This window comes from Mixophyes fleayi, chromosome 8, assembly GCF_038048845.1.
Source record: "Mixophyes fleayi isolate aMixFle1 chromosome 8, aMixFle1.hap1, whole genome shotgun sequence".
In the NCBI taxonomy this organism is placed as follows: domain Eukaryota; kingdom Metazoa; phylum Chordata; class Amphibia; order Anura; family Limnodynastidae; genus Mixophyes; species Mixophyes fleayi.
The window spans coordinates 64,928,128-65,000,216 of record NC_134409.1 but is presented as its reverse complement, the minus strand read 5'-3'; the positions used below and the strand labels follow the sequence as shown (position 1 = coordinate 65,000,216).

The window sequence follows — 72,089 nt, the reverse complement described above, 5'->3', positions numbered from 1 at the left end:
TTGAAATAGAGGGACACAAGACTTATCTCCCAATTTCCTGGATCCAGGAGGCAGATTACTTCTCAGCCAAGTACTTTTATAGACTGACCTTTGGCCCTCCCCTATTAGCATTACCAGTGGGCATACTCACCTGTGCTTGCTCCTTAACCCTTTAGAGAGGTGCACCTTAGCTATGAACACAACTTCAGCATTTAATTTGCCTCATACTTAATTCATCTGTTAGTTCTTAAAAACTGTGCTGCATATCTCCCTGAATCTATTTTCTCCAGACTCCCCCTCCTTCTCTCAAGCAATCTCCCATGTTCTCTCCAGACCGCTCTCCCCCTGTTCTTTCCAGCCATTTCACCCCCCTGTTCTTTTAAGCCCCTCCCCCCTGTTTTCTCTAGCTCCCACAGTAATTTAATTAACTTAGGGCTCCTCAGCTTCTCTTCCTATTTCTGAATCTTTTTGTTCTTGCAGTATATTCTTCCTGTTCCTTCTTGCTCTGTCATTTCTTGCTTTTTCATCTTCCTGTTGTCAGGCACCTTCCCCGCTGTTCCTGCGCTATGCGGAGACGGACGCCTGGTGGTTCTCGACCGGGGTGTCCTGTTGCCTAGCAACAGGCGCGACGCGGCTTACGCTTTGCCTCCGCTGTTGGGTGCATGCGCCCTGGCTTATTCCGTTGCCTAGCAACGGGATGCTTCTGTCAGCATGCAGCGTGCCTCTCCGTCCTCCCTCCAGACTCCTTCAATCCCTAGCCTCCTCCTACTATTTAAACCTGGCTCCGGCGCCATTAGGGTGCCAGAGTAACAGGTTCCTGTCTCCAGCATAATTCCCAGTGTGTATTTTGGATTCTGACCCGGCGTTCCTGACCTGTATTGTGCTCTCCTGTTGTGACCCGGCTTGTCGACCACTCTCTTGAATTCTGCCCCATATTGTTCCTGCGACCTTGGCCGGTTTGACTACCCGCTTGGATCTTCCTATTGATACCTCGCATTACCGATTGGCTTCTGACCTGGGCCGTCTGACTCTCCTTACCGCTACAACGACAACTGGCTACTAGGACCGTGACCTGCGTGCCTGGAGCAGCGAAGTCCAAACCTCCTTGCAGGGGTCCCTGGCGAACACCAAGTGGATGTTAGACTCTGCACCTGCTAGTTCAGTAGCGCTAATAACGGTTAGTGGCCTCTGCTCTCTAGTCTACGGCTGAAGCCTGACACCTGTTCTGTCTTCTTTCTGCTTCTTCCTGTTTCCATGAGGGCATGTCTATACAGCATCCTGAAATCATGTATGCACGTCAGTGATGCGGGAGTCAGCAGCCACCCATGCACCTTACTCATTCTGCTGGCTCTCTGTCTCTGAGCAATTGCAGACCCGCCGTGTGTGCCACAGGGCTTAATGTTTATCTGTAGGGCCCCATAGCACTCCATGTCACTCACCGGTCCTCTGGTTCCCCTGGTAGTAGTCAGCCCACTCACTACTCTGCCGGCGCCTGTGCGACGCCGCGGTCACCCACCATCTTAGCCATGCTTCTGCGCATGTGCAGACCGAAGGACTGTTAAAACCTTTTCCTCTCCCTCATTGGTTCTCCAATTGTCTCTTCCTATTTAAGGCTTCCCCTGACTTTCCTTCCTTGCCTGTTCTTGGTTCTCATTGTGCTGAGGCAACCAAGGAGTTCACACCTCCTGAATATAATACCTGTCAGCCGCAGACATCTCCACACTACCTAGTACCCTACCTGCAAACTGGACAAGCCTCATCTCCACGTTAGCAGTAATACTTGTCAGCCGCAGACTTGTATCGTACCTGCAGTGGACAGACCTCGTCTCCACATTGGTGGAAATACTTATATCACTCAACCCCAGTTCGTTCCTTTGTGACCTGCTACTATACCTGCCTCCCTCAGAAGCATTCTCGTTCTACTTCCATCCTCCGCTGACCACAGCTCGCCTCTTCTCTCCCAAGACTCTCCGTTACATCTGAGCCTTCTCTACTATCTATCCCTGGCTAGCACCTAACCATCTTCTATAGCTGTTATCCGTCAACTCTACCTTACTTATCAGAGGGCCGCAACCTGCACAGTGGAAGCTGCTAAAAACCCATACTTCCTTGCGGGAGTTCCTGGAGAAGACCAGCCGCTGTGTTAGTCTCCGTGCCTCTGGTGGGCAAAGTCATCTATTGGTAGATTCTGGGTCGAGACTCCTAGTGACTGTGACAGTAAGAACAGGCCATGACGGACCCAGGTTCGGAACCTACATCTAAGAATCTATTACAAAACTTGGTTACTTGGGTAGAACAACAAGATACCATTCAGCGTCAATTACTTCAATGCTTCCAATCCCTAGTGTCTCGGGTAGACTCCTTGCAGCCAGCAACATCGTCTCCCATTCCAAATCCTCCTATGTTGTCTCAATCCTCTGAGCCACCTCAAGTCCTTACACCTTCTGCATTACACCTGCCTACTCCTTTCCAGGTCAATGGAGACCCAAAAGCTTGCAGGGGCTTTCTCTATCAGTGCTCCATTCATTTTGAACTCCAACCTCAAAATTTTCCTACCCTACGCAAGATAGCATATATGATCTCATTGTTCTCTGGACAGGCTCTGGCATGGGCCTCCCCCCTTTGGAAGAAGGATGACCCTCTCCTAAAAGATAGTGCTGCCTTCATTTCTACATTTCGAAGAATCTTTGACGAGCCCGGACGAGTCGTTTCAGCCGCATCCAGCATCCTTCGGTTGTGACAAGGCTACCGCTCTGTTGCACAATATGTGATCCAATTTCGTACATTCTCTTCTGAACTCCATGGAATAATGAAGCCCTAACAGCTGCTTTTTGGCAAAGTCTTTCTGATAAAATTAAAGACGTGTTAGCATCTTAAGAATTGCCCTCCTCCTTGGATGCCTTGATATCCCTATATAACGGAGTGGACATGAGATTCCTGGAGAGAACTTCCGAAAAAGAGCCCTCTTCAAGGGCACCGATCCATTTGGCACCTCAATACCGTAACCCCTCTCCACCAGTAGAACCCATTTAGTTGGGACGCTCTAGATTAACACCGGAAGAGAGGGAGAGACGCCTGAAGAACAAACTTTGCATTTATCGTGCTGACCCAAGTCATGTTCTTAATTCTTGCCCCAAAAAATTGGGAAATGCAAGACCCTAACCTGTTCCGGAGAGGTTAGGTTGGGGTCTCTGCAATCCTCTCTACTCTGTACAGCCTCAGAAAATTGCTCCTTTCCTGTTACCATCTCTACTTCTACCAGTTCTTTTACATCTCAGGCACTCATGGATTCTGGAGCAGCGGGGAACTTCATTTCAAACTCTCTGGTGCTTCAGTGGTCCCTACCAGTCATTCTACTAGACATGACTTTTGTCATCACGGCTATTGATGGATCTCAGATTGCTAACGGAATCATCACTAAACGTACCATCCCTCTATCTCTACAAGTCGGGGTCCTGCATCAGGAACAAATCTCCCTCTTGGTCCTTCCTTCTACTACTAGTCCTCTCGTTTTGGGCCTTCCCTGGCTCCAACTCCATTCTCCACAAATAGACTGGAACTCACCTCAAGTTGTATCCTGGGGTTGTGCCTGTCATGAACGATGTCTTCCTCGGGTCCTTCCAGTGAAAATGTCCAACTCCTCGCTGAGTCCTCCTCTGCCTGGTCTTCCTCCACAGTATGCTTCCTTTTCTGATGTACTCGACAAGATACGGTCTGAACGTCTTCCTCCTCACCATTCCTGGGACTGTCCGGTGGAAACACAGCCTGGTAAAATGCCACCTATGGGTCGAGTATATCCCCTTTCACTACCAGACACCCAGGCTATGTCAGACTACGTTAAAGAAAATCTTCACCGAGGCTTCATACGAACATCTACTTTACCCGCAGGAGCGGGTTTCTTCTTCGTTAAAAAAAAGGACGGTTCATTAAGACTTTGTATCGATTATCGAGGTCTTAACGCTATTACTATCAAGAACCGTTACCCTATTCCTTTGATTACTGAGCTCTTCGAACGTATCAAAGGAGCCCGAATTTTCACCAAACTAGACCTCCGCAGTGATTAAAACCTAATTCGGATCAAGGCCAGAGACGAATGAAGACAGCTTTTAACACCAGGGACGGACACTATGAATATCTTGTCATGCCACTTGGGTTATGTAACACCCCAGCTGTCTTCCAAGGATTTGTGAATGCGATCTTCTGGGACCTGCTTTATGTGTGTGTCGTTGTGTACCTAGACGACATACTGATTTTCTTTCAGGACCTTTCCTCACACCGACAACATGTTGCCGAGGTTCTCTCAAGACTTCGTAAGAATCAATTATTCTGTAAATTGCAAAAATGTTCTTTTGAATTATCTCAAATTCCCTTCTTGGGGTTCATCGTCTCTGGAGTGGACTTGGAGATGGATCCTGAAAAAGTGGAAGCGGTTCTGCATTGGCCCCTGCCAACAACTCTCAAAGCTATCCAATGCTTCTTGGGCTTTTCCAATTACTATCGGCGCTTTATTCAAGGATTCTCCTCCATTGTTTCACCCATAGTCTCCCTTACCCGCAAGGGTGCCAACACCAAACAATGGTCTCCTGATGCCCTTCAGGCATTCCAGTTTCTTAAAGAAGCCTTCACCACTGCTCCCATTCTCTAACAACCTAATATAACTCTTCCGTTCTTCCTCGAAGTAGATACCTCCAACTTCGGAATAGGAGCCATCCTATCTCAAAACTCAGTGCAAAATAAACTTCATCCCTGTGCCTTTTACTCTCGAAGTCTTCTGCCTGCAGAGAGAAACTACACTATTGGGGACAAGGAACTCTTAGCTATCAAAGTGGCCTTAGAGGAATGGAGATATCTGTTGGAGGGGGCTCGCCATTCTATAACCATATTCACCGACCACAAAAATCTTCTCTATCTACAGTCCGCCCAATGTATGAATCCACGACAAACCAGATGGTCACTATTTTTCTCCCGCTTTGATCTTGTTATCACCTTCAAACCAGCCTCCAAGAACAAAAAGGCGGATGCATTATCTCGAGCGGTTGCTCATTCCTCAGACTCTGAAGACCGTATGGATTGTCCAGTGCTTGATCCTAAATGTGTAATTCTTTCTGCTTCTTCAGCCACCACTCCACTCCCTGGCAAGACCTTCCTACCCCCCCTAACTTCGAAAGAAGATTCTCTCTTGGCATCATTCCTCCCGTTTTGCTGGCCATGTCGGAGTACGGAAAACTTTGGAGACGCTCTCTCAAAATTATTGGTGGTCTACCTATCTGAAGTGATATCAAAGATTTTGTCTCTGCCTGTGATATTTGTACCCAGTTCAAGTCGTCCCATCAGGCTCTGGCTGGTTTGCTTCAACCTTTGCCCATACCTTTTAAACCATGGACCCATATAAGCATGGATTTCATTACCGATCTTCCTCCCAGCAAAAGATTTAACACCATTTGAGTAATCGCGGACAGGTTCTCCAAGATGACCCATTTTGTCCCATTGGTCGGCCTGCCTTCATCAGACCACTGGCAGACCACTTTATTAAAGAAATATTCAGAATTCATGGGTGCACGTCTGAGATAGTTTCGGATAGAGGAGTACAGTTTGTTTCCAGATTTTGGCGTTCCTTATGCAAGATCTTGGGTGTTCGCATGTGTCTGTCTTTATCTTACCATCCTCATTCGAATGGCCAGACCGAGAGAGTCAGCCAAGACCTTGAAACGTTCATGGACGATTGGGCAGAATTACTCCCGTGGGCTGAATTTGCCCATAACAACACATACCATGAGTCTTCATCTAATACTTCATTTTTTGTGGTATACGGTCACCATCCTTCTCTCCCAGAATTTCCTTCCCTCCCTCCCTCCCAGGTTTCTGCAGTTAATTCTTTACGCCAGAGGTTCTCCTTGATTTGGTCCCAAGTCCGGTCCTCTCGTAAGAAAGCTTCTTCCAGATATAAATTCGTTGCCGACAAGAAGAGGCGACCAGTACCCGCATTTAAAGTTGGAGATTGTGTCTGGCTGTCCACTATGAATATCCATCTGAGAGTTCCTTCTATGAAATTTGCTCCAGGTTTCATTGGGCCATACAAGATTACGCAGGTGATAAATCCTGTATGCTTCAAATTACTACTGCCTAAGAATCTTCGTATTTCCAACTACTTCCACGCCTCCCTGCTCAAGCCTCTCATCATTAATTGATTTTCTGTTCCTTCCTCTACACCTCCAATTCAACTTCAAGAAGAAGAAGAATTAGAGATCACTCACATTCTCCATTCCAAAGTCTCCAGAGGGGTCCTTCGTTATTTGGTTTATTGGATAGGTTTCGGTCTGGAGGAGCGCTCTTGGATTCGTGCTGCTGACCTCAATGCTCCTGCTCTTTTGAACAGATTTTACACCAAACTTCCAGGTAAACCTGGTGCTAAGTGTTCTGAGACCACCTTTAAAGGGGTACAGTCACTCACCGGTCCTCAGGTACCTCTGGGTCAAGAGTCAGCCCACTCACTACTCTGCCGGCGCCCGTGCAATGTTGCAGTCATCCACCATCTTAGCCATGCTTCTGCGCATGTGCAGACCGAAGGACTGTTAAAACCTTTTCCTCTCCCTCATTGGTTCTCCAATTGTCTCTTCCTATTTAAGGCTTCCCCTGACCTTCCTTCCTTGCCTGTTTTTGGTTCTCATTCTGCTGAGGCAACCAAGGAGTTCACACCTACTGGATATAATACCGCAGACATCTCCACGCTACCTAGTATCGTACCTGAAAACTGGACAAGCCTCATCTCCACCTTAGTGGTAATACCTGTCAGCCGCAGACAGCTCCACGCTACCTTGTATCATAACCTGCAGCCTGGACAAACATCATCTCTGCGTTAGCGGTAATACTTGTCAGCCGCAGACTTGTATCGTACCTGCAGCCTGGAAAGACCTTGTCTCCACATTGGTGGCAATACTTATATCACTCAACCCCAGTTCGTTCTTGTGTGACCTGCTACTATACCTGCCTCCCTCAGAAGCATTCTTGTTCTAATTCCATCCCCCGCTGACCACAGCACGCCTCTTCTCTCCCAAGACTCTCCGTTACATCTGAGCCTTCTCTACTATCTAGCCCTGGCTAGCACCTAACCATCTTCTATAGCTGTTATACGTCAACTCTAACTTACTCATCAGAGGGCCGCGACCTGCACAGTGGAAACCGCTAAAACCCATACTTCCTTGCGGGAGTTCCTGGAGAAGACCAGCCGCTGTGTTAGTCTCCGTGCCTCTGGTGGGCAAAGTCATCTATTGGTAGATTCTGGGTCGAGACTCCTAGTGACCGTGACACTCCAATTATGAATAATAGGAAATTACACTACAAATTTCTTGCAGCATGTGTGAAGATGCATGGTTACATTTATATGTCATTGTGGAGACAGGACTCTGGACAGGCTGCAGCAGTTTTCCACTGGGACCAACCCTCCTCTTGCTTGCAGTACTCTCTGCTCACCCACAGTTTACCCAGACCAGAAAACTCAGTGTTTGGCCGTGGAATATGCTGTATGCCTACATAAGTAGTGCTTTCCAAGCAGGGCCGGTGCAACGTTTCTCAGTACCCTAGGCAAATGATCAACCTACTCCTCCAATACCTACACTAGACTTTTGTAAATTAAAAATAATAACTTGCCTTCTCCTGAATGGCAGGTGAGGTTTACAGTTCAGGTGCACTGATGTGTGATGCAGTATGCTGTTCTGGGGCAACCACTACCCACACATTACAATAAAACCACTCCCATGCCTCTCCCCACACATTACATTAATACCACCTTCAACACCTCTCCCGACACATTACACTAATACCATCGCTACCCCTCTCCCCACAGATTACATGCTGGTGCTGGCTGGCAAATTTTAATCTGGGGGCCAATCACACAGTAGCGGTCCCTCATAAGTAAACCCCAAATCCTCAAATGAATTCTCTCAATCCTGCCATTAACCTCCTCAAAATCAGTAAATCTCTCATCATCATAATAATCACATTATCAACATTAATCTCCCATCATTAATTAACCCCCAACATTACAAATTAACCCCCGATAACCATTAACTCCTACAACATCCCCCTCATAGTCATTAAATTCTTTAGTCTCATCATTACAACCCCTTCAACAACATTAACCCCTTTATAATCATTAACTCCCTCATCATTATAGTTTACATCAATATTATTTAAGACTCAAAGTTATATTTATATATATTTAATTATTAAGCCCTTCAGCCTTATCAAAAATACCCCATTAATATCATTAATCCTCTCACTCATATTTAACTCCCTTATTATGCCTAACCCCCTCAACATTAACTTCCCACCAAGTATATTAAAGTCTCCCTCCATCCCCACTTATCTGTTGCTGATCGGTTCTCCCTGTAATAATTAGAGTGGAACTGATCACATCAGTTCACCTCTGTGTGCTTTCTCTCCCAAACGCACTGTGCAGGCCAGAGGTTTTACAGCTGCCTCTCAGCGTGAGCAGACAGCTGGGGACAGATAAGGAGTGTGCTCCATGCCAGTGGCACTTCGTGCGCTCATTCACCCATGAGCAACGGAAAAAAATCTTCATTCTGGGTGGCAGGGGCGCCCCCAAAAGCCTGGTGCCCTAGGCAGCTGCCTAAAGCTGCCTAATTGTAGCACTGGGTCTGTCTCTAGCCCTTCTCACTGACTAATCTGTCTGCTCTACTCCAGTACTCCTGACTCACGCTTTTCCACCTGCAGATTCTCCACGCTCCCCCCATGATGACTGCTCCTCCTGGACAGCTCCTATTTTTCTGCTTTCCTCTCCTGATTGGCATCACCATGCTCCTTAGGTTTATTCTGCTCCCTCCTTTATTTCCCCTCCTAGTGTCTTAGTCTCATGTGAGAGCTATTTATAGCACTGCAATTGGTGCCATTTTGTTGTGTAGACAGCCACTCACTATATTTATTTGTAGTATCCTTTTACTGGCATGCTTCAAAATTTGGGCACTTTTTATTTCTATTTCTGGAACTTGAATCCAGTTGTGTAAATTTTCAGCCTCCCTCACAGTTTTGCCTTTGGCTAGGCAATGTGCCATTAGGAGGAGTGAAAAGAATTTCAAATATTACAGAAAGCCCTCTCTCTCTCTCTCTCACAAACTGTGATATATTAATGTTGATATAAATATGATTTATGTTTCATACTTATTTTCATAACAAAGTAGTTTTATATAAACCAGTGTATACAACATAATATATCTTGAAACTTCAGTAGTAGTAGGAAGGATATCTAGTGTAAAAAATACCAGTAAGACAGCATTTTGTTCTACTTTTTGAAAAGATGTTCTCTCTCATATATTTATATACTTGCAAACACATAGTTCACAGTCAGTGGGATAATATACTATTATCTCTCAATCCTGTACTTACAGACAATACTAGTCACAGAGCACTGAATCAATGTTTCATACTGTGTAAAGAAAATGCTATTTCAAATGTCCCAGAGGAAAAGTTTTTTTGCAGCCTTATAAATTATTTAACTTTACTGAGTACAAAGTTTATATAACTAGAGAAACTTTTACCTATTTTGTTATTTATGTATCGTGAACAAACAATGCAATTTTTTTTTTACAATGACTACTTTCCTATTATGTTTTCCTCTTCATTTTAATTCACCTTGTAACTCCCCTCATGTTGCAACCTGGAAGTGTTTATGTAAACAGTGTAAATATGTAAGAAATAAATGGAATGGTTGTAAAAGTATGATGCGCTTAAATTAGAGATGCTCACTGACCCCCGTGTTTTGGTTTTGGTTTTGGATCTGGATTACCGTCGTGTTTTGGTTTTGCAAAACCGCCATTGCGTGTTTTGGTTTTGGTTTTGGTTTTGTTTTGCTATTTTGTGGGAAAATCAATGTTTTTGTGCATAAAAACCCCAAATTTAGTGCTCCACCTGTTTCTTGGATAAGTAATGTAATTGTAAAGCTAATAAATTAGCAAAAAAACAGTTTAATTACTGGTAGGTAGGCCTTCATTAATTCTACACTCAAACCAGATTGTCTTCCTCTCCATCTATGCATATTTGCAATGCAGTCATCGTCTTTGGGTGTATATTACACCCTACACTTATAGTTAAATATGTAAATAAATAGACAAAGGCAGTTTGGTTTTTGTCTCTCTAGGCCCCCCTCCACTTGTAGAAAATACAAATAAATTCAGCCGTTATAGACTTTACAATATTAACTAAAATGGACAAAGCCAGTTTGGTTTCTGTCTCTCTAGGCCCCCCTCCACTTGTCGAAAATACAAAAAAATTCAGCCGTTATAGACTGTACAATATTAATTGAAATGGACAAAGCCAGTTTAGTTTCTGTCTCTCTAGGGCCCCCTCCACTTGTCGAAAATACAAAAAAATTCAGCCGTTATAGACTGTACAATATTAATTGAAATGGACAAAGCCAGTTTGGTTTCTGTCTCTCTAGGCCCCCCTCCACTTGTATAAAATACCAAAAAATTCAGTCGTTACAGACTGTACAATATTAAGAGAAATGTACAAAGCCATTTTGGGGTCACTGTGTGTATGACACCCTACCCTTAAGGATAAATTGCCCAAACAGCAGCCTTTCAAGACGGTACGTGATATGGAAATGCCCCAAGTCCCTTTCCTTTTTGGGGGTCGATTGCACCCTAGACTTAAATAGAAAGTTTTAAAAAGATGTCATCGTCATCATCTGGAGCTTCATCCTCACCCTCATCAGTGTATACGTCATCATCACAGACTATCAATTCATCGCCGCTTGAATCCATCATTAGAGAACAGTCAGTGCTTGGATGTCTTTGATGGTGAAGGCCTTCCTCTTGGAAGATGTAGTTCATTTTTATAAACATCATTTTCTCCACATTTTTGGGAAGTAACCTTCTACGGCGATCACTGACTAAGTTCCCGGCTGTGCTAAACACTCGTTCAGAGTACACACTTATTAAAGTAATTTTATTGTTTTCAAATTCTTCAAATAAGCATTGCCCAAGCGATTATATTGTGTTTCCAACGCACAAAGTGATTTATTTTAGCAGATGTAAAAAGTTAACAGTTCAATACATGATTATAATATAATACAGTACAGTACAGCCAATACCAAAAGATACATACATAATGCTGCGCTCCCACGGGTACCAGTGAACAGTAATTCACCCTTGAATACTGTGGTCAGAGAAGACTGAAGCTACTGGTAGCGCAGCTATGATTATATACATTCAGTGTTACAGAGAGAACAATGCAGATGACGTGGCTTGCTTCTATAGGTCCAGACTTTGGGTGGGTCCAGGGTAAACAGGTCATAGGCTAGTTCAAACAACCACCTCAAAGGCTGAGGGACAACATTCCAGATGATTCTCCCGCCCAGAAAACAGTTATAGCTAGTCCATTAGCATTTTACAGTCTGATATCAATCTGACTATTTATTCCCTAACATCAATAACTAGAGTATGCAATATGCGATCTCTTCGGCGATGGAACCAGACAGCTGCTGATGAATAGGGGATTAGAATGATATCAGACATGACACATTTAATATAACCTGAACCTTAAATAACACTGAAGTGTACATATAATCATAATATATAAATTAATAATAAACTAAATACTATCTGCTCATAAATTACTGTATAACAGAACCAATATGAATATGAATTATATAAATAACTAAATGTTGTAATGCGAGTGTGTACGTAAGTATTTTACTGTGCGATCGCAGTATGCGACGTGTAGCTATTAACCACTTCAATCAAGTTCCAACTCTCATTCTATTCAATTCGTTCTACCTAGTACCTTTACTTTATGTTCACACTGGTTTGTGTCTAATCGAAAGTATGTAATTTGTTACCACTACTCATACATTATATATTTATTATCAATAACATGAATACCCCTATCACCTATTATAACTCTAGGGCTATCACATTGAATAACAAAAGCTTTGAGTATGACACAGTAATACATTAGACACATTTCAATACACCTTTACCCAGACATATTTCATTGGTACACCAGTGTATACTTGAGGATTCTGCATGGTGGTAATTGGATGACGTGGATTTGTTTTACCTGGAAAAACCCATCTGCAGGAGGGATATGGGATGGCTCTATTGGTATGAATTATATAAATAACTAAATGTTGTAATGCGAGTGTGTACGTACGTATTTTACCATGCGATCGCAGTATTCCACGTGTAGCGTGGCATACTGAGTGCAATCGACCAATAAAACAATATAACCAATATACTTTCGTTCATCCAATTATACGACTTCGACACACTGGAGGGTGGGCAGCTTAGGTATTACAAAGCAAGTTTGTACATGGGTTTCCAAAGGGCCTGCTTTTCCTCCCAGTAAGGAAAGGGACTGTCTGACATTTCCATATCAATTACCTCTTGAAAATAATCCCCCACCATCCTTTGCATGTTTATACTCGTATTGGATGGAGTTATGGGCAAGGTGACACATTTTTTGGAAAAATCCTTCAAACCAGCCCAGATGTTAAATTGTTCTGGTTTGCCCCCTGCATCTTCCCTGCTTCTTTTTGGGAAATTTAATTTTTTACGAGCAGCAGCAGCTTGAGAAAGTGAAGGAGGACACGTCATCAAGCCAAGGCCCAGTTCAGTGGCCAATTGGCTGAGCAATAGCTCCTTGCAAAAGTTCACATCTCGTTCGTTTTGAAGCAAAGACTCAATGTAGGTCTTAAACCTTGGATCAAGCACAGTGGCCAAAACGTACTGATTCGAGCACAAGATCTTAATAACTCGAGGATCATTGTGAAGCGAATGAAGTACTTGATCGACAAGGCCAACATACTTTGCGGAATTGCTTGATTTCATCTCCTCCTTCAGTTTCTCAAGCTGCTTTTCCAATAGTCTAATTAAAGGAATGACTTGGCTCAAACTAGCAGAATCTGCACTCACTTCACACGTCACAACTTCAAATGGTTTCAGCACCTTGCACAGGACTGAAAGGATTCCCCACTGTGCAAGAGTGAAATACATGCCCCCTCCTTTCCCAATGTCATGGCTTGTGCAATACGCTTGGATGGCTTTGCGCTGTTCCTCCATCCTCTGCAGCATGTACAGGGTGGAATTCCACCTAGTTACCACCTCCTGCTTAAGTTGGTGGCAGGGCAAGTTAAACTGCTCTTGGAGCTGCTGCAATCTCCTACATGCTGTGGCCGAATGCCTGAAATGGCCTGAAATCTTACGGGCCACCGTAAGCATCTCCTGCACCTCACGGTTATTTCATAGGAAGCTCTGCACCACCAAGTTGATGGTGTGAGCAAAACAGGGAATGTGCTGGAAATCACCCAGCTGTAATGCTCGCACTATATTATTGGCGTTATCAGAAATGGCATATCCTGGGGAGAGTCCAAGTGGTATAAGCCATGTATCAATCACATCTCTAACAAATTGTCAGCTGTATGCCTGTTAGTGAAGCCAGTGATACAAAGAGTGGCCTGCCTGTGACAAATGTTACATAGTGGTGTACATGCTGCTCCTGTGATGCTGGTGAAGGTGAATGACCAACCCAGTCTTTGGTTTGACCACTTCCACTTGTCCACATATCTGTGGTTAAGTGGACAGTGGGCAGAATGGCATTTTTCAGCGCAATCTCTACATTTGTACACACTTTTTGGTACAGTTGTGGAATAGCTTTACAGAAAAAATGGTGTCGCGATGGAATGCTGTAACGCGGACACAAAACCTCAATTAAATGTGAAAAAATAGCTGCGTTTATTGTGGATATTGGACGCAGATCTAACACTAACATGGCAGCCATGGCGTCTGTGATGCTTGACGACTGGGTGACTGCTGTCATATTTGCTTCCCCTAGCAAATGATTGTTTCACAGTTAATTGTTGAAATGTAGGGCTGCTCTTTTTCTGGGCCTTCCTCTTGGCTGATGATTCACCCCCAGCAGCAGCAACAGCAGCAGCAGTGGGACTAACGCTTTCTTCAGAGGAATCAATAATAGTGCAGGAGTCATTCAGCCTTAATAAGTGGGATGCAGGGCTAACTCCGAGCGCTACTGAGGATATTGATGAGGATTGTGTGGTGGGTGTATTTTGTAGCCGTCGGGATGTCGGTGACCGGAGTGTCCTAGCTGATGATGGAGTGCTTGTAAATTTTTGGAAGAACTTTCAGCTTTTCCCAACACTTTGCCATGAACTCTCGTCAAATGGCGTAACATAGAAGAGGTACCAAGATGGTTAAGGTCCCTCCCTCGACTGACTGTGGCTTGACATACACTACAAATGGCCATACAGTTGTTGTCTGGATTGGGGTAGAAAAAATTCCACACATAAGAAGTGGATTTTTTTTAGTTTTATGGCCTGGCATGACAATGCCCTTTTTCTTGTCACGTGCCAGAACTGCTGCCACTGGTGCAGGACTTACACAAACAACCTCATCCTCATCAACATCCTCATTAGCGCCCTTGTCACCTACACATATCTCTCCCTCATCCTCTTCTATTTCCATAGTGGCATCCTCAATTTATGTATCACCGGCTACACTCGGGCTGTTCAGGCACACATCAGCAGAACTGCTGAAAGGGTCACTCTTTATGGGTACACTAACAGAATGCTCATGATTAGACATCCCACTGTTGAATGGAGTATCCACAAGGATTGGTGTCATTTGTGATTCATAGCAAACATTGTCCTCTAATGCCTTACTGTTATCTTGCAGCTCGCTTTGACGCGTAACAGTAGTTGTGCACCACTTGTAGGCTCGGTAACATTTTTGGATCTGCCACTAATAGAGAAAGGTGAAGGCCTCATTCTCTCTTTGCCACTGCATGTGTAGAATGGCATGTTGACAAAAAAAATTTATCGGCACTTAACTTTTCCTCAGTTACACTTCTTTTTCGCTTCAACAAAGTAAATTTTATTTTGGGGTGTGTTTTTTTGACTGATTTCAAAAGACTATGTAGTTTGACATCACCTTGCCCAGATGACGTACTGGGAACACTACCATCAGGACTGGTGACAGAACCTGGTTGCTCATTCTGCTCATATGTGGACTGCTTTGAATCCATTCTGAGCCCAAAGCACTTGTAGTGCTACAAATTGTTTTAGATACTGCTGACAAATATGACTTTTGACAGCCAGAAATATTAATGCAAAAGAATGGGGGACACCCCAAAAGCACTTGGGAGTGCTAAAAATTATATTTTAAGTCTACTGACAGATAGGACTTTTGACAGCCAGATATATTAATGCAAAAGAATGGGGGAAACCCCAAAAGCACTTGAGAGTGCTAAAAATAATTTTCAAGATTGCTGACAAACAGGACATTTCAACAGCCAAAAATATTAATGCAAAAGAATGGGGGACACCCCAAAAGCACTTGGGAGTGCTAAATATTATATTTTAAGTCTGCTAACAGATAGGACTTTTGACAGCCAGAAATATTAATGCAAAAGAATGGGGGATACTCCCAAAAGCACTTGAGAGTGCTAAAAATTATTTTTAAGATTGCTGACAAATATGACTTTTGACAGCATGAAATATTAATGCAAAAGAATGGGGTACACCCCAAAAGCACTTGGGAGTGCTAAATATTATATCTTAAGTCTGCTGACAGATAGTACTTTTCACAGCCAGAAATATTAATGCAAAAGAATGGGGGACCCCCCCAAAAGCACTTGGGAGTGCTAAAAATTATATTTTAAGTCTGCTGACAGATAGGACTTTTGACAGCCAGAAATATTAATGCAAAAGAATGGGGGACACCCAAAAAGCACTTGAGAGTGCTAAAAATAATTTTTAGGATTGCTGACAAATATGACTTTTGACAGCCAGAAATATTAATGCAAAAGAATGGGGGACACCCCAAAGCACTTGTAGTGCCAAATATTGAAAAGAAAGACTCCTCTATCCTCCTCTCTTCTCTATCAATTGTAATCAGAATTGTATTTAGAATTGTATTCTCTATCCCTGCTCTAATCAGCCTGTGACTACACCCTGCTCTCTCCCTCTGTTAAATTGCGATGGATTGCTGTGGAGGCAGGTATTTATAAGTTTCAAGTATCGCGAGAACCGAGCCCCGAGATCCGACGACGTCACGATGACGTTCGGCCTCGATTTGGAAACCGAGCGGGCGGGAGAGTACCGAGCCTACTCAGCTCGATACTCGGATAGGCACAGTTCGGGGAACCGAGCCCGCCCCTCTCTAGTTTCAATCCTGTAATCTTATTAAGATGTCAAGAGTGTCGGAGGAATAATCTCTGCTTTTGTGTTGTTTGTGAAAACTGAAATTTTAGTCCAGCTAAATCCTGGGTGCCCAAAGGCTGATCCCTTAATAAGAACAGGAATGTATTAATGTAATAAACAAATAACCCACCCTTAATGATCATGCCATGGGAGAATCCTGCAATTTGTACACTCACTCTAAGCATGATTACCAGACTAACTGTTGAAAACATATGGGTATGGGAAATAATTAAGGGGTAAATTTAACAAACCTTCTAAAAAGGAACAGTTGAAGTGTTTCCCACAGCAACCAATCGGATTGTAGCTAACATTTTTCTAGTACATTCTAGAAATTGATAGCTAGAATCTGCTATGAGCAACATCTCCACTTTTCCTTTTTATTAGGTTTGATAAATCTACCGTTATGTGAGATCCCAAAGGAAACTTTTAATGTTCCTTTTTAATGAACCAGGGTTCTGCATGAAATGTTCACATTTTGTTTAATCATATTTACTTTAGACAGTCTTTATTTTTCAACTTTGAATCTTTAAACTTATTTTGTATAATAAACATGTAATAAACAGTGGCCTTGGGAACTTATTGTTCATTTAACAGGAACCCTAAGTGTTGGATTAATTGCCACCTCTGCTCACTTATTATTCAGTCCCCAGAAGCTTAGATAAGACCGGGAGAACCTCCAGATGCTTTAAATCCCTTTATTCATGATTGAAAGGTTGATTATCTCGATTAAGGGGCGAGAAGCACCACTGACGCGTTTTCTCTGTTCCGGGCTAAATTTTCAAAGACTCTTTTTCTTTGAAAAACTCAGTCCAGAGCAGACGAAACGCGTCAGTGTCAGTTGGATAATTTTTATTGCATGTCTGGAAAAAGCAGATCTTCTTAGAGCATCAAATTGTATTATATGCTCATTTGGAAATCAGAATTATTTTCAAGTAAGATATTTAACCTGTCTCCACTCATTGAAACAGAAGCCAACCTGATTGGGACTACAAACACTTTTTCCGGTTGTTGGAACATCAAACGGAAAGATTTTCCCTAACAGTCTGTACGCACTTACCTTGTACCATCAAAACAAGATTTAAGGGGGAGCACTACATATGCAGGCCACTTACCGTCCTACATAGAAGAATGATATTAGAGTGCGCACATAAGCACTAACTATAGGTGCCATTTCTTGGGAGAAACTGTTTTATATTTCTGTGTGGTGTGCAGTAGTTTTATCTACACACGGGTTCATATTCCAGTGGGATATTACAGATTGGACAATTTGTGCTTATGATCTGCACTATTGGTTTTTTTCTTGTATTATATATCCTTCTAGCCCGGAGACCTGAAATCTGAATACAGAATTCATATGTGCATGTACCATCTTTCCCAGTGTGTGTGAAGGCAGCGCCTAATGTATGTATTGATATTGTCGAATTGTTTTATATTTCTTCACCACCATCTGCTTTATGATCCTATATTTATGATTGTCATTTCTGGTAGACTATGCGTATATCCAGGATTCTACATTCCTTTTTATAAAGTGTAGTGTCCACACACTTTGTTTAATTTAATGTTGTGTCAGTCTCTATATTAAAGATTTCATCATAAGACATTTATTATTTGAACTGAGTTTGCTTCTGCTCACATCAGACACGTATACTATCATCCTTTTATGGAGTCAGTCTTTTATGCATTATTTTGAATGTAATCATTCAGAAATATATATATTTGGTATATTTGTTCTATTCATAATATTAATATTTATTTATTTATTATAACAGCACACATTATTTAATATTGGTTAAAATAAAGATTTTTTTGTATTTCAGTTGAGGCCTGCCATCTTTCTTTCTTTTTTATATATATATATCAATTTTTTTTTATATTAAACAATTAAACAATTATTATTGTGGTTTGTTCCCCGGGGTCACCTTACTTTGTATTTGTATGGTCATTGGTATGACTGAATAGTGAAGAATGATTATAAGTAATGATTATTTATTTAAATCGTACAATGCTGATCCCATTTTGGGAGCAGTGCTATAATTCTTTAGTCTCCTGTGAATAGGTAAGTAAGAGGATCCCATTGTGTTTTGTATCAGTATAATGGGCTCGGAAGAGTTTTTGTCAGTCCTGCTTCACATTCCTGGATTTGGCAATAAACCACAAAGGCCTCTATTTAGAACATCAAAAATCTAGGCAGTGGTTCAGGGGTTATCCATCTAATCTAGACTTCCTGTAAACCTGCTCACCCTCAATGCCATCTCTGTTTATTACCATACATTTCTGACTGTTTTAGATTGACATATATACATCTAGAAGTGACAGACAGCTGGGTCTTCGGAATCCCTGGCTGTCAGCATACCGCTGCCATCGGACATCTGGAGCTTCGGTTTTCAGGTAAGTCTGTTTTTATTGTATTCGTTTTTAGCCAGTCAGATTTTTTTTGTAGGTGTCAACCTTGTCGGAGTTCCTGTTTGTCAACCTTGTCGGTGTGTTTCCGCGGGTTTCCTCTGGGTGCTCCGGTTTCCTCCCACACTCCAAAAACATACTAGTAGGTTAATTGGCTGCTATCAAAAAATGACCCTAGTAAAGGATGAGTAACAGTCAATATACAGACCAAGGTCTAAGGGGAATGGTTTAGAAATACATAACAAGCCAGTATCAAAGTCACAAGCAAACATTGCCTTCAGTATTTAATACTGGTTATTCATGTTTTATATTGTTTATTATTATTGTTATCATCAAGTTTTTGTAGCAAAATTTGTTAAATTACTACTCATATTTGCAGATATTGTCACATGATTTTGGAATTATTACCTAAATGCAGATTGTTTTCATATTTGACTAAGTTACTTATGTGAAAATAATAGAAACATTTAAAAGGGAAAATATTAAAATAATGATGGATTTTAAATTAGTACCTAATATTGAACTTTCGTTAATTAATTATTTTTGTGTACATTTTCACTATGTATATTTTTTAAAATGTCATGGCTGTTGCAATTAGCCAAATCAAATTGCACATTATTTTAAAAAGGGAAATATATTAGGAATAAATTAAGAAAAGGGTAATCAATTGTTCACAGCAGCTGTTTGTCAATACCCTCTCAAATGTACATGTGAATTTTGGTAACATTTGTTTCATTTTATGAAATAATTAAAATATATTTATATTGCAATGGGATTTACTTTTTTTTTTAACAAAATACCCCCTATTTTATTATACATGGAATATGATGATGATGATGATGATGATGATGATGATCTTCTTCTTCTTCTTCTTCGTCTTCTTCTTCTTATTATTATTATTATTATTATTATTATTATTATTAATAATAACATTTATTTATAAAGCATCAACATATTATGCAGCACTGTACATTGAGGGGGTCATGATACAAACAAATTACATACATTACAATAGGTTTATTCTATTCTGTTTTCTTCATTGGCTTAATTCAAAATAAAGCTTTATAGTTAAGGTTTTCAAAATGGATTTCCTTTATGTTATTGAATGGAATTTATTTCATACTGCTGGTTGATAGTAATGATTTAAAAAATATAAAAATATTGTGCAAAAGGTAATTTTTTTTCGCGAAGGTATAAAATGTACCAAAGGTAGTACTTTGTGTGTTTTTAATAATTAGTTCTTTGTCACTATGCCATCATACAGGTAGCTCTAGGAGTAAAAAAAAAACTCAGCCATGTGATACTTTTGCAGAGAGACCACTTGAATAGAAATGAGTTGCCTTGGACAATGAGTACAATTATATTCTGTGTGTCCTGATTGAAGACTGTACTAGAATTAACTTATAAACAGGTGGTAAACTGCATAGAAGCATAGAATACTGTTCCCTTGTCCTCTGGAACCATTTTAACATACAGTAACCTACAGGATATAAACTCTGATTTGTGTATACTGCTGCTTAGCTTCCGTCTTCTAGTGTTATAGTTGCCTAAAGAGTTTCATCTGACCTATATTAACAGTATATTGGTAACAATCTAAGGTATCAATTAAAAGCTTCATCATTTGTTAAACTGTACTATCTTCAATATACATTTGTAAAACTTTTACACTATATGATATACTGCACATAACTTGTTATATATAGTATAGCTAATAGTTCTGTATATGCTGGTCAACACAGGTATTAAATAACCAATTAGGTGCACACACACAGCTAAAATCAAGCTTTATTTATTTCATAATGGCTACCAATAAATACCTGCCTTCTTATACAGTTGGTTTCTATTGTTGTTTGATTTGTTTACATATGGTACTTGTTTTGCTATCCTGTTTCTAAGCCTTAGGCATAATGAAAGGATTAATACATAATATATTAAAAGGTGACATTATATGCTCTGTGTGTCAAGCATTGTATGACTACACATACATTTGTTTAGTCCTTAGGCAGTCTATCTTTAGTTGTTTGCTTTATTGAATATTTGCATTTACCTTAATCAATTCTCATTCTAAACTATTAAAAAAGTAAATCTTACCTTCACATATGGTATATAGAATATATAGCTTCCTGGGCTACAGTGTAATAGGCAAGTATTTATAACTGCAAATGGTTCCCACTTCTTAATAAGAAAATGGAATTATATGTGCAAGCTAAATGGATGTGTAACCAACTGTATGTTGTTCTATAGAACCAGATCTGCATAAAAATGTTATTGTAATAAGCTCACAGCTGCCAAAATGTCAATTCACATAAAATGAATCAATCTACCAAACATAATTAAATATTTGAAAGGGGGGATTAGCACAATTCTTGGGATATTTGCAGTAATTAACCATATTAAATTTAATTGTTATTTTCATATAATGCATTTTTATGTTATTGACATTCTGCCACTGACCTCAGCAAAATGACCATGAAAATCCAGAGACACATTGAAAAAAGCAATTATTTTAGCAAACCATGCATGGTTTTTCTGCGTTATTAAATTTAAATACTGTGGCACACTCACATATCATATTCTGAATGTCTTCCTTTTATAGAAACTCGAACAATAAAGTGTGGTGCAATGGACCAAGTGAAATATCAGGAAGTAGAGCTAAACGCAAAAAATATCCAATTCAATGTGATATATAGTGTTAGTACTGAGTTCCACATTATGTTAAACAGTTGTCTGCACTTGCAGAAAAGTAGAAATGTACTTAAATTGGCTTGTGTACCAGACATTGCCATAGCTTTAGCAATACATTAACATGTCCATAGAAACTAAAGTTACTTTATGTAACGAGCCGCCACGGCTCACTTCATTCTCTTGCTAGCTGCGGTCCGGCTGTTGCCCTGGCAGCCGGACATCATCTCCAGTCCAGCTAGGACGCGTTTTCCCCTGCCACTGTGTCCGGCAAACTGTTTGACAGCTGGGCGCGTATATGCAGTTTAGTGTAAATAATCAACAGCCCACTGAGGCTGATTACTGCATGCTCAGATCCTGTATTCTTATTGGGCCAATTCTGTACTTAAGGCAGGGAGGGCTTAACCTCTCTGACGGTTATATTTTCTGTGCACCACAATTGCTATGGCATTAGGGGGCACCTCCTCCGCTCTTGTCCCAACAAGGTGGGAAAAGACCAGGCCTAGTGAATGAGGAAGAGGTTCACATAGGCCTTCAAATAGTCTCTTCCAAAAATCAGTTATTGGTCCCAACTCAGATTCCTTTCAATGGACAATCAGTTTGTGTGTCCACCCTCCTGGACAGTGGGGCTGCTGGAAATTTCTTGGACCTGGAATTAACCAAGAATTTGGGCATCCAGCCCATCCAGCAGGAATCAGTTGCTATTGATTATTATCTGGATAGAAATCCTTTGATGGGTGGCAAGATTGTTTTTTGAACACCTTCACTACAACTCATGGTGGACACACTCCATTCAGAAACCCTGACTCTGTTCTTGATACACTGTTCCTCAGTGCCGTTAATTCTGGATTATCCATGGCTTCAAATCCACAACCCTCTAACTGACTAGTGTAAGGGGGAGATAAGTCAGTGGAGTTTCTCTTGTTCATCCTTTTGTTTGACCCTACCTCTCCAGGTTATACGAACATGCCGTGAGCTGTTACCCTATCCATATTGAGACTTTGAGGATGTCACACATTGCACTAGCTAAACCTGCAGAATTCACTTATAGCAACCTTTATCACGAGTCAACCTCTTCCACTCCTTTCTTTATTGTCCATCCTAATCTTCCCAGATTTACTGCCCTCCCACCCACCCAACTGCCAGCAGTAGATAATCTCTATCAAAATTTTTGTTCTATTTGGACCTGACCCTTAAGTGTCTCAAGCAATCCTCCTCTCATTATAAGCAACAGAAAACATTGTGCAATTCCTCTGCTTAATGTAGAACATAGAGTGTGGCTGTCCACGAGAAATATCCATGCATGAAATTTGCACCTCGATTCATCGTTCCTTTTAAAATCCTTCGGGTCTTTAATCCTGCATCAATTAGACTCAAACACCCTACTTCCCTTCACATCTCAGTTACCTTCCATGTGTCCTTATTGAAGCCACTTATCAACCGATTTTCCTCCAACAAATTGCTAACATCTCCTCTCTCTGTTTCACATAGTGAAGAATTCAAGATCAAGCAAATTCTTGATTCCAAACGCTCCCATGGGAGACTCAAATACCTTGTGGACTGGAAAGGATTCGGCTCTGAGAAACGCTCATGGATTGATTCTTCTGATGTCAATACTTACCTCCTGGTAAGAATATTTAATTCCAAAAATTCCAAAAAAAATGGATCTTAGGTGTCCAGCGTCCACCTTTAAAAGGGCGTGTACTGTCACACATTGCAATAGCTAAACCTGCATTATGGTCTGTTCTCACCTGTTTTCCTCTTTCTGCAATCACTTGGGCTGAAGTGAGCATGCACACACCTGGTCTGCTCATTATTTTCTGCATTCTCTTGATTGGCTAATTGCCTGTCAGCTCTGTCTATTTAAAGCACCTGCTTTCTCTACCAAGTTGCCAGATCTTCAGGTCTCTCCTCCAGGTTAGACGTCTCCCTGTACTGGCTCCTGTATCTCTGCTTTATTTCTTGTGTTCCTGATACAAAGGCGCTGCCAAGCTTCACATGATTCATCAGCAGCCGCCGCTGCAGAACCTCTTTACTCAAGTGTTCCTGATACAAAGGCGCTACCAAGCTCTACAGGATTCATCAGCAGCCGCTACTGCAAAACCTCTATAACGCATCTCACAGGTTAGTTCCATTCTGATCTTTATGTACATTGGTTCCCTTTGGCTACTGCTATCTGCTGTACAGCCTGGCGTTCCTCTATCCTCAGACGCCATTGACAAGTATTCTGCACATGCTCGAACCCCGGGAACCTTCAAAACCTCTGTTCTGCAGTGATTGGATGATAACCAGCCAGTTCCCTTTATAAGGATCCTCCTCCTTTCCATGAGTGTCAGATCATCAGGTCTCCCTACCTGATAGGAAGCTTTACCTCTGACTCCTGTCTGTACAGCCTAATCCGCTACTAGACCTGTGACTATAGTGCTTCGCTCAGCATCTGTTCCGTTCTTGAATTACTACACTAGTGTATACCTCAGTCCTTCTGAGTCCTGCAGCTCTTCGCTTTGCAGAACTACCTGCACAGCCTATTACGCTATCAAGACTCGTGGCTATACTGCTGATCATCACACAGCATCCATCCAATTCCTGAATTTCCATATACCTGGACTACATTCTATTCTGCCTTAGAACTACTTGGTGATTCTCCGAATTATCTGCTGCGCCCCCTAGAGGACTGCGACCTGCGGTTGAGATCAGCTAAGACCATATTCCCTTGCGGGAATCCCTGGTGAATACCTCTCTTCCATTAGATTCCGCACCTCTCTGGAGGTAAGCTGTCACTCAAGCAGAGATCAAGACCACTCCCACTATCTGGCTTTAGTGACAACCTCTTTGCTCAAGTGTTCCTGATACAAAGGCGCTACCAAGCACCACAGGATTCATCCGCAGCCACCGCTGCAGAAACTCTTTCTACTGTATCCTGGCTCATAGGCGCTGCCTAGATCCACTGGACCTCTTCAGTAATCACTACTGCAGTACATCTTCTTCTGTCCCCCTGTTCCTCAATATTTCAGGCTCTCCTACAGGTTCCTCGCATTGCCCTTTAAGAGGACCGCGACCTTCGGTTAGGGAGCCGCCAAGACCATACTCCCTTGTGGTGGAAACCTCCCTCGCCGTTAGACTCAACATCTCAAAGAGGGTAGTGCTAAACCGGTCAAACTAGTTGGGCACTCCTAGTCCTCCGCATCGTAACAGAGGATGTATTTTCTATGAATGAAACAGATACCCTTCATCCTCATCGAGTGTATAATTGCGCCATTGACCTGGTTCCTGGTTCTAAACTACCTAAGAGTAGACTATATGATCTCTTCATTTTGGAAACCAAAGCTATGGAATCATAAGTGGATGAGAAACTAAAAAAATGATTTATTAGGCCTTCAAAATTACTAGTGTAAGCAAGAAGCTGGGTTCTTCTTTGTATCCAAAAATGATGGGAGCCTGTGACTATATATTAACTACCGAGGACTTAATAAAATAACTATCAAAAACACCTACCCTCTTCCTCTCATCTCTGTCATCTTTGATCAGCTTAAAGAGGCTAACATCTTCACTGTGCCTACAATCTTATCCACATCAGAGAGAGCGACAAGTGGAATACTGCCTTCAACACTCAAACAGGCCACTATGAATACCTGGTCATGCCATTTGGTAACTGCAATGCATCAGCTGTCTTCCAGGACTTAATAAACAATGTTCTTCGTGAATTTCTGGGGTACTTTTGTCATTGTCTATCTTGACGATATTTTGACGATGCGAGTTCGAGGTCAATAAGGTCACCTTGCTCGGATATGTCATCTCAACCATTGTTTTTTCAATGAATCCAAGGAAAGTCCAAACTATCCAGGACTGGATGCTTCCAACAAATCTGAAAGTCATACAAAGATTCTTCAGCTTTGCAAATTACTATAGGAGGTTTATTTGTTCATTTTTTGTTCTTGTGGCACCTATTACCACCCAAACCAGAATGGGGAAAGACACTGCCACTTGGCTTCCTTAGGCAGTTGCTTCCTTAGAGGCCTTGAAACGTGCCTTTGTTTCTGCTCCAGTACTCAGACACCCTAACCCGTGGCTGTCCTTTGTAGTTAAAGTGGATGCCTCCAATGTAGGCGTGTGGAGAAATCCTGTCAGTAAAGGATCTTCGCAATCATTACCTTCACCCATGTCCCAACCTATCATGGAAGTTCTCGCCTGCAGAAGCCTATTCAATGTGGGCAATCTAGAGCTTTTGGCCGTTAAGTTGGCCTTCGAAGAGTGGCACCACTGACTTGAAGGTGCAACACATGTCATCTCAGTATTTACCGGCCATAAGAATCTCTCATATTTTGAGTCTGCCAAGAAATTTATTTCCAGGCAGGCATAATGGGCATTCTTCTTTACCCGCTTTAGGCTTATAATCACTTTCCGACCAGGTTCAAGAAACATCAAGGCTGAAGCACTGTTCCGCAACTTTGTCTCTAATCAGTTTCCTGCTGAAGGAACTCTTACCATTATTCCTGCTTCTACAATCCTTGCCGCCCTAGCCTAAGACCTGGGAAAGACTCTCTGTGAAATTTTTGATCAACCACCTATAGAGACTCCTACTCACAGACTTTTCATCCCAGATCATCTAAGGAAGGCAGTACTCTCCGAGTCTCATGATAGCAAATCTACTGGACACCCTGGTATTACGTAGAACATCAAAAATTTGTCTTGTGTTGTGTGGTGGCCATCCTTGTCTGACAACATCAGGGAATACATATTCTCCTGTGCCATATGCTCCAAAAATAAATCTTCCTGAAGATGTAAATGAAGGCCCTTCCCCATTCCTGTTAAACCATGAACCATCTTTCCATGGACTTTATTGTTGAGTTACCTTGGTCATCAGGCAACAATACTATCTGGGTAAATGTTGACTGGCTCAGCAAGATAGTGCATTTCATCCCTATGACCAAGCTTTCGTGTTCCTGGACCCTGGCATCCTTATTTGTCCAGCACATGGTCTTCACATTGATGTGGTGTCTGATTTAGACTCTCGATCGGACACCAGTTTGTTGCTGTCTTCCGAAGGTCCTTCTGTAACCTTGCTTTGAATCAACCTCAGTCTTTCTTCAGTATTCCACTCTCAGTCTAATAGGAAAATGTAAAGGGTTAATCAGTCTCTTGAACAAATTCTCAATCTGTATGTCTCGAAGTTTCATGATGACTGGGCCATCTACTTCCTTGGGCAGAGATCGCCTACAACAATGCTTGTCACTCCTCCACTCAGGAGTGGAGCAACTTCAGTTTCCACCCCAGGGCTAATTCCATGTCCTATATCGTTCCAACAGGTCTGCCTGAGGTTTGCTTTACTGCTGGATGCCTTAAAATGATGTAGAAAAAAGTTCACGCTGCCCTACATTATTTCAAAGTTTTTGGTGATCGACAATGCAGTCCTTGCTCTTTTAAAGTTGTTAACAGAGTGTGGCTTTCTACGCAGAACATCAGACTCCGGCAGTCCTGCAGGATGTACGGGCCTAGGTTTATTGGACTCTTTGTCATCACGAAGCAAGTCAATCCTGTAGCTCAGACTGAAGCTTTCTAGTTCCTTAATAATACCTAATACCTTCTATTGCTCTCTTCTTAAACCTGCTATCACTACAAGCAAGTTTATACATCATTGACCACATAGACCTCGGCCTGTGAAGGTTGATGGACGTCAGGAGTTTCTGGTGGAAAAAATTCTTGACTATGAGAGATTTCAAGGGCAGGTTCATTTTCTACTGCTTTGAAAGGACTACCATCCGGATCAATGCTCCTGGGTTCCGTGAAAGGCACTTACACACTGACAAGCCTGTCAAAGACTTCTTTAAGCAGATTCCTAGGAAAACTGGATATAGGGGTTCCTTCATCCCTCCTCAAGGGGTGGGTACTGTAATGACCTGCCTAGCTAGTTATGATGGCTTGCTTCCTTCTTTTGCTAGCTGCGTCCTGGCTGGAATGCCTTCTCTCCTGCCACCGTGCCCAGAAAGCTGTTTAACAGCTGGGCGCGCATGCACAGCTTATTGTAATTAATCAACAGTCCCCTGAGGCTAATTACTGTAGGCTCGGATCCTGCATTCTGATTAGACCACTTCTGTACTTATGGCAAGGAGGGTTTAGCCTCCCTGATGGTTATAACTTCTGTGCACCACACTTGCTGACCATCTCCAGGTTTACCTGTGGATACTCTGCCCAAATTCAGAACAATATTTGTTGTGACCCTTGGCTTGTTTTAGACCCTGTTTGTGAGCTTGTTTGTTAATTGCCCTGACCTCTGCCTGTATACCGGACTATCCTTGCTTGCAACCTGCCCTGACCTTTGGCCTTCCCCAAACTATTCTATTTGCTTTGGATTGTCCTGGAATGTCTCCTGTTTTCCGGTTTCTCCTCCTACCAACCTGTACTATGGTATCTGTATATAAACTCCTATTATGCTAGAGTTAAGACCTTGGGCATCCAAGTACCTGCGAGCATAACAATTTCTATGGGAAAAGCGCCTGCTATAGGTGAAGACCTCTATTGTTCTAGGAGTTTAATTCAAAACCATTAGCTCTAGCACTTTAATCTTTTGGTATGTCACCAGGGCTTGCAAGAAGAATCTCAGGCCGTGGTGTGGCCTCTCCTTAGGGGGCTCACCCAACCTGAGCATGCAGCCTAGGAGGTGTGACCATGTGGACCACCTAAAGGTGCTCATGCATTTTCATCATCATCATCATCATCATCATTTATTTATATAGCGCCAACATATTCCGTAGCGCTTTACAATTGGGGACAAACGTAATAAACTAATAAACAAACTGGGTAAAACAGACAAAGAGGTGAGAAGGCCCTGCTCGCAAGCTTACAATCTATGGGACAATGGGAGATTGACACATGAGGTTAAGTATACATTTTGCATCTTGGCCCAGCCAGACTGCAAAGGTAGGGTGACTCATAAGCTAAATGATCCTGTCACACAACAATGTTGGTCCGGGGGTAGTTGTCTTGTGTGAAATTGTGTAACAGGCTAAAGGTAGTGAGGTTAAGATGGTGGTTGAGGAATATTATAAGCTTGTCTGAATAGGTAGGTTTTCAGAGAACGCTTGAAAGTTTGTAGAACAGAGGAGAGTCTTATTGTGCGAGGGAGAGAGTTCCATAGAGTGGGTGCAGCCCGAAAAAAGTCCTGTAACCGGGAATGGGAGGATGTAATGAGGGTGGATGAGAGACGCAGATCTTTTGCAGAACGGAGTTGCCGAGTTGGGAGATATTTTGAGACAAGAGAGGAGATGTATGTTGGTGCAGCTTTGTTGATGGCCTTGTAGGTTAGTAAAAGTATTTTATATTGGATTCGGTAGAAGACAGGCAGCCAGTGTAGAGACATACAGAGTGATTCAACAGAGGAATAGCTATTTGCAAGGAAAATCAGTCTTGCCGAAGCATGCAAAATAGATTTTAGGGGTTTGAGTCTGTTTTTGGGAAGACCAGTAAGGAGGGAATTGCAATAGTCAATGCGGGAGATGATTAGTGCATGAATTAAGGTTTTAGCAGTGTCTTGTGTGAGATATGTGCGGATTCTGGAAATGTTCTTTAGATGTATGTAACATGATTTAGATATAGAGTCAATGTGGGGAACAAAGGATAGGCGTGAATCAAGGATTACACCTAGGCAGCGAGCTTGTGGGGTGGGATTTATGGTCATGTTATCAACAGAGATAGAAATGTCAGGTATGCTCTTGTTGGCGGGTGGGAATATTATTAACTCTGTTTTAGAAAGATTAAGTTTGAGTTGACGAGAGGACATCCAAGATGAAATGGCAGAAAGACAGTCAGTTACACGGGACAACACAGATGTCGAGATATCAGGAGAGGATAGATAGATTTGGGTATCATCCGCATAGAGATGATACTGAAAGCCAAAGGAACTTATTAGATTTCCAAGAGAAGCGGTATAGATAGAGAACAGCAGAGGACCTAGCACCGAGCCTTGTGGTACTCCAACTGATAGGGGAAGAGGAGCAGATGTGGCTCCAGAGAAATTAACAGTGAAAGAGCGATTAGAGAGGTAAGATGAGAACCAGGATAGAACTGTGTCTTGAAGACCTAGGGATTGCAGCGTTTGTATGAGAAGAGAGTGGTCAACGGTGTCAAATGCAGCCGAGAGATCAAGGAGAATTAGGAGAGAGTAATGGCGTTCAGTCTTAGCAGTGATCAGATCATTAACAACCTTGGTCAGCGCAGTCTCTGTGGAGTGTTGAGAACGAAAGCCAGACTGAAGAGGATCCAACAGGTTGTTTGCGGAAAGAAAGCGTGTGAGGCGAGTGTAGGCAAGTCTCTCTAGAAGCTTGGAGGGGCAAGGGAGCTGAGAGATGGGACGGTAATTTGAGAGAGAGTTTGGGTCGGAGTTTTGTTTTTTTAGAATAGGAGTAATCACTGCATGCTTGTATAGTGATGGAAAGATGCCAGTAGAGAGTGAGAGATTACAGATTTGAGTTAGAGGTGAAATGAGCACAGAAGACAGGGATCTACCAATTTGCGAGGGAATAGGATCAAGAGGACAGGAGGTAGAGTAGGAAGATAAGAAGAGCGTAGAAATTTCCTCTTCATTTGTGGGGTCAAATGAAGAAAGGGTGTCAGAGGGTAGTGGGAAGGAAATGAGCTGATGGCTTGTTGAGGAGGAGGATACCATTTCTAGTCTGATCTTGTCAATCTTGTCCTTGAAGTAGGAAGCAAGATCCTGAGCACTGATAGTAGATGGAGGGTTCGGGGTGGGAGGATTGAGAAGATGATTAAATGTATTGAAAAGGCGTTTGGGGTTAGAAGCCTGAGCATAGATAAGAGATTGAAAGTATGTTTGTTTTGCAGTGTCCAAAACATTTCGATAGGAGTGGTAGACAGAAGTATATGTGAAGAAGTCATTAGAGCTTCGAGATTTACGCCAGTGACGTTCTGCTTTACGGGACAGTTTTTGAAGATTTCGTGTTGCTTTGGTGTGCCACGGTTGACATCGAAGTCGACGTGTAGTATGAAGTGTCGCTGGAGCCACTTGATCAAGGGCCGTTGCTAAGGTTAGGTGAAAATGAGGTACTGCCATCTCAGGGGATGAGAATGTAGAGATAGGGGAGAGAAGGTGTTGGAGAGAGGTGGAAAATTGTTGAAGATTAATAGAATTAAGATTTCTATGAGTATGAGGAGGCTTGGTAGAGTTAGACAGTAGAGAGGTTAGAGCAGTGGGGGTGAGAGTGTAGCTGATAAGGTGATGATCCGAGAGGGGGAAGGGTGTATTAATAAAATTAGAAACTGAGCATAGTCTAGAGAAAACAAGATCAAGGCAGTGGCCATCCTTATGAGTAGATGATTCAATCCACTGGGAGAGGTCAAGTGAGGATGTTAGAGAGAGTAGTTTGGAAGCAGCTTTGGAAGGTGGGTTATCAATGGGGATGTTGAAGTCACCCATGATGATGGTGGGGATGTCTGAAGATAAGAAGTGAGGGAGCCATGCAGAGAAATCCTCAATAAATTGTTGGTGTGCTCCAGGGGGACGATAGATCACCGCAACACGTAGGGAGAATGGATTAAAAATGCGAATAGCATGTACTTCAAAAGATGTGAACGTGAGTGATGGGACATTTGGTAGAACGGTGTATGTGCACTGTGGGGAGAGAAGTAGTCCAACCCCACCTCCTTGTCTGCCTTCAGGTCTGGAGGTGTGGGTGAGATGGAGGCCACCATGTGAAAGTGCTGCAGGTGAGGCAGTGTCTGATTGCATGAGCCATGTTTCTGTTATTGCCAGAAGGTTGAGGTTTTTTGAGAGGAAGAGATCATGAACGGAGGTAAGTTTGTTACAAACAGATCGTGCATTCCAAAGGGCACATTTAAAGGACTTGGGAAGAGAGGGTAGACAGGTGATGTGTTTGAGGTTTGCTATAGAACGGTAGTGTTCTGATGTATGTGTGTGTGAGGAGTGTGGGGGACCTGGATTAGGTGATATATCACCAGCTAATAGAAGCAGAGTGAGCGAAAGATAGGCAAGGGGATTGTAAGATGTGTGGCCTTTTATTTTCTGGCGACAGGTGGAGGCTGTACTTGTTAGAGATAATAAATAGGACAACAGTTCATGGGTGTTAAATAGAGGTGAGTGGAGTAATGCAGGTGCAATATGAACAAATTTGTGTGTTGGTGGAGGGGTGAAAGATGACACAGTCCTAAAGATCATGCCATGAAATGAGACTAAGAAAAGCAATTTGTGAAACATTGTGATAAAAGGGGTAAAAGCAAAAAGCAAGGGTATTTTAAGAATTACCTCTTAGCAGTATTCCATATAAATAGACAAGTAGTGCAGAAATAGGCTGTGGCAGATGTTGCTTATTGCTGGGAGTAAAAGCAAGTCAAATGTAGTCCAATGTTTGTCCAACTGTGTTGTCTAACTGTGCATTTTCGTCCACTTTGTGAGAAAATCCCACTTAGTGCAGAAATCACACACGTCTAACCCCACATACGTCTCCCCATAGAATGAAGCTAAGATGTAGTCAGTCTAATTTAGGAATACACTACAGATGTGCTAATTGGTCAGCTAATCAAAGGAAAAGAAAACATTTGTGGGAAAGGATAGAGGCCAGATACCTATCATAAATTAGGCAGCAATAAAAGACTGTGCCAACCTAAGTTTAAACAGATAACAGTTTCCTATAACATACTTAAACACAGATTGCAGGGATGAAATTCACAGAATAATGATCAGAGTAGTAGTAGTAGCAGCATGGATGAACATACTTAAACACAGATTGCAGGGATGAAATTCACAGAATAATGATCAGAGTAGTAGTAGTAGCAGCATGGATGAACATACTTAAACACAGATTGCAGGGATGAAATTCACAGAATAATGATCAGAGTAGTAGTAGTAGCAGCATGGATGAACATACTTAAACACAGATTGCAGGGATGAAATTCACAGAATAATGATCAGAGTAGTAGTAGTAGCAGCATGGATGAACATACTTAAACACAGATTGCAGGGATGAAATTCACAGAATAATGATCAGAGTAGTAGTAGTAGCAGCATGGATGAACATACTTAAACACAGATTGCAGGGATGAAATTCACAGAATAATGATCAGAGTAGTAGTAGTAGCAGCATGGATGAACATACCTGAAGATGAAAAGAGAAGAGAAAGATGAGGATTAGTTGCTGTGTTGTCTAACTGTGCATTTCGTCCACTTTGTGAGAAAATCCCACTTAGTGCAGAAATCACACACGTCTAACCCCACATACGTCTCCCCATTTTGAACAAAAGTTAGTTCTGCAGAGTGCTAGTCACTTTTACCCATTCACAAAACAACTGGATTCCCCCATACGTATGCTTTGCTCTCCTTAAGTTACTCAGTTTTTGCATGGTTGCTGGGATGCTGGGATTATGGAGTTTTGTTAAACTGGAAAAAGTTTTAACATGTAGGTAACATGGCCATAATGCATCACCATATTGCTTTAGGACAATGCTGTGGCCAGATCCTATTATAGTCAACCAAACTGAAATTGGGAAAACTGGCAAACCTAAAATCCATATTTATATCAAGATAGCCTTGAGAATGGTATCCTTGCCAGATTATGATTATTATATTGCTCTCCTTTATTACTATTATTTTATGTCAAGACAGTAAGTTGCTTGGAACTATGACTGGCCTTCACCATTCATCTTAATTGAACCTACTTCTTTTTCTGGTCATCTGCAAGCTTGGAGTGGCAATGTGCAAAGTATTTCTCTTTAGCATCATACTTCATAGTGGACACAGAAGCATTACACATGTTCCCCATGTTCACAGAAGTTGTACTGGTGTGGCGGTCGCAGTTGTCACCAAGAAGGTGTGGTGGTCTCAGTTGTCACCAAGGAGGCAGCGTAGATAACCAATGGAAGAACAGAGATGACAAAAACAATGATAGTTGAACTCTCTGAACAGCTAAACTGATATGGTATTTTAATAGATCTTGAAAACAACCTTGTCCTTGATGTGATGCCACTTTCAGTACCACCTTATAATTTCACTTCCCTCACAATGTTTAACTGTTTTATATTTGTGAGAAGATGAGCTAAAATGCAACCATCTCTAACTGCCATCCACATGCCAGAATATTGTGCTCTAGTGCCTACAATCCAGCAACTTGATCCTGCTTGACGTTACATATACAAATTTGGCTAGTGACCTTTTGTCTTTTATTCTTGACCATGTTGCTGTCTCTCTCCATGCAATAGCATTATCTCCATTATAAGCACAAATGACTTGTACACAAATTCAATTACTGGTAAGTACATGTAGCTTTAAGGGAAAGAGGTCTGCTAAAGGTGAAGGTCACATTAGACTTGATCATTACACCTTTGAAGGGACCCTCACTGTCAGTCGATGTGCCAAGTCGCTGCTATTTTCCCTCTAAACTTACCACTTGCCGCAGTAGCAGGATAGCATTTCACAAACACTAGAGTTGTCAGAATATTTCTATAAGCTCTACGATGCGTTGGATGTGTGAATGTTGTAGGTGCCAAAGTGAAGTTCAAACAAAATAACAGGTACACAACTTATCAGAGAGTGAATGTGACATGCCAGATCCAGACTCCACCTGTCATTTACCGGACACAGTATCCGATTAACTACTTCCTGATATTCATTTGACACTTTGCAGTCTGTCGGTGTAGTAGTCCTGGCTATGTTTACCTGTTCCTTACTTCCACTTAGCACCAGCTCATCACACCTGGGGTCAGGGCAGAGGATTTCAACCTGCTAACCTACCAGCAGTGCAGCTCAAGCCCCTTGCGGTGGTCCCTGATGAATAGTTGGAAATAAGGTGTATATTTCATACCCCTAAAAAAAAAAAGAAGCTTTATCCAGAAAGTGGGTGAGCACTGCATTGTGTTCTCAGCCTGGATCCCAACTAATGAGAGTCGATTTGTTTTTGTTTTATGCTAATCGCACGCGTGTGTGTGCATTTGTGAGTGTGCATGTGTGTGTGTGTGTGTGTGTGTGTGTGCAGGTGCAGGTGGGGGGCTCGAAGATCTCTATTAATATTTCTAGAAATAACATAATTCTACTTGAAACAGAAAATGACTGACTTGTCAGGAGAAAATCAGTTTCAATAAACAACAATTGCTTTCTCTCTACAGTGAATTAAAAAATTGTTATTATGATGCTATAAACTTCACAAATTGTATTGCTGATAAATATAGCCTTCCACTCCACAACAAGATCCAAATCTCACTTCTGTAAAGCCAAGTGTCACTTTGAATCCAGTTAGGCAAGAGTAACAAAACAACGTTATTATTTTATGTTGAGACATGTTCGTGTCATTAAATGTGATCTTATGCAATTTTCAAATGTAATTTTCCCAAGATTGTCAATATTTTAATGCTTGAAGAATGCATATCATTATTATCAATCTATTCTTTATCTATTTATCTATTTTTTATCCATATATGTTTTAATAATAGTATAACTAGGACATTTTGGCCCTCAGTGATACATTTCAAATGGGCTCATTAAAAACTGACTTAATTGAAAAAAAAAGTGGTAAAGGAAATTGCAATAAGAATCACAGCATAGGATACAGCAGTAAAAATATATTTGGGTAATACAACTTATATTTTTGTAGCCCAATCATTTATTTATCTCACTTATCTCAATATGTATTGAAATTGTGATGGCATATGTGACTGAAATATCTTATAGGAAATGTCAATGGGAAATGTTGCCTTAATTTGCATAAGAAGTACTATAAAATATATCTACAATAATAATATATTTGCATAAAACATCATCAATAAAATAGATGTATAATGACAGCAAATGGCCATTATGATAGATAGAAAATTGACATCAAAACTAATACCAGGGGAGAAAAAATGTTGTCACTTTCAAGAACTTTATTTATACACTGAGAAAGTTGCATCTTGCCATAAACTTCCCAAGGAATAAGGGAAACTCCAGCACATAGAAGAGTCTTATTTTGCTGACAGGTTTGGTATATAATTGTTCCAAGAGTCAGCAGTTAATATTTACATGGTAGACCCCTACCTAGGGGTATAATTCACTTCTTCACTTGTACTCCAAATGTGACTCTTGTTGGTGATGGTTTTTATGTTGAAAAATATATTTTTATTTAATAAACTCAAAATGTTTGCCAATGGTTCTAGGCTATTCTTGGCTTTGATGTCATAACCCTGTTATTAATTGGGCATGTGACATATTATTTACATACTGCTTGATATAAAAATTGCATTAACAACCCTTTTTTGAGTTGCCTTCATGTTCTTATGAGCTTATTTAACATATTATCATACTTGATTATATATTTAATAAGAAGTCTGCAGACACTATATGGCTTTATAAATGACTGTCCAAAAGGGATTGTCTATGCCCTCTCTGAAACCATAGTGTTAAAAGTGCATGTTGAGGACATTTTAAAAAGGGCAGGTTAGACTATCTACATACTCCAGAGAAGACAGATTTTTTTTGTGCACTCTTGCAATGATTCTCAGAAGTTAAACAATTTCATCAAAAAAACATACTGGTAGGTTAATGGCTGCTGTCAAAATTGACACTTGTCTGTCTGTCTGTCTGTGTGTGTATGTTAGGGAATTTAGACTGTAAGCTCCAATGGGGCAGGGACTGATGTGAATGAGTTCTCTGTGCAATGCTGCGGAATCATTGGCACTATATAAATAAATGGTGATGATGATGATTATCAAGTATAAGTATCCTCTAGCATGAATTCCAGGATTGTTTGACCAAATTAAAGGGCCATTATCTTTACAAAATTAAACCTCAGAGGTGCTTACTATTAGGGCTAGTGGCTACTATGATAAACTTTTAGAACAGATGGTATAGAGGTCTTCACCTTTAGCAGCAACCTTTTCCGTAGAGCTTTATGTGCTCGCAAGTACTTGGATGCCCCCAGTTCTTAAGCTTAAGCATAGTAAAATTGTATCTATGGTGGCTATAGTGCAGCTGGAATAGGAAGCAGTAGCCAAGACTGGAGCAGGTGCCAAAGCCAAAGGTCAGGGCAAACAGAGTGCAAGCAGGGTCAGGAAACAAAGCCAAGGGTCACAACAAAGAATAAGGTCAAGTAGCAAAGTATGCGCAGGAACAGAACAGGTTAGCAAAATGTGCAGCATACAGGACACTATAACTGGAAGGGAGGCTGGATTGGTGCACTTCTGGCGGCCAAAATCAGCCTGATCAGGCTTTTAAATTATTTAAATTGTTATACGCATGCACCCAGCTGCCAGGTGGCTGGATCGCGGCTATAGATGTAGAGCATCCCGGCCGTTGCCATGGTGACATCCAGGATGAAAACACAGGAAGTGACACGAGGGGAAGCGAGCCGCAGTGGTCTGTGGCTCGTGACACTTGCAATCTTAAGAGAATCAATGGAAGACCAACATCAATATCAGAAATGGGCCCTGGGTATTTGATCATGTAATTTTGCAACATTGTGAACAGACCATTTTCCAGTACTTTAGTAATGATATTTGCTGAGAATATCTCAGGAAATTTGTCTGACTTATGACATTCTGGCCTATTCACAATCTCTCTCTGAGCACCGTGTAACAATACTGCTGAAGAAATTAAGAATTAAAATGCTGTTCACAAAAATGGAGACCTATATATTTGAAGTCAGCAATGGACTATATTGTTAAATATTTTTCAAAACATAGCCTTCATATGAATACTACCCAGGGGATAGCTGGCAACATTTAGCCTGGAGGGGTATTCCAACTGAATGGCCCAGTGTGTGCACTTTCAAAGGATGAGTGATCAATCCATGGAGACCCACATGATCATCATCATCATTTATTTATATAGCGCCACTGATTCCGCAGTGCTGTACAGAGACCTCACTCACATCAGTCCCTGCCCCATTGGAGCTTACAGTCTAAATTCCCCAATAGACACACACACAGACAGAGAGAGAGAGACTAGGGTCAATTTTGACAGCAGCCAGTTAACCTACTAGTATGTTTTTGGAGAGTGGGAGGAAACCAGAGCACCAGGAGGAAAACCACGCAAACACAGGGAGAACATACAAACTCCTCACAGATAAGGCCGTGGTCGGGGATTGAACTCATGACCCCAGTGCTGTGAGGCAGAAGTGTTAACCACTGAGCCACCATGCTGCCCATTATTCCCACTCCAACTTACTCCCTTTCCAATTGTGCACAATTAAAAATGCTCAAATCAGACAATGACTTCATAAATGCAGCCTCCACCTGTTTCTTCCACAAAGCAATTTTTTTTTTTGCGTGTGTATATAACATGATGTACACAAGTGTGTCCAGCCATCATTTAGTTTTCAACAACCTACATATACATATATATCTATGTGTGTGTGTATGTGTGTGTGTTGTTACTGAAAAGCTGCATTAAAAATGAATAAAACCCACTAGCTTATGAAAGTCAAAACCTATCATAGAACTACACCGACTAATTTAATTTGAGCGATTCATTTAAGCCTTCAGGTAAAAGTGTATTAAGACAGTAAATCCAATTAATTTCAGACAATCTGGATTACCTCTATGATTGTTCTTGGATCTTTCTTATTTGAAATCATAGATTCACTAGCTGTAGCACCTTCAAGTAAGTCATTCTGACTAGAAAATAAGAGCTTATCCCTATCTATCCAATCTACTTGTTTAAATGCTTGTGGGACCAATTCTGGTGGATAACCTGGATCTAAAAAAATAGTTGTCATTATAAAAGTCTGTTCTCAAAACACAGCTTTATCAGAACATTTGTGGCGTAACCACATAAATTGTCCCTTTGGGATATTGATGTTTGGGATATTTCCACCTCGAGTAATGTCCACACTTAAAGTGCAAGTAATTGTTACAACCCACCTGTTTGAAGTATGTGGAAGTAACAATCGATGAGCCTTCAGCCAATAGGGACAGGTCTAGGAATTCTGTGCAGGTGCAGTGATAATTAAAAGTAATTTCAAATTGTGACTATTGGTGTAAAAGTGCTTAATAAAATCAAGTGCATGTATCTTACCCTCTTTCGAAATAATAAATAAATCATCTATATACTAGCCATAGAGGGTGAAATCTAGCCCAAAACTTGTGGGCTGACTCAAAGTTGCCCCCGTAGAGATTGGCGTAGCTCGGGGTGAACTGCATCCCATGGTTTTGCCCATAATTTGTAAATAATATTTGTGATTAAACAAAAAATAATTGTGAGACAAAATAAATGGAGTCAATAATGAACCTCTGGTGTCTTCCCGAAAGATCACCTCTATTTGCCAAAATCTTTGTAACAACTTAAATGCCTTTGTAATGGGGAATGTTTGTGTGCAAGGTATTCCATGGAATTATAATTTTGCTAGCAATGTGGAAAAACATATTTCCGTGGATTGATATTTAACGTTTGGAAATCATTAAGATTGATCTTGATTATACAGAGTTCCTCTAATTTTGAGTCAGCTGGCCACTGACTAATTAGAAGCATTAAAGCGGTTAACATATTTTAATATATGTATTAGAGTTTTGTTTGCTCTGATTTATATTTGCACATGTGTTTGTCTCATTCGGATAATTTGGATAAATAGTTTTTCGACTATATGAGCTCATATGGCAATTGATGTTTATGTTTTATTAGATGTTTTATATATTATATTATAAAAGTATTTAAATTAATATCCACAAATCTCTATATAATTTTGCTATAGTGCAGATAGAGCAGTTACACCACTTTATTGACATCTAGATTTTGTGATGGGGGAGTGCAGATTCTCAGCAACTGCTTACTTTGCGCTATAATCGTACTCAGTACTAAAAAGTTTTTTGGTTGTTGATTATAAACTGTTAACAGTGTAGGCTTTGCCCAAACTCGTTTCACCATGATATATGTGGCTTTTTCAGTGGGTTCTATTTTCAGTAATATTTTTATGTTTATCTTCTTATGTTTCGAATTTTGACTGTTTAGCCTATTCATTCACTTAATCCTATCTATATATCTGTTTGTTACAGCACATCCACTTGTTCATGTCTACTCTGTACCTTAACCATATCTAAACACAAGCAACTCTAACCTTATGTAGATAATAGAAATTACTATTTATCTACTTACTTTTTTATATATTTCACTCATCCAGGTTATCCTATAGTATCCTATATTAATATATCTGCAAACCACCTACTTCACTACCTTATCATACCCCACTTCTCCCACTTTGCAATCTTTTTAAAACACCTTTTACTTCGCATCACTACTTTTGCACATATCATATTACAATATCCAATCCTACCTACTTTATACAGTAAGGTCCATAAATATTGGGACATCAACACAATTCTCATATTTTGGGCTCTATACACCACCACAATGGATTTGAAATGAAACAAACAAGATGTGCTTTAACTGCAGACTTTCAGTTTTAATTTGAGGGAATTTACATCCAAATCAGGTGAACGGTGTAGGAATTACAACGGTTTCTGTATGTGCCTCCCACTTTTTAAGGGACCAAAAGTAATGGGACAAACTAAACAATCCTACATCAAACTTTCACTTTTTAATACTTTGTTGCACATCTTTTGCAGTAAATTACAGCCTGAAGTCTGGAACGCATAGACATCACCAGACGCTGGGTTTCATCCCTGGTGATACTCTGCCAGGCATCTACTGCAAATGTCTTCAGTTCCTGCTTGTTCTGGGGGCATTTTCCCTTCAGTTTTGTCTTCATCAAGTGAAATGCATGCTCAATCGGATTCAGGTCAGGTGATTGACTTGACTATTGCATAACATTCTACTTGTTAGCCTTAAAATACTCTTTGGCTGCTTTTGCAGTATGCTTCGGGTCATTGTCCATCTGCACTGTGAGCGCCGCCCAATGAATTCTGAAGCATTTGACTGAATATGAGCAGATAATATTGCCCAAAACCCTTCAGAATTCATTCTGCTGCTTTTGTCAGCAGTCACATCATCAATAAATACAAGGGAACAAATTCCATTGGCAGCCATACATGCCCACGCCATGACACTACAACCACCATGCTTCACTGATGAGGTGGTATGTTTTGGATCATGAGCTGGTCCTTTCTTTCTCCATACTCTTCTCTTCCCATCACTCTGGTACAAGTTGATCTTTGTCTCATCTGTCCATAGGATGTTGTTCCAGAACTGTAATAGCTTTTTTAGATGTTGTTTTCAAAACTCTAATCTGGTCTTCCTGATGAATTGCAGGTGCAGGATAAAAGGATTACCAGGCTTGCTCAGAAGCAGAAGAGTCTGGATACCAGGTACAGAGAGAAAACTTTAGAAACTGACAGGATATACAAGGTTTATCTCTGAAGCTGGAGATGTAGGTTTCCAGGTACAATGAATGAAATGCAGGCACAAGGATACCAGAATTACCAGGTTTAGCTGAGGAGCTGGGGACACAGGATGATCCATGGAAGAATCAGACAGGAGGAATGTCAGGCAAGCCAGGGTCAGAAGTCAGAAGATCCACATCAATACCATGAAGTAGACAGGAGCAAAGTCAAGCAATGTCGGATGTCACTCATCAGACACGCTGATCGACAGGTTCCCCGCTGTCATTTACCTTTGCCATGGCGGCTGTGCTCCTCTGGGAAGGACACCATCTTGCCAGGTAAAGTGCACATGCGCGAACCGGAATTTCTCCCAACTCATTTTTGCCAGCCAATCGGCTAGCTGCTTCCCCTATTTAAACACACATCTTCCTCTAGTATGTTGCCAGATTTTCAGGTCTCCTCTCCTATTCAGACGTCCTGAACTCTGGCTTTTGTTTGCACACATGCCCCTTGAGTCTCCAGCATACTGGTCTGCAGACTATCCCACTCTGTGTGACTACTCCATTGTCTACATGATAACACTCTCCAAGCTCCTCTGTCATTTGATCCTTCTTATCCGTGATACTCCTTTTGATGTCATTGGTTGTCATCTTGTTCTCGCTCGTCACCTCTTAAGAGAACCGGGACCTGCGGTTTGGGAGCCGCGAAATCCAAACTGCCTTGCGGGAGCTCCTGGCAAAAACCTCCCTCTATGTTAGACTCCGCGCATCTTGGGGGTTGGTACCAATTTGAGCAGATCACACGGGCATTTTTTCAGACCTTTGTGAGCATGAAACCTTGGTCTGGGTCACAAAAAAAAATGTGCAAGATGAAGAAACAAACAGGAGTCAGAAAACAATCAGAACAAGAGCACAGGAGTTCCTCAGAGAGACCAGCAGCAGAGGCAAATTATGAACTGGCCCAGTTTGCTGGAACAGGCAGTCCAATGATGAGAATTAAACTCCTTGCAGGCAGGATCTGGAGTAGGCAAAACAGCATCCTCAGAGAAGATGCTGTACTGCAGTTGGAGGCAAATGGTGACATCCTTTATTTTGAAAGCTCATTGCTTACCATGGATGTCCTAGTATGATGCCACAAATAACTGCAAGGAAATCCTACAGGTACAGTTGATCTTTATACAGGTTAATCACAATCACTTTCATCACTGGCAGGTGTATGCTAATAACTTTGAACATGATTTTGAATGTCATTGGCTAACCCTCAACACAGTTACAGACCCATTTTGAGAGGGAGCGTGCAGTTTTGCAACGAGGGTATGATAGGTTTCTTAATTATTCTTTGATCAAACAGAACATCTATAATCTCTTTTCCTGTCTAAACCGCCAGAGGGAACTTTCTGTGTGCATGGAACTAATGTAACAAGATTGCTGGTTTCCATCTGCACACTATTTTGTGCACAACTTAACAATGTGTGAAGCAACTGGGACAAGAGAGTGTGTATGGACTTATCCATCGGCAGAGGGGAGACTGTAAGTGCAAACAATTTACTAACCAAACAATTTATCAGTCCGACACTATTTTGGATCTATATCCTAAGTTCTTCAAAATCTTTATTTCTCCGTTGGTTTGTTTAACCTATTTGTACCAGGCGGAACTCACAGAAGAAAGATCAGTTTGTTTGAAAATATTTTTTTTTTAAAAAAAAAAAATTGTGGCTATCTATATGTAATTCTATATCCTTTAATATCATTTTGGGTTCTATGTGCATTAACAAACTAACAACATACTGGATGTCCAAAACAAATTTTGCAGGAATCGGATTCTATTTACACTAATGAACTAACATTAATATTAATAATATATATTGGATATTAAGAATCATGATAATTATCAAATAAGTAAAGACTGTGGTTCATACTATTTCAGTCATTTATTTTTTGGATTGCACATTCCAGTTGAGATTTATGAATTATTCGAATTATGATCTTTTAGAAATTTTGTATGTCTAATTATTGATGCATGTAAAGAATTTATTGATTTTTAGACACATTAGTTTTAAGATTATTAATAAATGGTTTAATGCATGTTAGCAGTTTCCATGGATGATTTGGATGAGGTTACTAAATAGAATATTTATTGAGAAATTAGCACATTGTGAATTTTCTTATTTTGTGTTGTTCATTATTTTGTTTTAGATTATTTATTTTGTGAGGATTGGCGCTATCCCCAGCACAGCTGCATTTTGAAATTCCATGGGCTAGATTTACTATCAGGCGTGTTTGTAAACCCGCCGACCTTCGGCGGATTTGGCGGCGGTTTAGCCATCGCCGGATTTACTAAGGCTAAACCCGCCGTCCAAACGGCCAAAAATGATGTTTCCAAACCCGCCTCTGTATACATTGCCATGACGGTTTCAACAATGTTCAACATACAAACAGCCAGATTTACTATTAGGGGGTTTATAAAGCCGCCGGAAAACCGCCATTCAATAGATCAAAATGAAAGCGCTGCTTGTGAGCGGCGAGATTGCTCAAACAGTGTGCTGTTTCAGATATTTGGGCAATCAGAACAGAAGGAAAAGGGCCATTTCATGTACAAAGTTTTTTACTTTGGGATTGTATATGTTAAAAGGCCAGTCAGTGTCTTGTAATTGCAGTGTTGTTTTGGTTTCTTTTTCTCTTGTGTCTTCCCACCATGCAATTTATTTACTGATTTAGTAGAGGTGTGTTATAGCGTACCTTTGTACTTTGGTAAACTAGGTTCAGGTTACTAGAATAATTGGGTTGTGTGGCTATGTATGCACCTGAAAAGGGGTCTGAAATTATCCTGGCTGGCTGTTTGATACATAATCTAGCAATACATCAACTTACCCCACCGATTATTGCAGTAGACAGTGAAGAAGAAGGGGTCCGTGTCACATGGTGATGTGCAGAGCACAGAGGGCGGAAGGGAGATTAGAGACCGTCTAATTGCAAACTACTTTACGTGTAAGTACATAGTATGAAAAACATTTTTTCCTCAAAAATGTGTTTTATGTGAGTGCAATTTTAGTATTTTATTGTAAAATTTTTGTACATTGGAACCTTTAGAAACAGGATAGTGTGTACTCCTCATGTGGTAAATATGAACATCCCTGGAATGTGACAGTCAGAGGTCAATGTTTACGTGAAATTAGTGCATAGTTGTTAAAAAATCAGTATACTCTTGTTTAATGTGCAGAAAAGAAAGACTGACACAATAAAAATTTAACTGCATTTATTGCAGAACACAATAAATAAAAACGTATAATGGTTATAGAAACTTGACAAAACATTAATAAATAACAAACATTGTGCTAGCGATGCCTTTTTGCAGGCATATCGCTATGCTTGGTGGCACTCTCTCCCCTCCCTCGCCCACCCCTGGTGCGAGCACCTCTCCTTGGAGGAGTACTCTGTAGAGATGTGGTAGGCGTACTAGCGGCACTGGTGGAGGCCGATGAAAAAGGGGCCGGCAAGCGGGCAATCAGTTCCTGCTGGAGTTGGCCTGCCAGCCGGATAACATTGGCATTCCCCTCGCGAATGGAGGAATGCATGGCGTCCACAGACCCAGACATTTGGGCCAGCTGCACATTTGTCTGCTCCAAAGCGCTTGCCAGCCGGTTTATTGCAGCAGGGATTTGGCTCGTGGAGCGGTGTATTCGCCTCAACTGGGCCGCAATTTGTGACATGTGCCCAGTTTGCCTGTCCATGAACAATGTCTGTTGCTGCTGGAATGCACCAATAGACAGCGCCATTTCTCTGGCTGGGTCCATAGTTTCAGGTGCAGGTTGGTGGTGTGATGGTTCAGCAGGGCCAGGTGAAACTTCCTGGAGGCCAGACACAGGGGCATCCACTGTTACCAGGGTGATGGTCGTTTGATCCTCTGGCTCAGGGGACATTTCCAATGACTCCGCCTGAGGTGGCTGGTATGAAGAGGGCCCTGTGTATGAAAAATGACGGTAAGTATATAGTAGATAATAAGTTTGTATATTGCATTCTGAACACTGGATAGGAAAGAATATTCTTTAGCAACTACAGATTCTTTCAAAATGTTTGCATTCCTGATTTCTAGTCCTATGCTACCTGCTTACGGATGCACTTATTATCCTTTTAATACCCATTATCATTTGGACTGTGTAGTACATGCTGGGTTATTTTGACTAAACTACATGCTATAAAAAGTGGAGATGTTGCCTATAGCAACCAATCAGATTTTAGCTGTCATTTTGTTGAATGCAATAAATAAAGTAAAGGTATATTCTGATGGGTTACTATAGGCAACATATCAGTTTAGTAAAATGTAGCCCAAACTTCTCATTGCAAACAATTAAAAAAAAAATAAAAAAAAATTGACAGCAACATTTGCACAGAAAATCAATTAACTCCATTATTTCTCTCCTAAACAGAAATCACGCACCTGCTTGCTCGTCTGTGCCCGAATCTCTCGCTGAAGGTGGAGGTGTAGGTCTGGCACTGGGACTGAACTGCGGTCCTGGCGAATCTGGATGTATTAGAAAAAGCATACAATGTATTTCCATAAAAAACAATTTCCAAATATACTGTTTTTAAACCTTTACAAACTATTAGAGTCAAAAATACACTTTGAAAAACAACCAAAAAAAAAATAACAAATAAGAAAAAACGTTTGCACAGAGATAAGAGGTTTTAAAAAGAGAAAAGCAGTTTTAAAAAGAAAAAAGCAGTTTTAAAAAGAGAAAAGCAGTTTTAAAAAGAAAAAAGCAGTTTTAAAAAGAAAAAAACATTTAAAATACTGTTAGGGTAAAAAAACCAAATAACTCACCAACTACTTGGCCAAAAGAGGGCGAATCGGTGTCCTGCACATTTATGCCCTCTACAATTTCAGCCGGCATTATCTGGCGCAGCTCCTCCTCGTACGTGGTGTACTCCATACGAAGTGGGGGGCCACCACCCGTGCGCCTTGTCGACCTTCTTTCCTGGGCCATCTTCTCTTTAAGCCTCCTCTTAATATCAGAGAAGCGCTTGCGGCAGTGTGCCACTGTCCGCTTCAGTGGGCCCACCGCGTTCACGGCCTCACAGACTCTCCCCCACAGTTGGTGACGCCACCTTAGAGGAGTCCGGGCTGCCAGGTTCCCTAGGATGACCTCGTAGCAGGGAATGATGTTGTGCACCAACACACAATTCTCATCATGTGAGAAGCGCACATTCCTCCCTGTCTTGGTCTTCCTGCCCTGTCCTGTCTCCTCAACCTCTCCCTCTCCCTCCTCTGACCCCTCAACCTCCATCTCCCTCTCCTCAGCCTGTTCTCCCCTCCTATCTCTGGACATTTTTACCCAGAAGACAGAAAAACACAAAACACTGAAGGACTTACAAACACAAAGAACAAACTACACTACCTACAGACACACTCTCCACACAGTCACACACAAGTAACACAGACAAAGGACAAGTCAAATACAAAAAATACAAGACAGAAAATAAATGAGAAAATAAATGTACAAAACAGGAAAAAACCACAGGACTACTCACACTTCAATCAGATATCGCTCCACCAATCCACCAAACTCCAACTCTCACCAACTCTCAGCAAACCACTATCCTCCAAACTCCTCTCACAAAACTCCTCTAAACCCTATCAGAGAAAAAAGTGTCAGGCCAGTGGTTTATATAGGGCTTGTGATGTCAAATCTCCTGAGTTTGAAAATAGCCAATAGTAACAGGCCAGGAGACAGGTGTGATTTTCAAAAAAACCGCCTTTACACAAAAGCGCCGTCATTTAAAGCAAAAGCGCCATGTTCTATTCAAAGCCGCCGGCGGCTTTGAGCATTACATCCCGCCGTTACATCGCCGGCGGCTTCAAATTGAAGCTGAAATGCGCCCATTAGTAAATCTGGCTGTTTGCAATGCAAACACGCCGGAAAACCGCCGCGATGCATGGCGGTTTGAAGCCGCCATGCATCACGCCTGATAGTAAATCTAGCCCCATGTGTGTGGCAAAAATATATTCTTTTGTGTAAAGATTTAGCACCAGGTAAACATCACTTTATGCTACTGCACCTATACATTGTGGATCTAAGTGTATATGATGCATGCCTGAAGTAACATTGATACATATGCTAGTGGTTCATACCTGGACACATATTGAGATGCGTCCATCCGAGTATATGCACATAAATATGTATTTTTTGTGTATTTTAGTTTAACATAACTTTGCATACAGCTTCACATCAGTCCACATGTCTACTGGTACTGCACACCAGTTGCCAGGCACATGCATTCATCACAGTTTTTAGGTACACAATTCATATGTACCCAATGATTGTCACACACCGCAAATAAAGTTTTGTTTTTATGTATGCATTTCCTTAAATAGGTTAAGCTTCTCTTCCCTGGGTGCTCGAATATCTTGCTATTATCCATGTTCAGACCTTGCATGAACCTTTGAGGTTGACTGAACACTGATAAAGCTGACCAGTTCTTTGTTTTTGACCTAGCGGGTGCTGATTTTATACGCTGATCTGATTCCTAACCCTAGTTTCTTTCAACTTTAAAAATCAAATCGAAAACTTCTTTCCTGCAGTAGTCCAAATTGAAATATTAACTAAGCAATGTGAATACACAGCTGGAAGCTTCATATATTATAGCAACAACGTTAAGGAACAAAGGAATAGTTAAACACTATTAGCTGGTGTAGTCAATACACAATCAGAAACAGATAACTACTGCTTCTGATAGTCATTATCATTATTGTGCATCATTGTAGCAGCCATCCATTACCTGCAAGAGATACACCTCCTGAACAGTGTATAGTTGGCGTATCTACGATTGTGTTACAATTGCATAAACACATACTTTCTGAAGGCAACTTATACTTGCCCACCCTTGCCTACCCCCATTCTTCCTCTCCAAGCATAAGGAGAAGAGAGTCAACAATACGCAAATGTGTATCTTACACAAAAAAATGGAAGTTTATTCAACTTTTAAAGTTCCCCAATGTGTGCATTTAGAAAAATTTACTTGAAAAGTTTGTAAAGGTCAGCCCAACAGCATTCATTTAGCCACTAGAAATGTTATTTATTGATTAGTGAAATACAGAAAAAGATTGTTTCTTAAGTTGCATATTTATTCAGTGTCCTTGCCAGAGTTGTAATATTTCCCATTCATTTCCAGAAAGGACAAACTAGCCATTAGTTGCCAAGGCAACCAGTACAAGCACGATGCTCTACAGATATACAACAGTACACATTCTGGTTTTTCAGAGTGGGCCTCTTAATGAACCCTTTGCCAGAAATGGACATAAAAGACTGAACTGATTGCTTTCTCGTGAGAATAGTTTGTTTTCACAATTGATTATGTTGTTTCTGTTACATCTTCTTAACTTAATTGTCAGTGCCTCAATGTGACTGATTAACTCCATGGAATAAACAGACATGCAAACAGATAAACACAGATAAATACACATACCACAGAGATAAATGTAAGAAGTGCTTCATCCTAGGAGATGATTATTAATACAGTACTTTCTTGAAACAAACATAAAATTGCTGTTTTAGCAGTAATTGATACATTTTATAGCAATTTCTCTCTACAGGTTTCAAAAATCTTCTTTTATTGACTCTCACTGTGTTGTTTTATCTTAACCAAAAGTTGATTTTTATCCTTCCACTTCAAAATATTTAACATCCGATCTGTGTAGGAAATACTATATTATCCTATAAAGTACTAAACTTGCTGAATTTTATATTCCTCTTTAAGGTCAATTTGCATTTGCAAACATGTAAAACAAGTTATTCCATCATATCTGAAGACAGTTTCCATTGTTAATGTTTGTTGCCTTCAATCTAGTCCTGCTTATTGTCCATTTTAGGTCATCATTTTCCAGCGCCACACACCAGAATCATATGGGATACATTCATTAACAGATTCAAACTATATTATCTGCCAGGACCAAATAAATGTAAAATATCTGACGCATGATGTAGGACGTGTTATGTGTGAAGATGATGTTTGACAAGCGAACAATTAGAAAGTGATGAGGGACAGGAGTGGTAGAATGAGTGATAACTGAGTGACAAGGAAAAAATGATGAGTGAGACTAATGCTGAGCTATAAGTGAAAATAATTGATGTGTGATGAAACTTATGCTGGTAAGAACTGCAGAACACCTGTATATTGATAAATAAATGCTGAGTACAAAAAAGTCAGACTTTTTTTTTTTATAATGTTTTATAATTATGAAACAGGTTTCACAGGATTTTTTTTTTATATGCCAGGGTTTATTAAAAATTGCATCAAGATTTCAGTTAATAAATTAACAATAAAGACTGCTAAATGCTAAAAATTTAGGTTAAAAGATTAACAGTTTGTGCAACCATAGAGATTGAATTTTGGCTACTCTTTCAGTCAGCCACTTCAACAGGTGTAAGTGAAGATTCCAAATAAGGTCTGACATACAAGACTACAGAATGAAGTAGTCATTGCCAATTAAATGTCAAGTAATAAGACATTAGACACAATAAAAAAAAGTAGTAAAAATGGTATCCATTGGCAGCATGGACAGTGGTTATCCTGTCAAGAGCATCATCAGTGTGGAGTTTGTATTTATTCTCTGTGTCTGTTTTGGATTGTTCCAGGTGCTCCAATTTCCTCTCATAGTCCAAAAGAAAACTGACAAATTAACAGATTTCTGATAAAATTAGCACTAGTGTGTGTGCTTGTATGATAGAGAATTTAAATTGTAAGCTCCACTGGGTTAGATACTGCTGTAAATGATTAAAAAAATGTTATCTGTAAAGCACAGCATAATGTGTTGGCACAAAGTAAATACAATTAATAATAATATTAATAGTACTGGAATAAATAACTATTATAACCCAAAATATGTGGGACACATATACACTGAACTACAAGCATGCATAAAGAAGCAAAAACTCGTAAGCAGTTAGAGATGCGCAGAGATGATGCACTTTAGATTAGTTCTGTGCTTAACCACTCACATAACCATCTCTTCACAAATATAAAACATTTAACAATTTCTGAATGCAGTCAGAAATTACATGGTGGTGCCAAGGAGAGTCATGATGCCAAGAGCAGGGTTGTTTAGAGAATCTACTGAATACCATGTCAAATCAGCTACTGAATCTAGTGAATTTAACTGTCATCTGTCATTTCTCTTGTCATCTCTATTAATGCACTGATGATCTGCTCAACCTCGATTGTGACAGCAGCTTCCACTGAACATGGGGAACAACTGTCTTGGCTCTTTTTCCAACTGTGAGCATGACACTAAAGAAAAATACTCGGTTACATACAGATACTGCAAGTAACAGATAACCATGTGCCTGTGCAGCATGAATATAAAGGCCTCATCCCAAACTAGCAGAGGATAAATGGTGTAGGACAGTTATGGTTGTAAGCAGCTTATTGTTTTGTGATTTCTGTAGTGACTGGTTCATGTTTCATGTTTCCACCTTATGACAAACAAGGACACAAGCCTTACACCCTTAAATGAAAGTGTTTGTGCAAGTTTCAGGCACTTTCCCATTTAATGTTAAGTCCATTGCAGGTCCCAGCCAATAGGATCCAATGAGAGTATTCTCAGCCACATTATAAAGGCTCCTCCCAAGGATTGCTGGGCCTCTTTCACTATAGGTTCTATGAGCGCTCCCCTATCAATTGCCGCTCAAAAAGATCTTACATCAACTATACACAGGTTGATATGAGTCATAAAAAGAAATTAAAGAAATATTCAAGCACTATCTATACCTTCCAAACCAAAAGGTGAATAAAATGATGAATAAAATAAATTGTACTTATGGTTAAATTGATGTGTGGAGTAATCCTCCTTAATTCTCAGAAGTGTGATCAGCTGTAAAAAAGAAAAAAACAGAATAATAGTGCAATACGTTATACAACAAAATTTACAATTAAAACAACATTCATATAGTGTCCTATAGTTAGAATATTCATAAAGGTTGTTGTCCCCCTCTTGTGATTAAACTAAAGAACATGACATAATTTTGGTAAACCATTGTCTGAAACAATAAGATGTATTGTTTGAAATCTTGCAATAACAATCACTGAGACATCCCAAAGTGTCACTCTAAAGTGGAGTTTCAATCATTAATTATATTTCCTCATATGGTCATCCTGATACAGATGTTACATTTAAAAGGAAAAAAAAAAAAAAATCTAGTGCAACATGTTTTAAATCAATAAACAAAGTTGTTATTATCACAATAGACAGAAAAAACTCACTGAACAGATATGTAAAAACATATAAGTAATAAAATTGAGGGTTATAGGTACTCTTACCAAAGAGGGAAGAGATCACATAATAAGCAGATCTTTTAAAGTATTCAGAGATGTTGCCAGACAACGCTTCTCATCAAGATGTAACACTGAAGATAGGTTCCTCTGTCACACTCAGCTTACAACCTCCTGAAGGTAGGTATTATTGTGTTTTTTCTTTTTTACGGGTGTCTTTGACTGTAGTAAATCCAGGGAACCTGTAACAAGCTTAGTATCAGTCACTTCACACTTCTTTCTTACTTTTTATTCATCTTCTCTTTCCTTTACTTCTCTCTATTTCTTAAGTTCTTTCAGCATTTATTTTTCTCAGCTTATTTCATTCGCTCTCCTTTCCAACTTTCCCCTGGCTATATCTTTTATCCTCCCACCTTTCCCTTTCTGTGTGTTCGCACCCTCCTTGCCATGCTCCTGCTACAAATGCCCACCCCCATGCTGCCATTATATTCCGCCACACCCCTTCATCCAATTTCAACTCTTTTCACCCCTCTGAATCCAGCTCCAACATCTCTTAACCCCCCCACTGCGTCCAGGCCATATCAATTTCTCTACCTCACTCTCACCTGTCCCCACATTTATTTGTTTATGCTCCAGCCACATTTATTCCCTGGCCAGCAAGCCAGATCTCCGCTCCCCATTTAACTTGTCTGGCAGCTCAGACTACCAGAGCTCTGGAGCAAGCAGCCACGCAGCTTTGCTCTCAAGGCTGGAACCTATGCTGCAGAAGTTGTGGATGGGGGTTATGCATCTCCTTCCACCACTTGCTCTCCTCTACCACCCGGTGGCACTAAATGTTTCACCTGATGAGGGGGGGGGGTGGATGACCGAGACTGCTCTCCCCTCTCAGGTCCACACTTGCTGGACTCATGTAGTCCCTCCAGCCAAAAATAGACAAACAAATAATAATAAATATATAAAGCTTGACGTGAACATATTCTATTATACACGGTATGCAGCAAAAAATTATGTGTGAGCCACATATGTCCTAAATTGTGGATCTATTTCTCTTAATCAGTAACTCGTTTCATTTTGATCTCCTCCTATGAGGGTGTTTGCTCCCCTGCACATGCCGCAAAAGGTTTCCCCTTCATTTCTCATCCCTCAGTGGGGGTCAGTTCCCAGCTATCAAGGGGCCACTGTAGGATGGTTTGGTTCCCCCCCACTGCCTAATTAGCAACTTTATCCAGGTACCCACTGTCATCAACAGGACCAATCACTTCTCTCAGCCCCAAGTCAATGGCTACACCTCTCCTTCACCAGTAGCCCCCCACACCCTTGCATCCAGTCCTCACCCCCCCTGCCAATTCCCCTAATTGTAGCAAAGTTTTGTGCAGTTAAGGGCACCCTCACCCCAATTCCTCCCACCCCTAAGTCCCAATCACCAGCCTGCCTGCTCCCTTCATCTATTCACCCCCTTCTGCCAGTCCCCCTGCCCCCCCTACCTCAGCCTGCTACCCCCTCCCCCCCATTGTTCCCTAGTATGCCCTGTCTCCACTATTGGGCTTCTTCAGATTTTCATGGAGCACATTAATGGGTTATAACATGTTTCCCATTTCAGTACCGTAGATGTTACGGCATACAGAAGATTTTCAGGCCGCACACTGAAGCTTCACATCGGATCGTTTGGGGTAGAGGCTGATGAACAAAACCATTTAACTCTAAATACTGGAGCAGAGGGACGCCATTGACTTGTATTTGCTGAGTATGATGCACACACTGCATTTTCTCTACATAAAGTGACAGGTGATATTATACAGTTCTTGGTTCTTCAGACACTGACCAGGGTCCACTTAATCCTTTTAAAGCTATCAAACGCTCACCTATACTACTGGACAATACTAGAACCTCAATAGGCACACTGCTGCAAAGTTGGAGTCACAGGGTGGTGCCATGGCTAAATAGGTGATTATATCCATAAGCAAAGTAGTGGGTACTTCGTTATCTCTATACAAGAAGATTCAATGTATCTATATGGAGGAATTAGTATGGTATCTGTATAACAACCACTTTAGTTAAGCTCAGTGGACAACCCAGCTTATGTAGAAATTGGTTTTGCATTTATGAGACCCAGCAGAGTTACTCTGCTTACTAGCGATGAGATGATGTTTCCTACACAGGAGCACTCCTCAATATGGGCAAACTGAGGTTTTCGTCTCTATTACAGCTAACTAGCTATATACCTTTGCACCATTAGCACTCGCGGGTTTCGATCTTGAGTGAAAATTTTTATATGCCGCCATCTACGTACGCACCTTTTTATTTTATTTCTTGACAATTAATCTGTACTTTCCTTTAAGCATACATCAAGGCTCATATTTCCATTATATGGATACACCCAGACATGTTTATAGGTACATTTAACATCATTCCTTTTATACTATACATGTTATAGATTTGTTATTAAAGGCAGGTACACCTTATCATTATACAAGAGCGGACCGGTTTCTCATACCTACCCATCTGCTTAGTGACTCGCTAATTATGGGGCATTTCTAGTCTATAAACTGAAACCATTCTGGGGCCATTATATGTAGACTCAGCTTCAGCATTAAATCTATGGCCCCCTTATTGGGCTCTACAGTCCATATTCTCTATTGGCCCAGGCTAAGTTTACCTAAGATGTTCGGTTTTGAATTAAGGTCACTCACTTAAGGATTCTCATTCTAATAATTTTGTTCCCTGATCATGTCTGTCAGTTCTTTATTGAGTTAATACCTAGGGCTTTTTCTAGCCTATTGGTACCCTTTATTGAGTTTTATTTGATGAAAATATTATGCCATTATTTTAGGCAGTGCCATTACAACGTGTGCATGACCAAGTTCAGTTCTTCACTTAATACACTTTATGTATGTAGGGCCCAAGTCATTAAGGAGTGGGGAAAAAAAAGAGGCAATGGCAGGACCCGGACCCTTAGCCTTAAATTAAATTGTCTAGTTGCTGGGTCATGCTATTGCAGCTTTAAATTTAGAAATCTCAATGTCGCTCTGTTTTCTGACGTCAAAGTGAAGTGCTGGCATGCAGTATGTTTGCAAATTGTACCAGTCTGGGTGTGAGTGTCTGCGGAAATGTCCTATGTCTGTTTTAATGTAAGTGTACATTTAATCCATGTTGCTCTTATAGTAATTGCATTTTTTTTGTCTATATACTGGTCAGGATTAGAAGCATAGGAATAAGAGTACTACACTTAGAATGTAAGCTCATTTTGGCAGGGTCAACTTTACCTTCTTTCATGTCATTGTTTGAGGGAATTATGACACAATTTACAATCTACAGTGCTGCATAGTATGTTAGTGCTTTAAAAATTAAATATATTAATAATTAGAATGATAAAGAAATAATTAATAGTGGTCCTGGTGTATAAAGACTATATTCATCAGCCACTGCTCAAGCTATCTGTAAAAGGTCATATGTGCAGTCTTTTAGTTATATGGTATGGTCACCCTCAATTTATTTGTTTAATAATTTTATTACTTTGTTTGTAGTGTGTGATTAGTGGGGGTTATTCATGAAAGTGGTCACATGGCTTTTTGAACCTATTTAAACAGCAGTGTTAGGCTGTTTAAGCCTGTGTGGCTGTTAGCTAGTGACGAAGTGTATTAACTAATTTAGTTAGTATAGTAAGAGATACACAAGAGATGAACAGGAGGTGAACCTTCTACCTGCAAACACTGCTACATGAGGACAACATTCCACAATCAACCGTGAGCTCTGATATCCTCCACCATCTGAATTGTCTACTTCCTGGACACTGCTGATCTGTTTCTCACACTTATTTTTGGCTGATGCAGTTTTAATATGACTTGTTGATTTCACTTATGCAGCGTGTATTCCCACCCTTTAAACCACACTATTTATTATTTTAAACAGTTAACATACAGCGGAGTTTCTGAATCAGAGACAGATTTAAAGTAATTTCTGGGTTGTGTAGAAGTCTTTATCGAATATTGTGTTCTTTATAGAACAGATACACGTTATAACAGGGGTGGGCAAACCTGTCCTCAAGGGCCATATCCAGTTCATGTTTTTAGGATTTCTTTAATCATGTACAGCTGAGTTAATCTATTTGGCTGGGTCAGTAATTATCCCACCTGTTTCTACAGACAGAAATCCTAAAAACATGAACTGGATATGGTCCTTGAGGACAGGTTTGCCCACCCCTGCGTTATAAAGTACAAAAAATAAATGTAGTAGCAAACGTTAGACACTAAAACTTACCCATAGGAACAAAATGCGTAGTAAACTCTGCAATGTTGCTGTATAACATGGAATAAACTAAAGTTCGCGTTTGTAGCTTGCAGTTCATTTTTTTTAAAATAAACTATAAAATGATGCAAAGTCTTCCTGTTTTTGTTTAAGTATGAGTTTGAATTAAAAGTTCAAATTAATTGTAAAAAAAAATTACTATACAATGTAACCAAGTAACTGCCTCAAACATGAAACAACCTGTTCACATCGCTTCAATTTTGCTCAAACTGTCTTTAAAGTTCAAGACTATATGACAAATGTTTAAACTCTAGTTCGATCACTTAGGAATCATTTTAAGCATCTCTCCCCCTGACCTCATTTATTTTAAGAGTCGTTCATGATCAAATATTTGATTTGAACACAAATAAATAAAGTGCAAGCAAGTTACTTCACAACATCTGAAAATTGTTTACCATAAGTCAGTTAAATATGGCCATCATTCTTAAGCTGTTACATCCATCACTGAAAGAACACAGCCATAACATGCAATAACTTACTAAATAATTTCTTTACTGGATATGGAAATACTGGGATTGCTCCAACAGAAATGTAAGAGCTTGCAATAAAACAAAACAAAAACAAAGCACGGCTGTTGGCCTAACATGCTTTCCTTCCTCACTTAAAATATAATTAATAAGTCAATCACCTGCTATTAAAAAATAAATAATACAAGACAAATACTCACCCTGTATTGCTGGATTTCCATAGCAAATTTTATTAAAGCCATTCATTGGTCCTTTCTTTATTATATATTTAAAAATATCTTTTCACATGCACTAAAAGAGATAGGGGTATATTTACTAAGCGGCAGGTTTGAAAAAGTGGGGATGTTGCCTATAGCAACCAATCATATTCTAGCTATCATTTATTTAGTGCATTCTACAAAATGAAAGCTAGAATCTGATTGATTGCTATAAGCAACATCTCCACTTCTTCAAACCCGCAGTTTAGTAAATCTAGCCCATAGTCTTTTATGAAGACTTGCCCCTGAATGTATCCAATTCCTTCAATGTTCTTACCAAGAATCAGATAAACAGGTTTGGTACGAATTTTTTTCCCACCATTTGCCAAGTGTTATGAGCCGTGCATAACATAAACAGAAAAAAAAGTGTCATTATGCATTTAAAGACTGATGGCAAACAGCTGACACTCGCGCCCCACCATGGGACCAAAGTGAGCCTCCAGCTGTGTTTAAAGCACTACCTTTGAGTAGAAGGACCTGTGTGCATGAAAAGGGAATTCTGTGCACATCTCGAGCAACGCAGGAGCTGTTAATGATGAGATTGCGACTGAAAAAAGGAACCAATTGTGAAAGAGTTGTGGAGAGAGGAACAAGAGGAGTAAATAGAAACAAAGAGTTCAGTCTGTCAATTTGTTAGAGAGAGAAGCAATAAATAGCTAAAATAAGGGAAACTGTGCGGGAGAAAAGAGTAAAAGGCAATAGAAGGATATAAAAATGGGTATTCAGACACAGAGCATCAGGAAGTGAGTGATAAAGAGGAGAAATTTAAAATATAGGAAGTGAGAAATAAAGAACGAGAGCTAAAAGTAGAAGCCAAAGATGTAAGATTCAACAGAAAGAGACAGGGAGATTAACAGCAGAGTATATATGGAAAACAAAATAAAAATAAGAAGCAGTTTAAAGAGATTTCACATGAGAAAAGAAAATGAATCAAGGTATGAAGAAAAACAATTAAATATATTAACTAACAGTAAGAAGCAAAATAAAAACAGACTTAGAGTAAGATAAGATAGAAAAAGAATATTGATATTGAAGAAATTCAGACATCTAGTAACGTGATTACAAATAACTTAAAGGGTAGAAGTGGAAAGTGAAGAAATAGTTCACTATATAGAGAAGCAAAAAAATGATAACCCCCATTAAAAAATAAACAGACTTGCTATCACTATCTAAGGAAGTCCCTGACAGTCTTGGGGTGCCAGAGTATCGGGTCCCACCTCTACTTCAGTGTTCCCTATCAGTGACTCCTGGTATTTGACTTTGGCCAGTTTCAGACCTCTCTTTGATTGTTGTTTCTTCATGGATTCTGACCTCGGATTCTTTCTTGACTCTTCGATTGGATCTCATATTGGTACTGTCTCTGTCCACCGGGTTTTGACCTGGATTGCCTGACTATTCTGCTTCTGCCTCGCTGGCAGCTGTACCGGAGTTCCGTAACCTGCGCGTCCCTGCAGCTAAATCCAAGCCTCCTTGCGGGGTCCCTCGTGAAGACCAGGGACATGTTAGGCTCCGTGCTTCCAGCTTCAGCAGTGTTAATACCAACAGGTAGCATCGCACCCTAGTGTGACAAGACTTTAATCAGAGCAGAATTTAAGTCTGTGTAAGCAAAGAGACAGGCAGAATAGCACAGAGAGGAACATGCAGGTGAAAGCATAGGCAGGAATAGCATGAATAAGGAGTGGAAGAGGAGAAGGCATCACACCAGGACTATATAAAAGAGTTTTGTGACAACAAAGAAAGTATCTCAAGAGAACCTTAAGATTTTCTATTTACCATCTGTAGAATAAGTTCACCTATACCAGGAAGACAGTCCTCTCCCTAACCCAAATTCCAAGTCCATTAGGAAGAGATAAGTGGCACAGGATAATTAATCTTTGACAGACTCACAAAAATGTTGATAAAACACATACATCCTGTCCATGTTAAATCCATCAAAACCTTTTTACCCACGGTAACCAAAAAAAAAACTCATATGAAAAAAAACCCACAGGAAAATTGCTCATGGATAAAACCCCACTGACATAAATGCCCACAAGAAAAATGCTCACATGGAAAATTGTTCACACAAAAAAATGCCCACATGGAAAAATACCCACAAATAGTAATTAAGTATATTAATATATTGCTATACAAGCATGGCCTGTGTATGAAGACGGTCTATATGTACTCTTAAATGCCAGAGGTTTCCATCTGATCAATCCTTGGAAAATAATACAAATATTGTGAGGATATATATAGTAAAGAGGAATGTTTAAGAGAAATTATTGTAGGCCAGATGTTTCTTTGTTTAAATATGTTTAAAGTATCCTATTGTAAGCTAGTCCTTTGATAACTCCTTGTCTGAATGATCTGTGAACCCTATACCCTCACACAGGGCTCCTTCCTAGTGCAAACAATGGAGTTTTCAAGAAACCAGAAAAGCAACAGAGTTATGATGGCTTTATAAAGTGCCATTCCTAAATAAAAACAAAAGATGGCAACATAGTTCAAGAACCAACAGAACATTGCCATGACTCTTGTTCTCAAAAAGCAGCAGCAAATGTTGCCAGAAGCAAAATGAGAGCAGCAAGTGCCACTCCTCGCAATGTGATGGGACATGTGTTGTCAGGGTTAAATAATGATATATTGGCCCATATGCCCAGACAATCTTATCTCGCAAGAAGTCTTCTCTATCACAGAACACACGGTAATTTGCCCAATTCAAAGCCATAAATTTTGTCATTCATGACCAGTATAGTAAATTGATTTTTCACTATTCAGGTGTGGATAATTGAGACAGAATTCTGGTTTTAGGTGATAAAAATATTATGCTGGAATTGAACAAAGATACCATATATGGAGATGGTACTTTGATAAAGTGCCAAATATGTTTTACCAACTGTACACATGACACGCCAAGGTGGGTAATACATATCTGCCATGTATTAACATTATACTACAAAAAAAGAACATGGACCCCTATAATAGAATGTTTGAAATAATAAAGCTATTGATTCCAGAGGGTGAATGTATCAAGCTCCGATTTTGAAAATTCAGTGATTTTCTCGGGAGAGTTGAAACTCGCCGATGTATTAACCTGAGATTTGATATAAAAATCGCCAGAGATGTGTTTCTGTAAAAATCGCTAATACAAAAATCGCTAGAGATCGAAGTCCTGACTGTTTGCCACTCTAGCTATACAAGTGTCCAAATGTATGAAGCTGCGATTAAGTAAATTCTCCCAAGTTTGGTTTAAAAATCACTAGATACAACACGCTGCTTCCTAGCTGCGAGATTAGTAAACACATCACTGTTACTCTGTCCTGCCTACATAGCCGCAGGTTCCGGCAGCTGTCAAAAGTTAAAAAATGCTGAAGAAAATAATTGGGGGCTCTCCCATTACAAACACTACTAACCATAGTGCTGCCAGCCTACTGCTGGTTGCGCAAAAATTAAGGAAACATTTGCGTGGGGTCCCCCAGATTTTCATGCAATCAGCACTAGGCAAACCAGCCGGGTGGTTGGCACTATAGCAGGGGGACACGTCGCAGGGGTCCCCCTACTATGATGACATACCAACCCCAGGCTAATCAACACTGAACTGGATTCCCTAGGGAGTGAGGTCTGCAAAAAAACAAAACAAAAACAAAGGTGCCGGCCCCCTGTGAAGATACCAGCCTTAGCTAGGATGGCAGTTCCCCTCTGTGGGATTCAACTCACTTGGGTAGACCAGAGTATATCCAAAATAATGCTTTATTACGACAGCACAACACCAACACCACAAGATACAGGGTAAATGGTAGCATATACACTCCAGCAGCCTCTTATAGTCAGCACTCCATAGTAATGATGTCAGTCTCTTTCAGAGTCAATCCTCCCGCAATATTACCACTACCGTTTAGCTAGACAGTTACCATGTTGCCCAGCCAGGGTTACTCGCTCACTCAGACCCTGTCCTGGTAGAGTTTCTTCCAGCGGCACTACAATGCCAGCCCAGAGTTCTTTTTGTTGATGTCTTGTACACCAGGATTCTCCAAGCTAGAATGGATCTCTTGGCATTTTGCTCTCCTTATATTCCTGGCTGTATACAGAGGGAGTAGGGTCAAATGTCTCAATTCTCCCCCTTTCCACAGCGGTCTTTCAGTGGACACTTTAACTGTTAGACATACAGTCTCTGTTACCTTGATTATACAATGGAATGGCTTGACTCAATTAGCTATTTGGCTTGATACACTAAACAAAGTTACAATATAACATCAAGGAATGACACTTCACGCTTGCATAAAACAATATGACATTTGACACATTGTATTTGCAACATTACACAATTTGAGTCTGTGATACATTTTGATGCAATAACATTTATATTGATACATGTTAATAAGTTTCCCAATGCTATTTCACCCAGTATATTACTGTTGATGCGCATATCATCTAGAAGTTCTAACCTAATTACCTCTCAGATTACCTGTTGACCTAGTTAATTAGCGCGGGCTGCCAGCTAGTTATGTCAAATCACTCAGACATTGTTCCGATTACAAACCATATCTAAACCACACCTCATAACAATGGACATTTGAGACAAATGGTAATTACCTTAGCTAACACAAGCAAAATTACTTCTGCTGTCCTGTTATTTCCACACAATATGGCAAATTTCTTTCTATTTCTAATACATACAATATTGCTGGTAATAGCAAGGGCAAAATGTACCTAATAACATGAACTAATAACACACATAATGCACCGATGCTCTGGTGTATCTGGTGCTCTGTGAGAAACGGGTGATGAATAAAAAGTCATCAGTCCAGTAACACCCCGTTTCATTACATTCCTCCCCCACTTTTTAAACTTGAGCCCCAATCTCTTCTGCAGCCACTACTGCAGGTTTTATGCAGTCTCCCGCAAGGTGAACCAATGTCCCGCTGGGCTGTGTGCAGCCTCCAGCGTTCACTTGTTGCACCTTGTTATACTTTTGCAGTCTCCAGCACTGATCAATTCCCAGAGCCTCTGATTTTCCTTGCCTGGCATAAACCCAGGAGTTTAGGGAGTTATAGTTGTTAATGGCTCACGTTTCTTGTAACTCCTCTAATAGGCTTAATCTGAGTGCTGTGTAGTACCTACAAGGCTCTTGGACCACAACTGCTTGCGTCCCTTGCAGCCTTCCCGATTCTTGCGACACCAGGCCGAGTGACCCCACTGCTTGCCACCAAATGTATTGGTACCACCCTTAGGGGAGGGCAGTTACCCTATGTGGGATTCAACTCACTCGGTTAGAGCAGAGTATATCCAACATAAAGCTCAATTACAACAGCACAACACCACAAGACGTTCACAATATACAGGGTAAATGGTAGCATATACCCTCCAGCAGCCTCTTGCAGTCAGCACTCTAAAGTAATAATCTCAGTCTCTTCACAGTCAATCCTTACTGGCTCACATAGACCCTGTCCTGGTTGTTTCCTCTCCAGCGGCACTACAATGCCTGCCCAGAGTCTGTTTTGCTGATGTCTTGTACACCAGGATCCTCCCAGCTAGACTAGCTCTCTTGGTATTCTGATCTCCTTACATTCCTGACTGTACAACAGAGGTAGTAGGGTCAAATATCTCAATCCCCCTTTCCGCAGGGGTCTTTCAGTGGACACTTTAACTTTTAGACATACTGTCTCTGTTAACTTAATTATACAATAGAATGGCTTGACTGAACTATCTATTAGGCTGGGTACACTAAACAAAGGGTTACAATGAAACAAGAAGGAACGACACTTCACGCTTGCATGAAACAATTTGACACAGTGTATCTGCAACATTGCACAATCTGAGTCTGTGATACATTTTGATACAATAACATTTATTTTGATACATGTTAATATATTTCCCAATGCTATTTCAGCCAGTATATTACTATGCAGGCACGGGTGTCAGGTCATGTTGGCACTTGTGGTTCTCCAAGTGCCAGCATGATCTGGCTGCCATTGGTATGCTGGTGCTTGTAGTTATACAAGCATCAGCATGCCCAGACTGTTTATGGCACCCTGGCATGGCTGGGACTGGCAGTTACACAAAACAAAAAGGCGTCTGTAGCACATAAAATGGGTTACAACTATGGACCTCAAAGTGCAAGAGTAAATATGTCAAAGGTCTACTTTTCCTATGAAGAGTGTTATTATAATGTACATGCTCTAACAGGCATACTTTTAATTTCAAAAAAAGCCTTGCCGATATATTGGTTACCCCATGTGCAACTCAATAAATAATTTACATGGTCAATTTGATAGTTAAAAAAGGACTTTATTTTTTTGTTATATAGAAGGAAAATACTTTAGAATTTATATGTTACGGACTTACCTGTCACTGCCGCTGGTCCGGATGCCGCACTTCCGGGTTCAGTGGTCACATGACCGCAACCCGGAGGCGGGAAATTCAAAACCTGTCAGTATAAAACTTTCACTCTGACACTCGGTGAGTGTCAGAGCAACATCTCTTGTTCCTGGCTCCTGTTCCCTGTGGATTCCTGCTTCCTTGACCCCTGCTGTTTCCAGTGTTCTGACCTTTGCCTGTTTTGACCATTCTTCATCTCCAGTCCCAGTGTACCCACCCGGCTTGCTGACTACTCTTCTGTTCTGGTGACCCGTGTACCAACCCAGCCTGATTGACTCCAGGCATGCCTTCTGATTCTGACTGCATTGCCTTTCTGTGTACCGACCCGGCCCGTCATACTACGCTTCTCCTGCTCCTGTTACGCTGCACTACATCTAGGGTGAGCCTGAGGACCGCGACCTGCAATTCCTGGCAGCAGAGCCCATCCCGCCTTGTGGCGGTTCTTGGTGAACACCGGGGAGATCGTTAGACTCCGCACCTCAGGTAAGCTAGCTATATTTAGATTGTTGCATATCCATTTACATTATAATGGATAAATAGGCTTTGCAATGGGTGCATTTGTAGTAAACCATATTGCTATATTTATTTTCTTTATCAGAAAGTAGTAAACTAGAACTTAGTATTTCTTTCAAGCTAGGGGCTTTTGAATAAACAAATTTGTAAAACATAAAATACAATTGATCAGAAATTCAGCGCTTCCAAACAATTGCAGCTGAAAGGATCTCAAGACAACTGTACAAAGGTTGACAAGAATAAGTGAAACCAGACAAAAAAGATAGAAATACTTTCAGCGCTATTGGTAGCTCATCACCCAGAAAAAACCCTCTTAGATATAGTAGAGTATTTCTCAATCTTATAGTGTGTATATAACACACTTCTTATGCGAGCATATATATAGATTTCCACATTGTTCACAATATCATAACAAGCTATATATCAAGGGAGAGAGCTTCAGACTTCAAAACTTCCCGTCCTCACATTAGGAGATAAACTTACAATATAAAGTCTCCCGAGGTGCACGTAGCAGATTTATGTAAAAGAAGTCCAAACAATCTCACTCCCCCTCTTATATGTAGAACGTATCGATGTAGACTATGTTGTTAATCTGAGTCTCTCAGAGCTCACAAAGCAGATACTTGTCAGGATAATTTCAGACCACCTCGTTTTCCATCATATATGTAGGCCAAATGAATGTGGAATAGTTTTTTATATAAAAGAAAGATATATGGAAATCTAGTGCAGTATGTATAAATATCCAATTTAATAAAATATATGCACAAATTAACATACAAAAAGGAATATGTCACATAGAATCAGGTGATGCGGTTGCCCATACCGGATAGCAGAGGAAATACACATGGATGGATCATAAAAAGTTCTGGAACAACAAACCAACGAAGTTCCTGCAAAGAGGTAATATCCCGGGAATGGGTCGCCAATTCTCCTGTCACCCAAAACTCTGACGCATTTCGACTTCAGGTAAGTCTTTATCAAGGTAATGGATGAATGTGCACTCAGGCTATATATATATATATATATATATATATATATATATATATATATACACCTCTGTCAATATCCGAGGGTATAAAATACCAAAATGTATTAATAAGGCTTGCGTTCCATAAGCGCAACTATGTAACCAAGCCTCGTTTTTATAAAGAAAAATTGAGCATGCTCTGAGTACAAATTAAAAAATAGAAGGGAAGCAGATTTATCAATGAGATGCACTATTCCACATTCCACATTTGGCCTACATAGGCAAAAGCTCGATTGATCTTGATTTTCAGTATGAATACAGACCGTAAAAGCGGGGCCTCACGATACTTCTGACTTTTTGGATTTTAAGCAGGAGGTGTTAGAAAAGACAAAGAGGCTCTGAAAGCGAAGCTCCCTGCAGTAAAGAGTGAGGGGAAGAGAAAGGGGGATGAGCTGGATGGTTTGGCTGTGTCCAAAAAGAAACTAAAGAAAGAATATGATGGGAAACGAGGTGATCTGAAATTATCCTGACAAGTATCCACTGTGTGAGCTCTGAGAGACTCAGATTAACAACATTGTCTGCATCGATACATTCTACACATAAGAGGGGGAGTGAGATCGTTTGGACTCCTTTTACAAGCACCAGCTACGTGCACCTCGGGAGACTTTATATTGTAAGTTTATCTCCTAATGTGAGGATGGGAAGTTTTGAAGTTTGAAGCTCTCTCCCTTGATCTATAGCTTGTTATTGTATTGTGAACAATGTGGAAATCTATATATATACCCGCATAGAAAGTGTGTTATATAAACACTATCAGATTGAGAAATACTCTACGATATATAAGATAAACAACTTTGTGTCAATCAGGAAAAATTGTATCAAAAATAGGATCCATATGAAAAATATCCCATTTTGTTATCAAACCTTTTTCTATAATTGTATGTTGTGAATTATGAATAAATAATGCGTCCTGTTCCTTTTAACCTTACCTATTATCTTTTTTGCCTTAATTTTTCCCCAAAAAATGTCTGTTTTGTCGTACATCTTCAAGTATTATTTTAAGGGTGTCTCTTTTCTAAAAAAAGAATTTAGAAAATCTACTTGGTGAAATAAAATGTAATAACTGTCAGATGCAAAATTGGCTCTAGGGCATATTACTTCTACACCTTTTTTGATGACAACTTTATTTTAAATGTGAATTAATATCCATAACTTACTTTATGGCATCATTAAAAATACTGATGTTAAGATCCAAAAAGGTAATACTTGATCTAGGGTAATTACATGGAAATATTACATTTGACTATGTATCATATAGTTCTTGTAAAAATGTAACCCAAGGTTCCCCATCACCCTCCCTGATAGTATCTCTTTGACATCTAAAGCTGTTGAGTTAACACTTCACTTAACACTCCATAAAACTCCCACTTAAAGCTAAATTTGCCAATGACGGTGCATTAAGAATTTTTATGAATAAATTACAATTAATATCTGTGTAAAGTGACAGAACATCAAATGTAACCAAAACCTATGGAGGTGACTAAGTGATAGTTGAAAGTGTAGATGAAACAGAAGTATTGTCTTTAAATATTATACTTACTCTACTATTAATGATTCTACAAAAATGTCAACATACTGTGAAAGACATGCTATGTGGGAGCCTATCCCAAGACAATGGGACACCTGGGGGACATGTCTGATCTTTGTCTGTGACTTATCCAAAATACATAGTTAGGCATGTGATCACTAAAGAGAGACTCTAGAAACACCTTTTCCAGATAAAAGGCAATCAAACTTTGAAGGTCAGTATCATTTTTCAGATACATATTGAAATGAACTTATTCTGCTGTTTGGAACAGCAGAAACTGATGTCTAAACCTAATTGATAATATTTTAGGATCGTTTCACACTTGCATAATTGATGAGTAATTACTAGTTAAGAGGCAGCATTAATATTAATAATTATAAGACTGATTTTAATTAACATATCTATTAAAGATGTAACTGTTTGAGTATCAAACAGTATAATTCATATTTTTTTAGCTTTGCATTTTAGTTAATTCCCTCCCAACTCCTCTCCTATGCTCCACATGATAAAAATCAATTCCTCAGAGAATGTCCTGTTTGTTTAGGATCTCATACTGGTTTTGGATCTTGCCGCCTATTGTGTCGAGATTGGTGACACACTCTCTCCAGAGATAGAAATCGAACAGCCACCATCGACAGCTACCCAACAAAGCACTTCATTATTTTGAAAAAAAGTTAGAGTTTTAATTAGACTTTGAAACATATAAATTAGCCCAGTTTCATAACAATTGTCGGTCAGTTGGGCATGCAATGACTCCCATGTACTAAATAGCCCAAATTACCACAGTAACTTGGAGTTCAGCTCTGAATTTTACCTCTAATTATATGATTATTTGGCAGTTCCAGCAACAGTCATGCTCAGTAAACTATGATTTCATGTGGAGACTTCTGGGTTAAATTATAATATTAATGCACAGAGCTGCACTGCAACGCGGTAAAATTATTGCTATCTATTGGAGAGGAAGTGGAGAAAATGTGCGGTAGCACCAACAAATCACATGTCATGGGGCCCCCTTTCAAAATGATTCATACAGCAGAAAGAATTGAAGGTTAGTCAAAAAGGAGGAATGGAAGATAGATAAAGGCAAGAAAACTTAAGGACATCTAGGTAAGTGATTGGAGGGACAAATATAGATTAGCATCAGAATTGGGTTGGAAATGCTATAAAAAGGAGATATTTTCCCAGAGTTAAGAGTAAATCCATATAGAAGGTACAAAACCAGGTGGAGTGGAGATGGAGGGTGGGGATGGATTTAAAATTTGAAGACATATTTAGAATTTATAGGCTGTACAGTCTAGATCAACTGTAAATCACAGTATAAAATAAAGCTGCCAATGCAGGTATTTGCAGAAGCAGGCAGCATTTTCCTACATTCCAAATAGAAATGCATTTCCATCCTTACATTGCAACATGGCTTGCACAAGTTTAAATTTTCACAATTTAGATGGATTTGCTCCAATCTGTAAATGAGGCCTATAGGCTGCATGACACTGCAAAAACACTACATCCATCTGCTACACTTTAAGTCTACAGGATACAAAGAGGCCCCAGCTAAAGATTTAAAATGGGAAATAATAGAATGTTATTATTCTACTAAATAAGTTACAACCTTAATCTTACTCTAACGCTTAAAAAGCTCCTGACTCCTTGATTGAGCAGATGTGCCCTTTGAACTCTCCACTGGGGCCCAGTATCTACCATCATCCGATCCCTGAAATCATCTGGAGTTGCCCTAGACCTGCTCTGATGTACTCTTTACCTGTTTCTGATGCCCTACTGCAATGCTCTGATGTCCTCTGTATAGTAAAACCATTCCAACGTCTAACCTCTCCCCAGCCCTCCTTATCCTGCCTCTTTGTGTGCCTTTTCACAAGTATTCATCACTCTCACGCATCCACCACCCACTTTTGTTTATATCCCTACCATCAGATTTCTAGTTCCCCGACCCTGACACACCACTATGAGGCAGATTCAATTGTCCGCATTACTGTCATAAGTAACATGGCTGGCGCATCATTACCATTACTACGGTTATAGTGCTCATTATTGCCGTTAGTACGGTAATGTTTAACACTGATTTCTGCTCGCAGCGCCCTGAGCCGCGAGCAGAAATCCAAGTAGAAATTACCGGATTAACGGTAATGGTGCGCCAGCTGTGTTAGTTTTGACAGTAACGCAACCAATTGAATCTGCCCCTATGTGTCTGCTGTTTGTCTGCTCCTTCCCTTTAGATTTTAAGCTCTCACAAGTAGGGCCCTCTTATCTCATGCCCTTATCATCTTTTTAACTTTGCCTTTTGCACGCCAGCTTCATTTTGCACCCCCTCCCTGGACTCCATGCCCTGGGTCTCCACATCTCCCTTGCCTACACACCTTAATCTCTGGCCCTGATTAGCTTTGTTTCACCCAGGTGCACAGATTCAGCTTGTTCTTTTTCATTCCTCCACCTCAACTCCTTCCCTTTTCTTGTGTTCTGGGATACCTTGTGGTTTATCATAGCTGTGCTATTATTTTAACTGCAGTGTGTTTATTGTATTTAAATAAAAAATAAATTGTAGCGCTAGAAACCTCTCAGGCTATAATAAATAAAATGGTACATTATATAAATAAATTAAGAAAAGTGGTCACGAATCACCATAAAAAATATTTATTAACTGCAATATTTAAACAAAGTATATTATAGAATGGATGTTGTTATACCTATAATAGACCATACATAGATATTATATAATATATAACACTTCAAATAAATAACCACTGCTATAGTGGTAATTGACACAATGCACTGTGATCAAACTAATCACATATCATATAAATACATTGATCTCTAATTTTCATAATTATCATAAAACTCATAATAGACAGCTGTCATAAAAAGTAGCAAAAAAGGTTGGCCAATGGAAAAAAAGTGAAAAAGTTCCACTCATGTAGCTATGGTAAATCCGATCCAGTAACCACAGGATGTGTGAATGTAAATGTCAATTACTTAAAACAATACGCATAGCCGTTAATTGAATGTGAGCAATCAGTCTATTCCTCCTTGAGAAAAAAAGATGGTTCAATCAAATATATATGCATGTAGTCAAACTCAATGCAATAGTCTCTACTGAGACTTTACTTCCATCTGTTGAATGTATGTGTTCACTCGTAAATTTCAACAATAATGTCGTGAGGGTTCTGTATGCTCAGTGGCTTGGCACTCTTTAGCTGTAAAAAATATAGCATATAGCAGGTGCCTATGCAGCTCAATAAATCTGTATTGGATATCCAAAGTGAGCGCACCCGACCTTGCTGCCACTGTAGTATATAACCCACAAGCAGTGGGACTGTATGTTCAGCTTCCAAGCATGAGAGCAACGCCGTCAACTGACCCAGGATCTGGATGTCTGCCGCAATGATACCTCTCCTATGATTGCTCAAGGAAGGAAAGTTTTAATAAGGATCTATAGTTTCCCCACGTAACTTGAAAAAACTTGTTAACAAGAATAACATGCATTAAAAAAAAATCTCAGTTGTCAATCCAAATCTATATAAAAATGAATAAAAATTAAAATTAAAAATATAATATGATAGAAATAAAGATAAAAATAAAAATTAATAAAACAATTTGGATCTAAATAAATAATACAAAAAATGAAATGAAGCTGAAAATAAAAAAACATGCAAGTGCATACAAAACAAATATTGAAGGAGATGGTAATTAAAGTAAAACTCAAATATTACAGCAACCTGCAGAGCATGGATGCTGTTTGTGGGTGTAGCTGATACCTCCAATGAAACTACAAAACAAAGACCTATATCATACAAAAAATATATAAAAACATGTAAACTAAATAAGATCCAAAAAATAATAATTATAAAATACAATTCAATTCCATAGCTTCATTCAAACCCTCTGGGTGAATAGATTTATATTTAATTTAATATATTTAATATATTTAATTTATGCATCCAAACTACTTACTATTTGCACACAATTCTTCTTTTGAGAGCTCTTGTAGTCATCCCAACATATTGTAGATTACAGCTGCATTGCAGCAAATAAATCACAAATTATGTGTTACAATTATTAAAACCAATCACATTGAACTTTTTCTGAGTGTTCCAAGAAACAACTTCTTTAGCTCCATGTTGGACAAATCTACATGTAATACAATTGGTCTTAGCGCATCTATAGACCCCACTAGGCGGTTTGGTAACCATGTTGAAACTGAATTAGTCTCATCTCATATCTGAGTGGTGTTTTTAAAAAAACCGGGAGCCAATAAATTCTTAAGATTGCAATTCTTTTTAAAAATTACTTTAGGTTTTTCTGGAAGAATTGTTCTTAAAACAGGGTCCTTTTGTAAGATCAGATAATAATTACTAATAATCCTCTTGATTTTATGAGATGCATTATTGAATTTAGAAATGAAAGCCAGATCAGTGTGCTGAGGTTTAATGGAGTCCTTGTCACATTTGCCTGTTAGCAAGGTAGTTCTCTCTAGTTCTTTTACTTCCCTCAAAGTAGTCTGTAGATCCTGAAGGGGGTACCCTCTTCCTTTAAAAGAATTAAACATGTCTTTTGTCTGTTGTTCAAAATTTTCCATAGTAGAACAATTGCGTCTCAATCGTAAAATTAGATTTTTAGGAATATTCCTCTTCCAAAGGTTTGTAATGAGCACTATCAAAGTGCAAAAAATTGTTAGCATCAACTTTTTTCCTAAAGGTGCGGTTTTCTATTTTTGACCCGACAACATAAAAAGTCAAATCCAAGAAATCCATGGAGGTTTTACTACAAGTGTGTGAATTTCAAATTATAGGTGTTACAATTTAGATATGTAACAAAAGCAGTGACCATCTGTTCAGTACCCAACCAAATAATAAATAAAACATCTATATAACTGCCATAGAATACCAGGTTCACCCCAAATCTGCCACCCCAGATGCTCTCGTCCTTGAACGCACCAATATAGAGGTTGGCATAATTTGGGGCAAACCTTGTCCCCATGGCCGTTCCCATCACCTGAAGATAATATACACCCTCAAAACGAAAATAATCGTGAGCCAAAGTATAAGTAATAGCTTCAATAATAATAGCTTCAATAATAAATCTCTGGTGGTTATCTGTCAGTGCAGAACTCCTCGTATGACATCAATATCCAAATTGTGCGATATATTGGTGTATAAAGCTTGTACATCTAAAGTAAGAAAACAGTAGTCCTCTTGCCACACTATGTCCTGGACTAAGTGCAGAAAATGTAATGAATCACATATATAAGATTTCAGAGAACACACCAGAGGCTGTAAAAAATGATCTATGTGAAAGGATAAATTGAAAGTGAGGAAACCCACCCCTGAAATAATAGGTCTCCCAGGGGATGCCACCAGTCATTTGTGTATTTTTGGTAAATGATAATAAATGGGGACAACAGGAAAAGAAACATATAAAAACCTCCAGGTTTCTTTTGAGATGACTTCATGCACGACAGCATCATCTAAAAGTTCCTTTAGTAAATGTTGGCACTGGAATGTAGGATTAAGAATGTAGCATATGCAAAACACCAACATTTAATCAATTTATTAACCATTCCCAGCACCCAGAAAAGTACAATTATAAAACATGCTCCCTGCGCTCGGCAAACGACCGTCGCCTCTCCTCCACTCTCATTACCTCTTCCCACTCCCGAGTCCAAGACTTCTCCCGAGCTGCCCCCCTGCACTGGAATGACCTCCCTCGCTCCATCCGTCTCGCTCCCAATCTGTGCTCCTTCAAACGGGCACTCAAAACTCACCTGTTCCTGAAAGCCTACCAACCATCCACTTAACCCCTCATTCACTCTGCTTGTTCTCCCTCCTCTCCCCTGGTCCCTTTTTCTCCCTTGCATCACTGCCTCCCTTCGTGCCTGTTTTGTCCACCCTCCCTTAGGATGTAAGCTCGTATGAGCAGGGCCCCTCTCCCCTCCTGTCTTCATACCGACTCTTCTGCTCCGCCCTCACTCCATATGTCTGCCCGGAGTTTCCGAAGCATTGGTACTTAGTGTTTATTGTTCTGTGATGTTCTACCCTGTATGGTCTACTGTTCGTATTATGTAAGGCGCTGCGAAAACCCTGTAGCGCCCAACCAATAAATGATAATAATAATGATAATAAGTAAGAGAGAGCTTTATACAGAAGTCTCTATCCAAAAGTTGTCGAAGAGCTTCTTGTCTATAATCGGAAACATTTTGAACAACTACTCCCCCCACCCTTATCAGCAGAATTGATAGTGATGGAGGAGTCTGTTTTCAGATCTTTTAATGCTCTCTTCTCACCTCTAGATAGATTGGAATATCGTCTCCCATAGTCTAGACATAGTTTTTTAAAACTATTGTAAGTGATGTCGAAGTCAGCAAATTGGATAAAGTCATTTCAATTAAAGTCTAGCAAACTTGGTTGTCTTTGTCTGAAAAGATGCGTACGGTACACTATGACGTACAAGGGCACGCTACGGCGTGAAAGGGCGTACGCATCCACTACACGTGGCAGCAACAGTAATCGGTCTTTTACCATACATTCGCACAAACACGCATACTTATAAAATAGTACACATTAATGGTAATTGCAACACATAGTCAGTTATGTCGAAATATAGTAGTATTTATATGCTATATCAGAGTTACATGCATATTAGTGAAATACACGGAATGGGTTAAAGGAATAACATCGTGAGTGGTATCATAATGAACCTTATTACATATCCTACTGTTTGGTTCACTCTGAGAGTGCATACGCAAGTTATGAATGATAGGGAATTATGAACTACTTAAGACTAAGGAATCCGGGCGG

At 40.1% G+C, this 72,089-nt stretch overlaps 1 protein-coding gene across 1 annotated transcript; it reads right to left on the bottom strand.

Moving 5' to 3' along the window:
- Positions 1-43,860: 43,860 nt before the first annotated feature.
- On the bottom strand, positions 43,861-45,905 carry LOC142100089 (uncharacterized). Its single transcript, XM_075184074.1, has 3 exons — positions 45,383-45,905; positions 44,999-45,082; positions 43,861-44,521 (listed from the first exon to the last, which is right to left on the bottom strand). Exons 1-3 carry the CDS (start codon positions 45,885-45,887, stop codon positions 43,896-43,898), a joined length of 1,215 nt encoding a protein of 404 aa, XP_075040175.1. The 5' UTR covers positions 45,888-45,905; the 3' UTR covers positions 43,861-43,895.
- Positions 45,906-72,089: the final 26,184 nt, after the last annotated feature.

What these genes read in the sequence shown, in the direction of transcription:
- LOC142100089 (XM_075184074.1), bottom strand. Translation starts at nt 45,887, where the DNA reads ATGTCCAGAGATAGGAGGGGAGAACAGGCTGAGGAGAGGGAGATGGAG. An exon ending in CTCTTTTGGCCAAGTAGTTG is followed by an intron (nt 45,083 to 45,382) that starts GTGAGTTATTTG and finishes TAATACATCCAG; the next exon opens with ATTCGCCAGGACCGCAGTTC. An exon ending in GGGCACAGACGAGCAAGCAG is followed by an intron (nt 44,522 to 44,998) that starts GTGCGTGATTTC and finishes TTTCATACACAG; the next exon opens with GGCCCTCTTCATACCAGCCA.